Source organism: Rhamphochromis sp. 'chilingali' (genome assembly GCF_963969265.1).
Source record: "Rhamphochromis sp. 'chilingali' genome assembly, chromosome: 11".
NCBI lineage: Eukaryota > Metazoa > Chordata > Actinopteri > Cichliformes > Cichlidae > Rhamphochromis > Rhamphochromis sp. 'chilingali'.
In genome coordinates, this window is record NC_137938.1 from 28084013 (window position 1) to 28156101 (window position 72089).

Sequence of the window (72089 nt, forward strand, 5' to 3'; positions counted from 1 at the left end):
GATTACTTCCCCCAAAAAGTAATCCAGTTACTTTACTGATTACTTATTTTCAAAAGTAATTAATTACTTAGTTACTTAGTTACTTTTTAAAACGATTTACAACCTGAATAGGTGATAAAGCGATAGATCTTTCAGCCCAATTCTACTTTTTCTGCATAATCCATCATACAAAATGTAATCAAATGGAAAAGTCTCTTTGTAAAACTTGTTTTATTAGTTTTAATCTTTTAACTTTATGCATCAAGCAAAAATTTTATTATATGCAACATTCTCTGACTGGAAGAAATTAGTTTAACATTTAAACTTATTTTCTGCACATTCCAGCACATAAAATAAATTTTTTTGTGTGTGTTTACACTCACTCTTTCAAATAGATGCAAGTAAAACACAGCAGAAAATAAATAAAGTCAAAGACTAGCGGTCCTTTTGCTCTATTTTCACCTGTAAAGCAGGAGTGGCGTAGGCGGAGGTTTACCCTGGTGCAGGTGTGCCGCAGCGGTCAGTGGAAGAATCCGCGAGTTTCTCTGTGAATTTCCCATTACGTCATAGCGCACTCGGTGCTTGCTTGGAAATTTAGGGGGTTTTTTGCTGTAAAAAGAAGTTTTCTTCCCACGGACAACGGACGCTAATGTTTTTGTCACTTTTTATGGAATCAAACTCAAAGTAAGGTCAGTACTTCCACGCTTTAAACGCTGCACGCTCATACTCTCTCCCGCACTCGATATATTATCCATTGTTGATCTGCACACAGCTGTTGCCACTTGCTTATGTCACTGTCATGAGACATTCTCGCAAAAAATCACGGTTTTAGTAACGCAGCGTTCCTACGGGAAAGTAAGGGTAATCTAATTACCGTTTTTGCAATAGTAATCCCTTACTTTACTCGAAAAAAGTAATCTGATAACGCGTTACTGCCCATCTCTGGTCAAGACTTCTACTGCATCCATTCATCCATTCTCCAAGTTATCTAGTTGAAAGGAGGCCTGGAGTCTATCCCTGCAGCCCTGGTAGGTCACCAATGTGATGCAGGGCTAACACAGAGAGACAGTCAACACTTTGCATTCATATTCACACCTATGAGTAATTTAGATTCACAAGTTAACCTAACCCCTCTAACTGCATGTTTTTGGGCTGTGGGAGGAAGGTGGAGTACCCAGAGAACAGCAAACTCCACATATAAAGATACCAGCCAGATGGTCGATGCCAAATTCAAGATGTTTCTTCGGCTAACTACCACGCCAACCTGCTGCCCTATTCTATATCATATTGCAATTTAAGACCTTTTGGTTCAAGATTGCAATAACTGAATTGGACACAAGAGGGAGGTATGAACACATACAAAATAGGCAATAACAAACAAAACAAACAGAAAGAGATTTTTACAATGGTTTTCATCATAAACAAAGTATTCACTGTGACATTCCAAATAAGCAAGAAAAATGTCCGTTCTGAAATACATTTTGTTAGATTTCAGAAAGTTAGTGAGTCAGAAAAATGGAAAAAAAAGAGTAAAAAGAAAAGATCTTTGCTGTTACAGGTCAAATGGAAAGATGTACCATATCTAGAAGAATAACTTAAATCATGCGACCCCTACATCATGTTCTGCTTTATTTTATTTTGATGGAAATCTAATTTCTAATTCAATTTTCAAGTAGCTCCAGAAAAATGTGCTTTTCTGGTGACCTTGCTTTTATCACAGTTATGTGACTTTAATTTCATGTCCTCAAATTTTCATAGCACTTTCCTGTAGAACTTTTTTTTTTCTCATTTAATTTTATTTACATTTTGTGGGGGCATTGCCAAGCATTTACAGGTTATAAAGATGAATTCAGAATGTGTTTAAAACCTATTCAGTTAGCACTATTTTCCCACATTACAATACTAAAAGAAAACTGACCTCTTGAAATCTTACTCAACACTTAAAGTAGGTTTGAATAAATCCTCTTAAATCACATGAACTTTACAAGATTACCCTCGTCCATGGCTTTGTTGGTCTCTTTTATTCCATCAATTTACTTTATTATTAACTATTTTAACCTGAACAAAAGACATGAATTAGAGGACTGATAAAAAAAAAAGAATTGGAGAGGTTTCCTGGTTTTGTCCATTGCTAAATCTTTCTGACATTTTAAATTACAGTCAATCACGGTCAATCCACTCCTCAAACCTTTTGCATTCCAAAAATCTAATCCCAAACAACTGTTCCATCTGAGCTGCCCAGCTGGCAGCACTAAATGACTGGAGTTATGCTGCACTGCTCCAAAATGGAAAGCAGCGCAACTGTGTGACCACTGATCTGACACTGGGTAAAGAAAAGCATGCGTGATCAGCAACTTTCCACCTTACCCTTTGCACTTACTTTTCTCATGTCTCAATAAGCCACGAAGTTCAAACACATCCTCCTGTAGAAATGTTTTTGTAGACACTGTTCAATCCCACTGAAGCAGAAAAGTAATCAAGAGGTTCCTCTTTTCCTCTCAGCACATTTGGGTGATTTGAGCCATCTTTCATTGTCTTCCCCAGTGATCTGACCTGCTTTCAACTGCTGTTGTATTTCCAAACAATTGCTGGAGAATCACTGAACCGTGACCTTCTCTCCATTGCTGTCTTGATTCCTGTTACCTCTTGAGTTTTGTTTTGTACTCCAATCTTTCACACTGAAAGTCAAGTGAAGAGTAAAAATAAAGCCCAAAAAGGTATTAAAACTGTATTTATTAACAGCCCATTTCTTTGTTTTCTTAATTTCCACTTTAGCTGCTTTAAAAGGTCAAGCTTTGAGATTCCAAGCTTTCATCGGTACCACTGGTTTCACCTCAGAATTTGTGAGCATTATAAGTGAAAAGATATACTTTTTCTCTCAGTCTAAGTCAAGAACAAAGAAAGAGATGTAAGCAAAGCTAATAATCTGTTGACACAAATCTTTCCTCTCTGCAGGAAAAAAGAAGATACTTTTACTACATACAGAACATTTTATGCATTGTATTGTTTGTGGTTTCACCAGACCAAATACAAAAGAGGACAAAGTTCAAAACCACATTCAGACAATAGATCTTAGTGTCCTTAATGTCCTTCTGTCCCAGGGATGTTCAAGTCTGAACGGCTTTGTAGGAATTTATCACATTCCTGCTTTCCCACATTAATACACTGTTTTAGGTCTGAAACCACATTAAACCCTTAAAAGTGTAAAATGTATGAGGGGGGAGTAAATGGCAGCAGAACAAACAACTTGCACTAACACATTTTGAGGCAAATGTGTGAAATACAGTGTGGGTGTGAAATGCAACAGTGACTGCACAACATTTCTGTAATGCATCCATTACTGGAGCTGTGTTTAGTCATTCTCAGGACATTAAGATTGTCAACGGAGGACAAATCAGAGAGGTGGACACATCCAACTCTGAAGTCTGGAAAAACTTTTTTTGCTTAGAGCATTCATTACGAGACAGTATAAGGAGCTTCCCACAAACAAGCACAACTCCTTGACCTCAGATGGGAGTGAATGGAGAGGACGAAAGTCGAGCCAAACCGCAGAGGCAGACTCCAAACCTCACCAACAAGCACCAGCCCCAGGAGTGTCAGTTTGGGACACAGATGTATATCGTTTTTTTTCCCTCCATGCACAGCAAACAGACCTTCACAACACTTTGAGTAACTACAGCTGTGTGGAGCCTCACAATCTCCTGTGATACTTTGGCTAAAGAGAGTAGGTTTCAGAAGAAGTTTGAGGATGAGAAAGCATCTCTTTTATTCATATCAGTTGTGGGAGATCTCCGATGAGAAATGTCATGGTTACTTGTTCTTTGTTAACACACTCACTATTAAAATATCAATACATTTCGCTCATACGTTTCTTTGTTTATCATTTAACACACGAACATGTTAGAATTTGGTTATTCGTCAGACAATCTGTATAATATTTGCAAGAAGTCCTCATAGTGGAAACATTCTTATTGTCAATAAAAGGACAGGGAGCTATTCACAGAGTCCACAGGATAAACACGGCTCTAATGACTCTAATGGACTCTTGCATAGTAGGAATGTATTTTTCTAGTTATTTTATCTTTGTCACATCACTCATCATCACATCACTTTATATAAGCAATATATTTGATCAGTTCACCATCGACAAGAAAAGAAAAGAAAGAAAAGATTTGCTGAAAAAAATTATGACAACCATGAAAATACTGAAAATATGAGGTCAGCATTGTGTTTAAAAAAACCATTTTCAATTAAAACTACAAATTCCACACTCATTCCATTACTACAAAACCTTGTACACAGATACAAAAATACAGATGCAAAATACTGATACAAGCAATGTATAAATGTGCTAACTTCCTAAGAATAAGTCTTAAGTCTCTCTTTTTATTAAATTTTAACCTTTGTATTTGAACAATCCTGGCCGGAAGGGTTACCAAGGTCATCATTTAATAGCTAACTCACAGATCGGACAGCAGAATGTGCTTTTGTCCCCAGATCCCCAGAAGCATTTCATTACACATCTCAGAAATTTACATTTTTGCTGCTATAACTTTAAATTTCTGGACCTGATTTTCTCAAATGGATTAAATGCAAACCTGCAGACATTGGATTTAATGGGTATGTATTGGAGGCCTTCATTCTGTTATGGGTCTGTAGCCACAGGTGCTCACAGTCACCTATTGTTTTAACTTGCATTAAACATTTAGGTCAGCTAAGCATAAACCACTACTAAAAAGGCCTTGCTTATACAGAGAAAACAGCAAGGATTATCATTCTAGTTAGAGAATGTGCTGTTTGTCTTATCTCATTACAAAATTGCAATATCTAACTCAGTTTGCGTTTTACTGGGAAAAGTAATAAAATAAAATAAAATTATAATTAATAAATTACAAAAACCAAGACACATAGTGAGTGTCCCACACTCTATTTGTAAAATCAATTATCTAGAATTCTCTTTTTGTTCAAAATGTTCCCTGTTAAGATCATAAGACCTACATTTAACCTTGTGGTCTTTATAAAAGAGACCACGTTTACTCACTCTGCAACTCAGTTAACCTCTCAATTACATCAATGCTTTAATGCTATTAGCTCGTTAGGCACTGTTGTTTGCTAAGATGTCTAAGACACAGACATGCACATACACACAATTAGAACTCATTAACGATTAGTCAGCTGAAAAGGAAAAAGTCCACGTTTCAGCGACGGAATGAAAATAAATAAATAAAAGTTATTGTGATCCCAGTTGCTGCCAGAAATTTTCAGTTTGAAAGTGGCTATCTGGAGTGCAGGGTCGGGGCATGTACGCAGTAATTCAGTTAAATTAATCCAATCACACAATTAAGAAAATTAGATGGGTTCATAAAACCTTTTTCTGCTATCACATATGGTATCAGCTTAATTACCCTCCCAGAGGTAGTTTCCCAAGGAGTCGCATGGGAAACTAAGATTGTTGTGGAAGGCTGCACCAATGAGCCGAACTCCCATCTGTTCGTTATTTATATTTTATCTCTTTATAAGATCATTGGTGTTCAACATAGTCTAAAGCACCTGATCAAAAAGAGTTAACCTAATTTGTACAGATAACTATTTCCTTCTATAAATTGACGGTAATATAAAAACGCAACAAATATTAGCCTGTAATGGAAATTTCTGAGTCAAAATTGAAGTTGGTCTGATAGCGGCCAAACTTGGTATGGTGGTGTCTCCTGGTACCTACACCTGCGCTCACAAAATTATTTGAAATCAGCCTTACTTTGAATGCTGTGCTGCTAGAGTAGTTGTCTCATGCGTGATTCCCAATATCATGACCTGGGATCAATTCCCAGACAGCTCACTATGGAGGGAGAAGTTCTCCTCTGTTCCTTATGAGTGTTTTTGAAGTGGCTGTGGCTTGGGAGGTAGAGCAGGTCATTTACTAATCAGAAGCTTAATGATTCAGTCCCAATCAGGCTCCTCAAATTTGCAAGCCAAAGTATCCTTGGGCAAGATACTGAACCCTGAAATTGCCTGAGTAGTTCATGAGAGTGCGAATGTTAAGAAAGTACTTATATACAAGTGAAGCAAGTGTTTGTGTGAATGAAGCTTGTAGTATAAAGTGCTTTGAGTTTTAAAGCAAAGCAGAAAGGAGCTCTGTAAGAGGCAGTCCATTTACCATTTTAGCTACTGGATTGGGAATATTTCAGTATACAAGTTAAACTGTAAACTGTCATGATTTGTAACTCCATTTCATCCTGACAGTGCATCATCAAAGCAGCAAACATGCAGTTAAGTAGTCACTGAGGTATCCTTTATTACCAATGACAGAATAATTTCTCAGACATTTGGGGTTAACCCACGTCTGCTGAGGTTACATACTGAAGGCGTGGCTGCGGTGGACCAGTGCACTTCGTCAAGTGGACACCAAACACTGAACTGAAAAATCCTCAGGCCATTGGAGGCCAGGATGAAACCATAGAGATGTATGGCTCACGTTTTAAGTTCTGTTTTTGACAGCTGTGGCTGCTTCTGTGATCTACTGTGGAAAATATTCATAAAGTCTGTTTTCTGTCAAAACTCATTGCTCTTTCGGATTATATGCAGTAATCAAAAGACATATTGCATGTTATTGATTTGTTTAACGTACACTGATGTCTTTAGTCTGCAATTCCTAGAGATTCAACAAGGTAATAGAAAGATTCCTCAGAGATTTTGGTCCATATTGACATGATAGCATCACACAGTTGCTGCAGATTTTCTGGCTGCACATCCATGATGTTAATTTTCCATTTTATCACATTCTGAAGGTGCTCTGATGGATTTAGATTTGGTAAATGTGGAGGCCATTTGAATACAGTGAAGTCATTGTCATGTTCAAGAAACCAATTTGAGATGATTTGAGCTTTTGGGCAAGGCACCGTATACAGCCATCAAAAGATGGGTACACTGTGGTCATACAACAATGGACATGCTCAGCAACAATACTTGGGCAGACTGTGGTGTTTAAACAATGCTCACTTTGTACCAAAGGGGCTCAAAGTGTGCCAAGAAACCAATATACCACCAGCACCCTGAACCATTGATACAAGGAAGGATGGATCCATGCTTTCATGCTGTTTATGCTACAGTCTGTCTCTATTGTCTGAATGTTTCAGAAATCGAGACCAGGTAATGTTTTTCCATGTGAACAGTTTGCTGTTTTTGCTGACGCGAGCATGTGATCGGCTAATTAGATATTCGCGTTAACGAGCAGTTGAACAAGTGTACATAATAAAGTGTGAGTGAGTGTGCATTACATATGTTGTGCACGTAGTGATCCTCACTCACATACACAAACGTCAGAAGCCCACTGTTGACTGTGGTGTGAAAGAAGAGACCTTTCCTCCCCCAAAGGCTCTTTTTCAGCTTTTGTTGTGTCACAGCTGAAAAGTGGGCTTTAGACTCACACACTTCCTCTCACACTGTGTGGGAGCATGATAAAAGGGTTACATGAAACTCTGGCAGATGGGTTTACAGAATAACCTAATTTAAAGCAGTTAAAAGGTCATGCAAGTTTCTTCTTGGAGTCATCTTTAGTTGCAGACTTGCCCTTACACATGTTTTTGCGGGAATATTTTACTCAATATTAGCTTTACTTAAGGTTTGAATTCTAATAGGACCCACTGTGGTGTAACCACCTGATATTAGTAGCCATGTTATTTAAACGTTTTTAAATTTAAGCTGTATAAAGTATGTATTGGTAACATTTTTTACATTCAACATTATCACAGCAGGTTTTGAAGGAGTTCAATGAGTCCAATGAAGGAAATTTTGAAAACTGCTCAAACTTCATAGTCAGTCTGTTTCAATGCCACCAAACCTCTACAAGCGAAACCAAATCACACATTTTAGCAAACGAAAGACCTTTATTACTCACCACAGGTGGGCCTCCCAATATGTCATTAACAGGCGAGACAACCTTCATATAGTAATTGTTTCTCATAGATGTGTCATTTGTGGCTACACCTAAAATCGATACTGTGAATGAATTACTTGAAAATTAACAAAGATTTAAAGTTTCATTATGTAAGAACTGCAAGGCTTATCATTTTTTTGTCTATGCCCATTTCTAAAAAATAGAACAGCTCTGTGTTTTCTTTTTTGCATACTTCTGCGGTGTGAAAAATAGTACTGTACAACTGACTCATGGTGCGGATGTCTAGACACTAAAAAAAAACATGACCTGAAGTTGCTGCAACATCCGGCTTGTTAAAGTTTGCTCAAGTTTTTTTCTTTTCTTTTTTTGTCATTGTGACTGTCTTGATCTTATGGCAAATGAAAAGCGGGAGGATCCAACTGAAAATCAGTGGAAAGAACTGAAGCTCGAAGTTCATTGAAGGGTCCCACAGAAACTTCGGGTTTTGAAGACTGTTTGTGTGGAAGAATGGGCCAAAATCACAACTGAGTAACCCTTGTGACTAGTTTCTTCATAGAGGAAAATCTTGAAGCTGTCATCACAAACAAAGGCATTTTGTAAGATGTATTAAATACATTTCAGTAAGCTTTTTCAGTACTTTTCCCAGTGTTAATTTATGGACATCTATGGTTTGATTTCTTGTAACGTATGAATTGGATGGGTTGTCATCGACATCTGGTGAAAATTCCAGGTCAATAGCACCTTTAGAAATATATTTACTTAGAAAAACTGGTGACGTGTTCAATACTTATTTTACCAGTTGAGTGTCCCACTGGGAAGAGGCCCATAGGCAAACCCAGGAGAGAGATTATATCTCTCACTTGCGGTTTGTCCCATGGCTGGATGGATGATGCAACCAGGAGGCATTTAAGTCAGAAACAACCCGTAGTTATCCAGTCCAAACCACCTCAACTGGCCCCTTTCAATGTGGAATAGTAGTGGCTCTACTCTGAGATGCTGGTGAATGACTGAACTTCTCACCCTATCTGTAAGTGAGATCCCAGCCACCCTTTGGAAGAAATTTCTGCTGCTTGCATCTGCAGTGTGATTCTTTTGGTCACTGCCTAGAGCTGAAGACCAAAGTTGAGAGTGAGGACATAAATCGACCAGTAAATGGACAGCTTCGCTTTCATGCTTAGCTCGCTTTACCACAATGGACTGGTACATTACTGCAGAAGTAGCACCAATCTGTCTGTCAATCTCCCGCTCCCCTTTCCTCTCACTTGTGAACAATACATAGAGATATCTGAACTCCCCCACTTGGGGCAACAACCCATCCCTGAAACTGAGTAGGCACTACACCCTTTTACAGCTAATCTCATTTCCATTGCTTAACATGTGGCTGCAATCACACCCAGAGTGAGCTGGAGGTCTCCAACTGATAAAGCAAACAAAACCACATCATCTGCAAAAAGCAGAGAAGAAATCCTGCAGCCACCAAAGTTCTCATGATAAAAGTTATGAACAGAATCAGTGACAAAGGCAGGCTTGGTGTAGTCCTGGAATGGACCTGACCTGGCTCTGACTGCCAGCAATATGGACCAAGCTCTCACTGTAGCTGAACAGGGACTGACTGGCCAATAGCAACTGGTCAAGTACCCCATACACCAGTAGCACATGTAACAGAATTCCCCATGGGATGTGGTTGATTAACTTCCCCAATTTCACCAAACATGTGTTGAGTGGTTGGGCAAACTCCCATAAAATCTCAAATATCCTTGAGAGGTAAAAAAGCTGGTTTAGTGTTCCACGATGAAGACAAAAACAGTTTCTCCTCATGAATTGGAGATTCGACCAGTAGGTGGACTCTCTTCTCCAGTATGCTGGCACAGACCTTAGGAGTCCCAAAAGCTAACCAAACCTGGTAGTACTCTTCCAACTTGGTGACTCTCCTCAGCTCCAGTGTCCACCATTTTCATTCATTCATTTCATTCATTCATTTGATTTGAGAATTACTGCCATGACAAGCACCAATTACCTTGCAATGACAGATCTGTACAGCTACTCTGGCAATGGAGGTATGGGATATGGGCCATTCAGACTCAGTGTCCCCAGCATCCCTCAGGATATGTATTGAAGTTCCTACAAAGGTGGGAATTTGAGATCTTGCAGAACAGGGCCTCTGCTAGATATTCAAAGTGAACCCTCCCTATACATTTGGATACTCCAGCCCTGTCTAACATCCATCCTCATCACCTGATCCAACTCACCACCAGTGTTGGTCAAGTTACTTGAAAAAAGTAATCAGTAACTAATTACTTCCCCTCAAAAGTAATCCCGTTACTTTACTGATTACTTATTTACAAAATTAATTACTTAGTTACTTAGTTACTTTTTAAAAACACGATTTACAACCTGAATAGGTGATAAAGCGATAGATCTTTCAGCCCAATTCTACTTTTTCTGCATAATCCATCATACAAAATGTAATCAAATGGAAAAGTCCTTTTTTAAAACTTGTTTTATTAGTTTTAATCTTTTAACTTTATGCATCAAGCAAAAATTTTATTATATGCAACATTCTCTGACTGGAAGAAATTTGTTTTAAACCTATTTAAACCTATTTTCTGCACATTCCAGCACATAAAATATATATTTTTTTGTGTTTACACTCAGTCTTTCAAATAGATGCAAGTAAAACACAGCAGAAAATAAATAAAGTCAAAGACAAGCGGTCCTGTTGCTCTATTTTCACCTGTAAAGCAGGAGTGGCGTAGGTGGAGGTTTACCCTGGTGCAGGTGTGCCGCAGCGGTCAGTAAAAGAATCCGCGAGTTTCTCTGTGAATTTCCCATTACGGCGCACTCGGTGCTTGCTTGGAAGTTTAGGGGTTTTTTTTGCTGTAAAAAGAAGTTTTCTTCCCACGCACAATGCTAATGGATGCTAATGTTTTTGTCACTTTTTATGGAATCAAACTTAAAGTAAGGTCAGTACTTCCACGCTTTAAATGCTGCATGCTCATACTCTCTCCCGCAGGCGATCCATTGTTGATCTGCACACAGCTATTGTCACGAACGTTGCACTTGCTTACGTCACTGTCATGAGACATTCTCGCAAAAAAATCACGGTTTTAGTAACGCAGTAACGCAGCATTCCTACGGGAAAGTAACGGTAATCTAATTACCGTTTTTGCAATAGTAATCCCTTACTTTACTCGTTACTTGAAAAAAGTAATCGGATTACAGTAACGCGTTACCGCCCATCTCTGCTCACCACCATCGCCCCTTTTTATATTCATGTGTCCAAGACCTACAGCTGTTGGTCTTGGGGTATGAATTACTCTTTGTCTGGTCCCCTCTTTGAATTGCTATCTTATCATGATGTACAAGTTTGTGTGGCCCAGTGATCCCAGGAGCTAAGTTGTTGGGGGCATTTGCTTCTCGTAGGGTCATCCAAGGCAAACTGGTCTTGGGTGAGGGACCAGGGTCCACAGGTTTAGAACTGCTCAGATTTAATATGGTTGTAAAGCTGTATAGATGGTGTGCAGGAAGCTGCAAATTCTAATCAGAAGAAATAAAACTTTCAGGCAAGTGAAGAAAAAAGAAAACAACTTTCAAACACAGGAAAGCAAACCATAACATCTTAATACTTTTTACTATTACTCAGTTAACCCTATCAATTTTTTTGCTGCTTAAAGTGTCATTTTCTATTTTCTATACCTATACAAATTTACCAGACTAAGAAAGGCTGTTCATGGTAACCACAGCTTTGAAAATGCTCTGTAGGAAGAGACCACATACACACTGACTCAGTCAAATGAATTAAATCATGTAATCAGGAAAATGTGACATGAATTCATTAAACTATTTTTCACAGAAAAGTTTCACAGAAAACTTTGTGTCATTATAAACTGATCATAATGTAATACTCTAAACTCAGTTTAATTTAATCCAAACATTTAAACATTAAAGCCTTTGAGAGTTGCACAAATCGTATTTGGTTTTTAAGGCAGGATGTCCGTGTATCCTCAGGAGACCATGAGTCCTCATATGGGGACATTACATTTGGGCTTTTCTGCTTTGTTCTGCTCATTAAAGTTTTTTAAACTTTGGTTAAATTAAAGGGACTTTATTGTGCTGTAAAATAAACTCACTGTTCCCATGAAGACATGCTTTCTGTTCAGAGATGATGTTCAGTTTTTTCTGTTTTCTGTTTTGTATCAGGCTCAGCCAACACCAAATAGCTAAGAGAATTTAAGAAAATGCATCTTAAACAAGTGCCTTGGCCTTAAAAGAGGTTAAAAACAGTAATTTAAAAATGTTGATAGTCCTATTTGACTTTTTCATTCACTTTCTGTAAACCTTTGGGTTCTTAGCCCATATGATTCTACCAGTCTCACTCCTTTTACTGGTGTTTTATAGGCCATACAAGCAGCCTTTACATGCAACCTTCAGCAGAACTTGTGAATGCTATGCTGGACTTTTTAAACACTGTCTGTTTGAATGTCTTGATAATGGATAAAGAGTATAGCATTAAGCATTTATAGTCATGTTTTCTAATTCCTACTGTAAAAAATTACGTTTCTGCACTGGGAACTTGAATGTTATTTTTGTCTTTAAGCATGAAGCGCTAAAATAGATAACTGTTTATATTACATATGACCTTAAATCCACAAATCCTGTAACATGGCATCTCTCTGTAATCACTGTTGCCTGTTTCTGCATTCTGGTCCTACAAGTCAAACTGTTTATTTAAGGGTTGATGTTTTACTGAAACACGTTTAACAGCAAAATGGTGATTATAATCATTTTTATGTGACTGATCACGTAGGAACCCAAATAATGCTGCTGTCTACACACTTCAAGGCAAACAAGGACATGCCTTCTTTGAGCTGTCCTGATTTTGAGGAACTTGTTTGTGAGGTAAACTTCATTTTGAATGACAGTGGCCACAAACACGTCTGGCAGAGTCAAAGGAAAGGAAAAAACATTCTGTTGTTGAAAACCACAAAGAGAATGACCCCCAGTAAAGGGCAGTTATAGTCAGGTTTTCATATGAATAAGCACATTTTTCTTCTGTTGCAAGCAATAACTGTGAATGATTAAACTGCTTGTTGGGATCGTGTGCCATATGATACAGTTAACTGTCTGCCTCTGACCCTTCCTGTTAGCCATCACCTCCCCGCCTGCCTCCTTCTTCTAATAAATTCAAAGGGGGCTTTGAGCGGAGCTGACCCCCCTAGTGAAAGTGCCATAGAGCAACTCCAGATGTGAACATCTTCCCTCTCTTTCTCTCCTCCTCTCTGTCTCCCACACTCTCCCACTTCCACCACCAGTGCACCCGCCCTCCCCCAGGCAGCTACGAGTTTTCCATTTCCTTTTTTGGTGAAAAAATCTGGAACAGAGGCAGGGAGGAGGACATTTCGCCAACGCCGATAGGAGAGTGTATCTGGAGGTCTGTGTATTTGTGCTTCATCAAGGCAATGAAACAGTCGACTCAGCATAAACACGGGTGCATGTATATCCATTCAGGGACATACACACAAATTTGCACCCGTGCTCCATTTTTCACACGCACATGCGAGCACACACACATTCACACACCTACACACACACACATACACACAAATATTTTGAAAATATCAGAAAATTAAAGGCATACACTTTTCACTCTTTTATTACCTACGTCTGGTTTGTCTCTACCATTTTCTCGCACTCACACTTTCATGCTCGACTACTCATTCCCCTGACTTTACACACACACATACACAGAGATATTTTCTTCCTAGAAAGACATTTGCCAAAGTGGGGAGGTTTCTGGTTTACAGAGTAAACACAAGTTCACAGAAATCTTCATACATAATGACCACAATGATGCACAGAATATAAACATAGAAAATATAAAAACTGCTAAGAAACATCAAAATCTGTGTGAATTTATTTAACAAGTCTTCAAAATAAAACTAAGCATTCAGCCATATCAATTTTCATCTGAGTTACAGGTATGTTCATAGTTTTAATCCTGATGGCCTATTCTCCATCTTAAAATGTATATTTGCCAACTCTGACTCACCAGCATCAAAGCTGAAATAATGAAATTATTAAGGTATTTTTTAATAGAATTTTCACAAGTGTATCAAACAAACTTACAATGAAAAAAACAAACAATAACAGCTTCAACAGAAACAAAATAATTAGTGTGGCCAATCACGGCAGGCTGCCACAGCCTGCCACACACAACAGTAATGTTGATGTTTCAGCTTCTTTTAGGTTATTAATGCTGGCTCTTTGTAGAATGATTATATATCTATATATAGATATATATATATATGTATAAAGAATTATTAAAACAACTAAAAAAGGAAATAAGATAAAATGTTATGTAAAAAGTGTCATTGCAAAGCTCAATATAAGCAGATACAAGACAAAAAATGCTCTGTATTTCTTGTGCCTTGTCCTCATAACAGCAAGTAACAGCTACAGGGAGGCAAAGTGAATGTTTTTATGTGCACGTACATATCTTACCCAAAGTGCAAATAATTTGGAGTGAATAATAAGAACCGACTACAATAATAAACATATGCTCAGCTTTTCATGTTCTCTCATTCGTATTTTACCATTTACAAAAAAATGTCTAATTCTTTAAAATGTCCCACCTCTTTCTGGATCATTATATACAGTAAATTGTTAAGTTGAACAAAGAAAGACATACAATAGAGAAAGGCAACTGACACGTGAGGAAAGGAAACATTCAAAATGCATAAAACTGCAGTTATAAGAGCATTAAAACAGTAACTCCATTACACTTTTAAAATATTGACTGCAAGTTTCATCTACTATACTGTATCAGTGTTTGGTGTCTTTTCTTCAGAGTATGATTTCTACCTGAAGTTACATTATTGATGGAAAAAAATGTTTTACACAGTTACAAGCAATTCGCACTTATAATAATAAGGCACTCCATGAACAAAATCTATTTAAAAATTTTTTTTTAACTTTGTGAGGGTTCATGCAAACAATGCAGCATCAAAACAGGATTTTGGACACCAGCTTTTAGATTAGAATCTGACATAGACGGGACATTGAGTAACTGATGTCTTATATAAAGAAATTGACCTGAGGCAGTATGTGTTAGCCTGTGTTTCCTGTCTTGGTAATTACTCAGGGTTCTTGCCATAATAAAGAGTAAGTTGAGGGAAAGGTGGGATTTTAGGAAATGAATGCTCTATAGGCTGGTGTGGCAGTCACGGCATAAGATTCTGTCGCCATCAGGGAAAAACCCAGCACCAACAAGCGAAACAGAGCACTGCGAGCAGGTGAAACACGGCTGATGCCACTGACGATCTTCAAATGAGATGTACTTTCCTCCTCCAAAGCCTGAAGAGCAAGGAAAAACAAATTGACTGCTGAAAGTTGATACTTGAAAATAAAATATCAGTTTTTTGACACTAAATTATCCTGACATTTTTTTTGTCTATAACAGGGGTGTCAAACATAAGGCCCGGTGGACAGCATCGGCCAGGCAAAGACTCCAATATGGCCCAGGGTTAGGAAGGCTTTCAGAAATGTTAACGACGAGTGGATACATTTTGAATTTTTTACTGTTTTCAAAAGTTTCATCACCAGACCAATGGTCATTTATACTACAGCAGGGTAGTTAGGTAATAGATAAAAAAATTACATGATAGAAAAGTTCATGTTTTTCGCTATTATTTACTATATAAATTTATATAAATATATATTTTTTAATATTTGAAATTGTATTTTTTTGTATATCTGAGGGAATAAATGTTAAACGTCTTCATAAGTTAGTGATTAGTTTCAGGTCTTCAATGCATTCAACACTATTTTTTGCCATAAATTCTCTGTATCTACCCTCTGTGGTCCAAGCAGTCTTCCATACCATACTGAAATTCAATGTATGTAGTGTATAAAGGTAGCACTACAAGTATATTCACAAATCAAGATAGTGATGTATACACCGTGATGCATTCTTGCCTGTGATGGGTTTGCTGCAGGCCTCACACTTCTTGGCGTACAGGTTTCCAAAGCACTTGAGGCAGTAAGGGCTGTCATCCCGGGAGGTGAAGTGCTGACCTGCCAGCTGGGTCTTACAGCTGGTGCACACAAAACACTCCTTATGCCACGGCTCATCACGATAGGTCACTCCACCTTTGGTCAGAGTCTTAAAAAAAGATCAAGGGTCATGTGGAAATCTGTCACACTACTGCAGAGATTTAATACAACTAATTTTTAACTCATTTTTTGAAGTGTGGCAGTTTACCAGTTTCTCAAACTGTAATAAGTCTTTATAACAATGTGGCAGCTTTGCTGACCTTTTTACAGCGTGTGCAACGTGGAGCAAACTTGTCCTCGTAGCAGGCCACACAGTAGTGCTCATCCTTGTCAGGAATGAAGGACTTTGAGCCAATCGGCTGTGAACAGCTGTGACAGATGAAACAGCCCTCATGCCAAGTCGAACCTGCATACTCGAGTTTTCTTGTGCCTACAGTAACAGAAGAATGGAAACAAGAGACAGAAAATGAATGATGGAAAGAATGAATATAAAAGTGCTAAGCTTGCATCATCTACACGTCTTTATAGGATAGTTACGATCATTTTGGTATTTTTTGTGGTTTTATTAAAATAGGAAATAAAACAGTTGAATTGCATGAAGACATATAAATCCATTTTGTTTCACTAAGATTTATTTTTCATCATAATACCACAGCCCCCATACTTCTCTCCTACAACTGGAAACTGGTGGCAGGCCTTAAAAGAAAAGGGATAATGCCATTTCCCCCTCTGTGTCCTCAACCAATCCATCTTGTATTCCACAGCTGTTGAGATTTTTATTATACTGGTTGGTTTATTCTACAGTGACGCAGTGGTTTGTGTTGGGCTGACATCTTGCATTACTGCTAACGTTTCCTCGCCTTAGGGTATATGTGCTGTTGTGATCTCTAATCAAAAACACTGAAATCCCCAGCAAAATCTTTCCAGATTAGAAACTGACATTAATAACTGTGGCTCAAGAAGCATAATATTAACTGATAGACATTTGACAAAAACAATAAAAGTGAACATGCTAAAATAGAATTCTGTTTTTCTTTCTTTTTTTTTTTAGAAGAGAAAGCATTTCAAAAGAATAGCAATAAGCTTTAAAAACGTTATAAACAGGCAGTAAGTTTATAACAAAGCACGAAATCTCTGCACAGAAAGCCGAATTTCTAAAGAATGCTTTCTGCATGTAGTCTAAAGTCAGTATTCTTTAAATAGTCTCTTGACTCTACAGGCCCTCTTGATCTTACACCACAAAACTACTGTGTACTCTGCTTATTACAGTACACGTTTACAGTACACTTCCATAAATGGATTTCCCATATATGTGAGATGCAATCAAAAACTTTCACTTACAGCACAGGGATAAAAGGATTTCAATTTGGTTAACGTTTCATTCAAGGTCGTGTCCTTGAGCCATACACTGCTACGTTTTGATCACTCGCTTGAAGCTCTGTTTTGTCTAGTCGCAGGCGTAGATTTGTGATACACACTGGATTTCCTCCAGCCTGTCAAAACAGCGACCCTTCAAGTTGCAAGTAACTAAAAGTGGTGAGTAGGGTGAGAGGTGAGTGAAGATTGTGCCCTTGTAGGACAGTTGTGTGTGCTGTAGTTCATTTGCACATAACGTCCTTGCTCAGACGTCTCAAAGGACTGGCATGGCTGTGCAGAGCCTTTGCACAATTTTGCAGACTGTCATCTATATGCTGTAACTGATTACTGTCACCAGGTGGCAGAGTCAAAAATGTGTGGAAGAACCAGTCTGTGGGCTGTTCTTGTGATGCTGTTGATCCTTCAGCCAGCCATGGAGAAGATTGATGTTATAACATGCAAAGAGTTAAAGTGAAACCAAGCATTCAAAACAAAACAACTGCAGCCAGTGTCTGGGCTTTTTCACGCTACTGTTTTGATCTTTGGTATTATTTTGTTCTTTTTTCATGCTTCTGTCTCCCCTTTGCAGTGAATGCTCCCTTTCCTGCCCAGCTCCACTTTTCAACCAATCAGCATTCGATCTACACACAGCATCATCTTTGCTGAGCCATGCACTGTTGTCGTTTTGAGGACTGCACATCAGCGCATCTCTGTAGAGATAAACGAATACTCACGCAAATGAGCACAAATACAGTACCATGAATCCCATTTTAAGACAGTAGAACTGGGCACTCTCAGTCTGATCTTATGGGAAAATTTCCCAGTGTGCCTGACCTGATGCACTGCTCTTCAGGCTTGAAAACTCCAAGCTCGTCTACTGGAAATACTATTTGGTGTCTGAGTTTATAGCCAGAGACCAAAAACTCAAAATGATATCAGTTAGCTTAGGTAAAAGTTAAATCACTTAAACTTTTTGGTGTTTTTTTAGGTGAAGCAGAACATATCTTGTATGTTTTGTCTGTCTGAAAAATAGAAAAGAACTTATGCAAGACTTCAGTCGCCACAACAACAGAAACGCTAAATGATTTTCAGAAGTGAAGAAGAGGACCATTGTCTGCGACTGCACAACAACATCTGGTTGATGATCTTTGGCAATGGAATAATTTCAGTACTTTTATCAGAACAATCTTGATAACCAAAACAGTTTCTGTGGAATCTTTATACTGATTCAGTGTAAACTGTGCTTTTCTCCTCAAGTCGCTAGCACTAAGGCTATCATTCAGCTATTACACAATGATAAGTATGCTTCTGTTTTTTACAGGTGTTTATGTTATTTGATGACAAATGATGGCAACTGGACGCACAAAAATGAAACAGGATGAAGTAAGTGTCCCTGTAAATTTGTCTTACATAATACTGAATAAAAAAGAGGAGTAATTGGGGGAAGCCAAAGTCTTCCTTGAATTATTTGTAGATTATGAGGGCTGATAAAGATAGTACCGGGGACTGGAATTTGCAGCTTTCTCTACTGATATGATCAGTTTACTTCCAGTCTGTCAGCCATTGGGATCTAGTTTAAACATGTCAATACAAGCAGACTATTCAAGCCTCGTCTTTGCCTCTTTATCATTGGTCATCCTTTTTTCTAAATCCATCCTGTTTCGCCTTTTTCTATAATTTTGACTTTACACTTTTCATTTGACCCTGCTTTCTGGAGTTTACCATCTTACAGTTCTTTTAAAATGATGTGCCTATATTTTAACTTTTCAATTTGAAACAAGTGGAATACATAAAAATAAAAGGAGGGACAAGGAGGAGGGGGTTAGTAAGGTATCATATTTTATGACAATGTTTTTCTATTTTATTGAATTTCATCTTATGGCTCGGCTCATGTTTCAAAATGCCCCACAACTTTACTTTTCTAAATGCCACTGGAAGCATACTTCATACAGACACAAAAAATAAAAACTGTAAACTGTTACAAACAAAATTTAGAAAAAAGACTATAATGCACATTTCATCTTCAAAGTCCCTTTGCACAGAAACATTGCAGCATCCACACATACCTGGCATGACAATCTTGTCACAGGCTACACACTTGGAGGAGAATTCATTACAGTAGCAGTCATTGCAGAGCAGTGCATCATCCTGGCTAGTGAAGGGTTCATCTGCCAGAGAGCGATCGCAGCGGAAGCAACGGAAGCAGTGCTCATGGTAATGCCGGTCTTCATAAAAGAGTTCCTGGCAGCAGAGCAAAGAAAAGGCAAGGACACTGAAAGTCATTTCATACACTTACAAATGTGTCCAAGAAATGAAGTGACATTTCCAGGCATATAAACTAAGGGGATAACAAAAATACTAAAAAATAATTTGTGTTTATAGCATGAGCATTGAGGAGTTTAGTCCTGGGCTAGGTCAAATGTCTGTATATGCAGTGACAAGTAGGTTGCACATGTGCATGACTGTGATTTTATTGGTCAGGCATGTGGAGTGAATTCATTGTATACAGGGCTTTAAGCCAGGAAAATGCTGGCTTTATTTTTCATTTACCCCTCTTAAGGGTGTTGATAACTGAATGGAATGTTTTAGCTAAGTAAACTATCAAGCACTGTGTCATAACTCCACTTATTTGACTCCATTATGGACCATATTGGCTTTAGCTGATCCACTTCATATTAGTGTTTTCCACTGAGGGAGGATTACATTTTAACTTGATTGTGGGGAAGAAATAGACATTGCCTAATGCTGCATTTTTACTATCTCAAAATTAGTTAGTTGGCATTTATGGACTTCTGTGGAAATTACCTGCATAATTGCTTGTTAAATTAGCCTCTACAATGTCTTGCTACGCAAAATATATAGATCACGCCTCATTTACTATGAATTATGCATCATTAACATGACATAACTTCTGTTTTAGCCATTCAAAGCCATGTCCAAACACTGTAAAAATGGCATAAAGCTCATTGGAGTAGTTCTTTTGTGTGATTTATCTTTGTTTAAACAGTTAATACAAAGTCCACACTGTGGAAAGAGGTAGATCATTATTAGTAGTTTATTACATAAGGAAATCCTATATATACAATCATGTTTTTATCTTTTTATAACAACTATCGAATGCTTTTCAACTGCAAATCTAAAAAAATATTTCACTTGTTACTCTTGTTGTCGAGCACATAGCTGATTGCATGTTGGGTCACGTTGAAATGGATGCCTTACCCTTGCGTCATGGCCAATCAGTTCTTTGCACTCGTCACATGTGTTCGAGAACAAGGTGTCATAGCAGGGGATGCAGTAGGGGCTGTCATTAGACTGGATGTACTTGCGGCCATACAGCGATTCTTTGCAATTGTCACAGTCAAATCGGTCAGTCATCGTAATTTCCTAAAATAGAGAAAAGATGCATTCAGGTCATCAATGATTCTAAAGTAAAATGCTAAAAAGCAAAAGTGAAAACAAACAATAAAATCACAAGAGAAGGGAACAAGGAGGGAGCGTGCTCAAGAATGATTCAATCACCTTTTCCATCACAGCAGCCGAACATCAGTGTAGACTTTCACTGCCAATATTTATGCTGTAAATACTTCAGCTTGTACCAGCAATGGAGCTGAGCTCAAACAAAATACACAGCGCAAGTGGGAGCAAGTGGAAAGAGACGCAGGGAAAGGAGTGAGGGAGGGAGTTAGAGCAGTTCAAAATGCCTTTTAACGTTTTATTACTGTGTGATGAAAGTGTGTGGTAGGTGCAGAGGGAAGGGGGCAAAAGAGGGAGCTGTCACTTGCTGTCTTTGAGTAAAACACCTTCCTGTTTCTATGAAGCGCAAGCTAACGAGTAAAACGCCAAACTGAACAACCTCTGCTGCGATTATGACAGAAAGACGTAGTATATCTGCGCACATCACATGAAATCCACGTGCGTGTAAATATTTATGATGCAAGGTTTTTTTTTTTGTATATAGCATGGACCACCAACAGATACAGAAATCTGGTGAAGCGTTTGAAAGTGTGTTTGTGTGTGTATGTCTGAACACAACTGCTCAGCAAGTGGCTTCCTTGCAGGACAAGATGCAGCTACAGTGTGTGCCTTATAGATAATAGGCAGTAACTGTCTATGAATATGGTTTCCGTTGTACGAAAGCACCCTTGATCATGACTGAGTGAACAACAAAGTGACAGAACAACATTGTGTGAGCATTATGGTAACAGTATCAGGTTGCCAAAACATTACAACATGGCTGGAGAAAAGCCCAGTGATAAGCTATACCGCCCTCTGGCAGGCTCTAGTGCTGGCTATTCATTCCCACCACCCAGTAACAACAATCATCGTTGATAAGACAATCAATCAAACTTTAAACTGCTCCATTGCTGCCTGTCTTACACCCACACCCTTAGAAAAACACCCACGGCTGCATGCACACAAGCATATTACACACAAATCCCAAAGGAGGCGTGTAAGTACACATACTGACATTTTTTGTACCAAAGGGGGAAAAAAAGAACAAAGCCAAGTCACACAGGATCCACCATCAAAGAAAAAAATAGTCTCAGCCTCTCAAGTTTCAACCGTCTCTGCCGCTTTGGACATGTGTATGAACGGGCGCACATCACTACACTGCCATGTCACTCTAATTTAATGACTGAATGTCTTAAATTCTGGGGCTTATGCGAAAAGATCAGAATAAGCAGCTGTGGTTCTGTTGTGTTTTAACACTATATTTATGTACATTTGATACACCATCCATCTAAGAAACGGCTGCCATTGGCCCACATAACTACAACGTCAGGATTAGATCAGCAAAGTATAAAGCTCAAAAGCAGCACTGCGACCTTAATATTATCTGCACGTCACGTTAACATACCTGGCACTGCTTTCCAGGCAAAGGTACGGGATGAGGCATGACTCACAAAGCCAGAGAGTCAGTGCTATGACGTCTGATATCAGATTAAATTTCCACAGCAAATCACACACGTATTTATTGCCTGTTTCATATTCATACATGATCTGTCCATTATGATAATAAAGTATATAGAAGTTGTTAAAGTAGAGAAGTGAGATGTTTACACTTCGATTCCTTAAAGAGTACTAAACAGTCTGCCTTTTTTTTTTTTTAGGTTTGTCTAGTTTCCCTGTCTAAAAACTAGTTTAGGGTTAAGTATCCAAAGAACTCAGTGGAGCACAGATGAACATTAGAAGTAATTGCAAAATTTTCCAGAACCAAGTACAAATATATTGCATGTAATACTTCAAGAATCAGAACAAAGGCTGTTTTTTTTTACTCCCAGGACTTGTAGTGTTACAGTGAAGTGATTTACTTCAAATACCAATCCAAAGCCTAAAATGAAGTTCTAACAGCACAGACTCTCACAGAGAGGGGCATGACGTCAGTGCACTGACCCTGCAGTGATGGCTTAAGACGTGACTGCATGCAGAAATTGTTGGCCACTAATCAAAAGAGAAGAGAAGAGAAGAGAAGAGAAGAGAAGAGAAGAGAAGAGAAGAGAAGAGAAGAGAAGAGAAGAGAAGAGAAGAGAAGAGAAGAGAAGATGGTGAGACAGCCGCAGTGAACTCTACTCTGAAAGTCAGTTCTCACAGGGAGAGGGCTGTGTATCTACTACTGTATATACTAGCTTTCTGGCAGAGTTCCATTGCCTTTGTGTACAGTACCAAGTGACTAAAAGCCCCACTCTGGGTTAATAATGTTCAAAAATACCAGAAGTGTGACTGAACTCATTCCCCTGGGAAAAGTGTGGGCTTTTCAGGAAAATCGCCACTGAATCGACATAGGCCCAAAATTATTGCCGAAAGTTCAAATATAGTGCTTCTTCAGAAAGAGACTTTAGGCAGACAACGATGCATACCATTCTCTAGATTTTCAAAGCAACATTCGTTTCAGCAGCGGGGTCGGTGAAGTTGATTCTGCAGGAATGTCACAGTCATATTTAGAATAAACTTGTACGAGTTAAGTTTAAAAATGGTATTGTTTGAGAGCTGACAGTCAACTGTCATCTTAAAACTCTCTCAAAAACATTTGAGACACAGGGGTCTCTAATGTTTTGCCCTTAGTTTCTAGTACCATTATCAACCAAACTCTCAGTCACCCCAAAAGATAAAATCTAATAAATTTCTGTAAAATGAATTGCAAATTCATACTATGCCAAGGATGAACTTGCAATAATTGCTCTTGCTCCAACCACATATCAAAACGCAACTATAGAATTATAGTTGGGTTTAAACTTGCTACAAACAGACCTTCAGACTTGTTTTCGTATATCAGGCTATAAGATAGCAGAAGAATGCCAAGGCCACATTCTAATAGTCATTACAGCCATCCATGATTGGCATCAGGAGGTCAAGTTCAGGGTCAGTTGTGAGACACCACAAAGCAACAGACCAACCAGAGCATGCAGACTGTATCCTGTTGCTGAGCAACATAGTCATGGTTGGTCACTGACGAGCTAGCAAACACCCTGTCCAGTCCCACAGGCAGGCCTGTTAATCCCCAGCCCAAACTTTGCATATGCTCTGGTTAATTCCAAATGAACAGTCACACAGCCTGCTGGGAACAAATGTGCGAAATCTGTCCCTTGTCCTCTGCAGCTTATCTGGAGAACATGTTTGTAAAATATCTCCTGACATCATGCTACACCAACTGGGGACAGAGATCATCTTGACCACAGAAAGCAGATGGCTGTGTATGATCTGTAATAAACACTCCTATAGTTATTTATATATGTAAAGATATATACATATACTCCACATTAACAGAGAAACTACTGAATCAATTTTCAGCAACAAGAATGAGAAAAACACATTTTATGACTATTTTATTAAACAGTTAATGGGGAAATGTCACATATCAAAGATTAATAATAGTGCCAGTGCAGAAGCAGTGTGACTGGTTGGACCAAGATAAGCCAGCATGACAACTGGAGGAAATAGCATCACGGCCGTGGCACAGCAGTGACACTTTAGGAGCATATTTTAAAATTGTTCTGTTTAATTTTAAGGTGGAAATTACAGAAAAGTTGTGGTTACATTGTAATATGAGGCATGCATGCAATAAAGTAGTTAAGAAGAAGCCATTTAAGCATAAGTTTGTTATTGTAGGTCTGTGTTTATACGTCCTTTGTGACATGTGTGCTTTTAAATCCAAGTGGATACTTGTAATGTGTGGATTTTACTGTGGAGAGTAAAGCCTGATTTACTTTGAAAAAGTAGTAGCAACAAAAGCCACTCAATCACTTTAACTGACTGAATCTTTCGGCAGTAAAAAGACTCACAAACTAGTTGGAGTGTGTTTTGTGCGGGTCACCTTCAAGTAGTATACCATCTATAAAGGTTCCAGAGACAGTGATGAAGTAGAAATGAAGCCCAAAAACAGATAATGAGCAAAGAGTGTGAGATAAAAAGCAAAATGCATGTTGTCTTACAAAAGTCTTACAATAAATTAGAGAAAAAGTGAAACAGCTGCATTTGGATAAACACATATGATCACATTGTGTCCTGTCTGCTGCCTGGACATCTTCCAAACACAGTAAGCCTTTTCTGGCTTTGAGATAGGAGAAATTTCAGTATATCGTTTTAGAGCCTACTTGAGCATATGAAAAATAAAGCACATTAGCAAGAAAAACACTTGTGAAAACAATTGTGTCTCCATCCAGTGGCTATATGAAAAGAGCCTGATGGAGATGAGTTCATTCATTCCAGTTCCTCAAAACCAAGGAAGAATTTCATTATGGTGTCAAAGTATGAATTGCACAATGAAGATTTCTTTTAATGGTTCAGAGCTTAGGTTTATGACACAATGTCACAAGAACTGCATTCTGTTTTCTTTTCAAGTGACTCGCAACTAGACCTTCTGGGAAAATGTTCCAAATCCACAAGTCACTCAACAAACGAAATCCCATCAGTATGGCTGTTTTTGTGAGGATCATTGAAAGTGGTCAGAAATATTTAGGTTGTAATAAAACAAAAACAGGGTTGGACTTTGCTATGTATTTGCTAAATTAGTCAGTTGTTTGGTGCGCTGTTCCTGTTGGCTTTCACTAGATCAGATAAATAAAGTCCAGCAATCAAAAGGACACACTGAGTCTTATCACAGGAAGAGAAGGAAATTGCTCATGAATGAGAGATAATGCTGCAGCTCTATTCAAAGACAGATGTGCTTATTTAAACAAGCATATAAGTGCTGGTTTTGGAAATACAAAAAAACACTTTAATTCTAGTGTTAAGCAACAACTTTGCTTACTTAAAAGTAGCAAAAAAATCCACCACAATGAACTGACAGTTTAGTCAAATATGCCGCTGTTTAGTGTAGCTGTTATGCAGACTCTTAGCAAGAAATCCAAACTGCAATCTCTGCAATAAACTCTGCAGTCATCAGAGTTTATTTGATGGGGTCGGCACCAAGCCACTGTTAAGATGCTATTGGTAGATAACCAGTGGCTCCACTAGATCTGTTGTCATTTTTGCACTCTCCGTCTTTCATTAGAGGAAATCTTGGGCCACCCACATTCTCAGTACATTAGAGGAGCATCTGAATATAAAGGTACACAGAGACACTTTCTTCTGCTGAGTTTCTTTCAACAACATGGTTGAGAAAGATGTGGCAGGGCAGAGAGACGTAGATATGGTCTGGTGCGAGGTCACCTGAGACTGCTCTTCTGTGGAAGCATGGGTCAGACTTGACAACAGAGTACAGGGTGCAGGACCAGACACTGGAAGGCTAACCTGTTATTGCCTCTGAGCATTTAAACACCGCCTGGTGTGGAGTGGGAGGCGACAGAAGGCTCAAGTTAAAGCCAACATCATAAACATAAAGGAAGAAAATGAGTACCTGCAACAGCAAATGTCACCATGGCCTTTGTAATTTGTCCATTCTTGGCAGCTTTTAATGACCAGTGTGGGAAATGACTTAATGTCTTTTAATATTAGCCTTCAGTCTGTTGTGTTGTGCACACAGCAGTATTAGGGAAAAGCTACAAGTGAATATCAGCTGGCTTGAAAGAACTGTATCTCAAACCTTCTGGAGTCCTTCATTAAAAGGATCTGACACAATGATTTATGTGTGTACAAAAGATAAACAAAAGCCCAGCACATACTGCACTTAATTTAGCTATACTTAAAACATAAATTTTTCACAGTCTGACAGTCACTTGGCCCAACTGAGAGTTGAGGACGTGTTAGCTAGAGGGCCTCCATGTGTGCATGGATCACAAAACTCCGTGAAGAAGAACCCAGCTGAAAATGCAATTGTCACACGTCACCGCTCCGTTTCCAGAAGCCAATCTCAATCCGAGTGTTCCACAATACTCCACCAACACCAAACAATAACATTACAATTACTTTAAATCATACAGTGCTGTCCCAACCACCATGAGGGAAAGCTTGGAAGTGAACTGAATCTGAATGTATTTTTGTACCACTGTGTGCAGATGGTCAAAAGGCTACATTTTTGGCCTACATTTGTCTTCCTTTGAAGAAAAAAAAAATGCTGCCATACATTAGTGCCTCACATCTGGTTTGCATTGGAGGAACTATGCAGTTAACTCCTGTGTGCCAGTGGAGGTTTTGGAGAATCAATGCCTTGAGAATGCAGGAAAAGCGGCGTTTTTACTTTTTTTTATTTCTCTGTGCTGGTATTTAGATGGCATGGGGAAAACTAGAATGGGAGCGAGGACAAAGACAAAAAAAATGTAAAAGCTGGCAAGAAAGGTAAAAAAAAACTAAAACTTGACAGTCTGCTCTGTAGTTAATCTTTGAATATATTTAAAGGTGGAAAACAGTGTGGAGTGAGGAGAGGAAAGTAAGGAATTCAGAAACAATGGCGCTGAAAAGAATGTGTGATAAACAGCCAATTCACAACAAACGATTCAAAAAGTTGATTCCTGCAGAAAACAAAGGCAAACAACAAAGGGAAGCCAATAAAGGTGCTGAAAGATCTCAAGACAAAAATTCAGTTTTCTCAAAGTCTTACTCCTGCTTTGAATAGTTAAAATGAACAGAGTTGTTCTAAGCCTTCTATATAGCTTTCAGAGAGGATTTACCACGACCGTGTCTCTCTTTAAAGAAACACAGAGTTTAAAACCAAGAACCTGTTTCTCCAAAGTTTCCCATGGCAGATTTGTGCACAAGCATGGAAAGTCACTGTACTGCTATCTTCACATCCTCCCCGTCATCCCCAACCCTATGATCCACAGGATAGGGAATCCCTTTGAAATCTGAATCCTTCACAGTTTAGTGGAGAACCTTTTCAGTCACCTGCTTTGTAATGCTGTGCATAACATTTGAATAAATGTATTCCCATTTTTAACAGCCCTTCTTTACTCATGTATTCAGTGTGGCCACCCTAGTCTCCATTCAGATCTAAGGACAGAAGTATGCTTAGTGAGGTCAGGGTACTTCCACTTCCAAGCTGGGTGATTCATTTACTGGTTTGCAAGCCCCAGGAGAGGATGTTTTCACGAGACCATGCTCCAGAGGGGGAGGGGGGAGCCCTTTTGATACAATATCTTCAATGGCAAAACAAACGATATATATTTTTGTCTGTCTCTTTGTGCCTTTGTTTCATGAACAGTCAGATTCAGTAATGACCTGCTAACTAAACCAATTGCACAACATTTCTGAACTTTTCCCCATTAATCCCTTCATAAAGTTAAGAGTATCATACTCCATGCATGGGTTTTTGTGAGTTTTAACCTTAATAAATTGCACAAAGTCCTTTCCCCCCCTTGTTTTACACAGGTCCTACTTTGTATTTGAGGCAGGCACTTTTGACCTGTGTGCTGGTGTAGTTCTTCTTCCCACCAGCAAGAGTCGCTACAGTTCTTTCATGCCAAGATTTGTTTGTTATTAGCTGTAGAGTTAGTAATGCAGCACACTTTGAGAAAAGACTGACTCAGCATGTTGTTCAGATAAACATCTGCATCCATCCTCTTCGTTGTTTTACAGAAAGCATCGCTTGTGAGTATTTAAGTTGAACAAGAGTTAATGCAACTATATTGGCTATTATTTATGCACTTTTATGGTTAAAGGTGTACTGTATTCAGATTTACTTTCTTTCCAATGTTAGCTAGTTTAGCCAACTGATTTGCATTATTGTGTGAATATATAGGCTGAATATTGCTTATTTCTTCTGTTTGTAGTTTCACTCCGTTGATAATTGAAGGCAGCGTCAATAAAAGGGACGATACACCTTTCAGTTGTCGAGGAGTTTATCTATCTGTATAACTGTATCCAGTGTATCAGTGAGGGCAGAATAGTGAAAAAGCGTCCTTCTACAAGACAACCTTTGGATGTTACGTCAACTCAGCTACATCAACCATGTCTGAAGCAAGACAAGATAAAGCATCATCTGTCCGTTCAGAGAAATCATATGGGTCAAAAGGTACAAGTAGGTCATCTGCCAGTATGGCCGCCCTAAACGCTCGAGCCAAAGCTGAAGCAGCACGCAAAAGAGCTGAATACGCTAAAAAGGAAATCGAAATGCAAGTTAAGAAAGCAGAGCTTAAAGTAGAGGAAACACGTCTAGAGGCCACATTACAAGCCCTCCAACAAGAACGTGACGCGGAAGTGGCACACGCCGAAGCAATAGTTTTTGAAACAGCAGTCAATGATCTTGAAGAAGAACACGTGAGTGTACCTCAAAGGGTTGACACTTTGGAACGCACCTTTAACTATGTGAAAGACCAGCTCATCATCAAAGACAGCACAAGCCCAATTGGCCATACCGAGTATAATTCAATGCCTGCACCAAATGTCACATTCCTCACGCCAAAACAAGAGCCAACCAGGTCGGACACCTTAAAGGAATATGTCCTTCAACCTCTGAGTACTGACAAAGGAGAAAACGTTTCCCAGTCTCCGAAATTAATGCAGAAAATGTCACCAGGTACTTCACCGAGATTTGAACATAAGGTGAGCATGCAACAAGGAAACATTTCTGACATAGCCAGGTTTCTTGCAAGACGCGACTTACTCACCGGTGGCCTCCGAAGGTTCAGTGACAAGGCAGGAGATTACTGGGGATGGAAATCTTCGTTTGAGAATGCAATTTGTGACTTAAACCTAACGGCCAGTGAGGAACTGGATTTGCTGATTAAATGGCTTGGCACAGAATCAGTGCAATATGCATATCGTTTAAGAGCTGTGCATATTAACAATCCCTCTGAAGGACTTGCTAAGGTGTGGGAAAGATTAAATGAGTGCTACGGCTCCCCCGAAGCTATAGAGAACGCACTGCTCGACAGATTGGACCGTTTCCCAAAAATCTCATACAAAGATCCACAACTGTTGAGAGAACTACAGGACCTGCTCCTAGAAATAGATGCCGCAAAGAGTGAAGGTTACATTCCAGGTCTACTCTACCTCGATACAGCGAGAGGCATTAATCCAGTGGTGGAAAAACTCCCCTATGCTATGCAAGAAAAATGGATGAACTATGGTTCTAAATACAAAGAGGACCATTGCGTGTCATTTCCACCATTCTCTGCATTTGTGGCCTTCATCAGTAGAGAAGCAAAAATGCGCAACGACCCCAGCTTTAGGCAGTCTGTGCCGCCTCCTCCTGCCCTTTCAAAGACGAATAAACTTTACGAAAAACACGCTAAAAGAGAACCTATCTCAGTTATCAGAACCGAAGTTGTCAGTACGGAGCCGAAATCAACTCCTACAAACATTGAGGACCCAAATAAGGAATGTCCTATCCACAAAAGACCTCATGCTCTCAAAAAATGCAGAGCATTCAGGGAAATGCCACTGGAGGAGCGAAAGGCCTATCTCAAGAAAAACATGATATGCTTCAGATGCTGTGCTTCTACAAACCACCAGGCAAAGACATGTAAGTCAGAAATACATTGTACAGAATGTGATTCAAAATTACACATTACAGCTCTTCATCCGGGACTGGCATCAACGACTACTGCGACAGCTACTATTGCAGAGCCGGTAACAGTTGACGGCGGGGAGCGCAATGCAGCACGGCCCACAGCTATCTCGACATGCACACAAGTATGTGGAAGTGAATTTGAAAGTCACTCATGTGCCAAGATCTGCCTTGTGTTCATTTACCCAAAGAACTCACCTGAAAAGAAACTTAAGGCCTATGCCATCCTAGACGACCAAAGCAACAGGTCACTCGCAAAATCATCGGTTTTTGACACATTTGGCATCACAAGAAACTCATTTCCATATAAATTGAGAACCTGTGCTGGATTGGAGGAAGTGACAGGGAGGAGAGCTTTTAACTTCATTGTGGAATCGGCAGATTGCACGTCACGTCTTGAGCTCCAGACACTTATCGAGTGTGATATGCTACCCGACAATCGCAGTGAGATTCCCACAGCTGAAGCTGCTCGAAACCACACCCACCTTCAGGAAATCGCAACCGAAATCCCGGCTCTCGACCAGAGTGCTCAGATCCTGCTGCTCATTGGAAGGGACGTTATTCAAGCACACAAAGTTCTCGACCAGCGCAATGGACCTCCAAATGCGCCATTTGCACAGAAGCTAGCTCTTGGATGGGTGATCATTGGCAACGTTTGCCTGGGTGGAGCTCACAAACCCGTGCGTGCTAACATTTTCAAAACGAACATCTTAGACAATGGTCGTCCAAGTCACTTCCTTCCATGCAAAAATGCCATTCAGGTAAAGGAAAGTTTCAACTCGCAAGGCTACAACAAGGTCAACACCCCAATGCGAAGAAAGCACTCTTCGATTGGAGAAACAGTTTTCAAACAAACAAGTTTGGACGAGAGCCTCGGCTACTCACAGGAGGAAAGGGCCTTTTTACAGATAATGGATAAGGAAGTCTACCAGGACAGTGCTAACAGTTGGGTCGCGCCACTACCTTTTCGTTCACCCAGGCCACGGCTGCCGAACAATAAGCGGCAGGCTATGCAACGCCTTACATCAGTACGCCACATGCTGAACAAACGCCCTCAGGTAAAAGGTCAGTTTACAGACTTTATGCAAACTTTGTTTGACAATGGCCACGCTGAGATAGCGCCACCACTCACTAAAGAAGAAGAGTGCTGGTACCTCCCCTTCGGCGTGTACCACCCGCGCAAACCGGAACAAATACGCATTGTCTTCGACTCAAGCGCACAACACAATGGAGTATCCCTCAACGATGTTCTTCTTACTGGGCCCAACCTCAACAATAGCTTGTTGGGTGTGTTGATGCGACTCCGTGAAGAAAAGGTGGCAGTCACAGCCGATATCAAACAAATGTTCCATTGCTTCGTGGTCAGGGAGGACCACCGGAACTTTTTGAGATTCCTCTGGCACCAAAACAATGACATGGATCAACCGATCGTGGAATACAGAATGACTGTACATGTCTTTGGCAACAGCCCGTCGCCCGCGGTTGCAACTTACGGACTCAGAAGGGCATCAGAGGACCGAGACAAGCAAGACATCACTACACAACATCTGGTGGAACGACATTTTTACGTAGATGATTGTCTTGCCTCCTTCCAATCAAGTACTGATGCCATTGTTGTTATGCAAAACGCTCAAGACACTATGGCTTCATCTAATCTGAGGCTACACAAGATTGCATCCAATGACGTGGACGTAATGAAGGCATTCCACAAAAACGATCTAGCCAAAGGTCTAAAAGACCTCGACTTAGGAGCTGACATTCCACCTATGCAAAGAAGCCTTGGAATAAGCTGGGACATTGCAACAGACAAATTCACGTTTCAAGCGTCCACTGCTGAGAAGCCCTATACCCGCAGAGGGGTACTTTCAGTTGTCAACAGTCTGTTTGACCCTCTCGGGTTTGCAGCTCCGGTCAGCATCAAAGGCAGAGCTCTCCTTAGAGAACTTTCCACAGACATATGTCAATGGGATGATCCACTCCCAGAAAAGTTGCTCCAAGAGTGGAGTGCATGGAAAGAGTCCCTGAAACTTCTCGAAGAAGTCAGAATACCGAGAATGTACACCTCTATATCCTTCAATGGTGCAGAAAAAAGGGAGCTCTGTATATTCTGTGACGCGTCTACAAAAGCTATCGCTGCAGTAGCCTATGTCAAGCTAACAGACTCAGAAGGCAACAATGAACTGGGATTCATGTTTGGCAAAGCAAAACTCGCACCGCAGCAAGAAATAACAATCCCCAGGCTCGAGCTATGTGCAGCTGTTCTTGCTGTCGAGATTGCTGACATTATCACAGAGGAAATTGATGTTCCCTTCCATTCTACAAGATTTTTCACAGACAGCAGAGTGGTACTTGGATACATACAGAATGAATCCAGACGATTCTACGTCTATGTATGCAATCGCGTACAGAGGATTCGAAAATCGTCCAACCCAGAGCAGTGGAACTACGTTCCAACAGAGCTTAACCCAGCCGACATAGCTTCAAGATCAATCCCAGCTAGTGCACTCTCATCAAGCACATGGCTCAAAGGACCAGATTACCTACTGAGAGCAACTCCTGAAGTGACTAAACATACCTTTGAACTAGTCAATCCTGAATCAGATCCTGAGATCCGTCCAACAGTGACATCACTTTCAACCAATGTCGTGGCTTCTTTCCTCGAAACGAGACGATTTGCGTCTTTCTCTACTTGGGGGTCACTGTTGAGAGCAATAGCAAGGCTCATTCATATTGCAAGGTGTTACAGGAATAGCACTCCCCCAAAAGGGTGTCATGGCTGGCATATCTGCAAAAGTCTTAGTCCAGAAGATTACAGTAAGGCAAAGAGCGTTGTTCTGAGTGGTCTTCAACACGAGGTTTACCCTGACATCTTCACATGTCTTCAAGCCCAAAAAGACATTCCAAAACAGAGCCTTCTCAGAAAACTCTCTCCTTTCAAAGACAATGCAGACTGTCTCAGGGTTGGTGGTCGCCTTTCACAAGCCAGCATGGAAAGCGACGAAGCACACCCCATTATCATCCCAGGCAACCACCATTTAACTACTTTACTAATCCGACACTACCACCAACAGGTGCAGCACCAGGGGCGCCATTTCACAGAGGGAGCCATGAGATCCGCTGGCTTCTGGATTGTTGGTGGGAAACGGAGCATCAGTTCAGTCATCCACCACTGTGTAATTTGCCGCAAGCTCAGGTGGAACACAGAAACGCAAAAAATGTCAGACTTACCCATCGATCGTGTGACAGTCTGCCCCCCGTTCACTTACGTCGGAGTTGACGTCTTTGGACCGTGGACAATAAGCTCTCGGAGAACAAGAGGAGGCCTTGCTAGCAGCAAACGCTGGGCCGTCATCTTCACCTGCTTGGGCATCAGGGCCATTCATGTTGAGGTCATCGAGACGATGGAGTCGTCTAGTTTTATCAATGCTCTGAGACGATTCATCTCTATCCGAGGACCAGTAAAGCAGCTGAGGTCCGACTGTGGGACCAACTTTCTGGGAGCGTGCAAGGAGCTCGGAATAACTTCAAAACACTGCGGCAACCAGGAAATTCAAGACTTTTTATCCAAGAATGAATGCACATGGATCTTCAACCCTCCTCATAGTTCTCATATGGGAGGAAGTTGGGAGCGCATGATCGGCATCGTGAAGCGCATACTGGACTCTATGCTAACTGTCAACTCAGTTCGCCTGTTGACCCATGAGGTTCTCGTTACCCTTCTAGCAGAGGTAACCGCTATTGTAAACTCTCGACCGCTACTACCAGTCTCATCAGATCCAGATTGCCCCCTTCTTCTTACGCCTGCTACCCTCCTTACGCAGAAAACTGGATTACCACCTACACCACCCGGACACTTTGACAATAAAGATATGTTCGGACGCCAATGGAGACAAGTGCAACATCTTTCAAATGTCTTCTGGCACCGTTGGAAAACACAGTACCTGCCGACACTCCAAGAGCGAAGAAAATGGCAATCTGTGAGTCAAAACCTTCAAAAGGGAGATCTAGTTCTTCTAAAGGACAGTCGAGCTAAAAGAAACCACTGGCCCATGGGGGTGGTTGTTGAGACCTTTCCTAGCCAAGACGGACATGTCAGAAAGATTGAGGTAAAGGTCACTTCTGGATGAATATCTAAAACCTTCTTAAGACCAGTGACAGAGACTGTACTCCTGCTGCGAAATACTAATAGAGACATTGATCCTTAAAGATGGTGATGACATCCAATAGATGTCAGACGGGGAGTGTGCTGGTGTAGTTCTTCCCACCAGCAAGAGTCGCTACAGTTCTTTCATGCCAAGATTTGTTTGTTATTAGCTGTAGAGTTAGTAATGCAGCACACTTTGAGAAAAGACTGACTCAGCATGTTGTTCAGATAAACATCTGCATCCATCCTCTTCGTTGTTTTACAGAAAGCATCGCTTGTGAGTATTTAAGTTGAACAAGAGTTAATGCAACTATATTGGCTATTATTTATGCACTTTTATGGTTAAAGGTGTACTGTATTCAGATTTACTTTCTTTCCAATGTTAGCTAGTTTAGCCAACTGATTTGCATTATCGTGTGAATATATAGGCTGAATATTGCTTATTTCTTCTGTTTGTAGTTTCACTCCGTTGATAATTGAAGGCAGCGTCAATAAAAGGGACGATACACCTGTCAGTTGTCGAGGAGTTTATCTATTTGCATAACTGTATCCAGTGTATCAGTGAGGGCAGAATAACCTGTTTAAGGCATTTTGGGAAATTAAATCTAATTACACAGTGGTTTGGAAATGCTTTGACTTTGTTTTCCATGCTTTGTGATATAATAAAAATAACTTGTGATGGAGTCATGGACATTTCTCCTTTTCTTTTCTATTTGCTATGGCTATGTCTTTATTGTTGTACTTAAATCTGTGTTATACAACTTTTGACCTTGTTAGGAATGGCTGTTTTCACTCTGAGTGAAAACAAGAGGAGCAGTCATTTTTAAAGTTCCTTTAGAGACCTGTCTGAAAGGGCCACAGATTGATGCATTGTAATGTAGCACAGTGACTGAATCTGTCATTAGTTAACATACAAACACACATGCATTTGTACTTGCGTCTCTGAGAGGACACTGCCCAGTCAAACTGTTATGTCATTCTAACATCAAACCTAAAATCAAGTCTTACAGTTTTTCTCGATTGTTAAGACTCATTCCTGGGAAGCTACTCTCCTTTTCCCCAAACTGTGAACACAAAACCCAATTTTCAAGCTACATTCACAAAACCTCTGACTCTTCTTCAAAACCAAACTTTCACCCCAAAACAGTTCAATCTGTGCTCAAAACTGAACTATGCCATCAAATCATGCCTCAAGTCAATCTAAATTAAATACTCTACTGAGTAGTCACTAAACACTACATAGAAAAAAGGAAAACACAATGCTCAGGACATGAAGTGGTAGAAATAAATGTTTATTTAGGCTAAATGCATGTTGCAAACCAAAATACCTGGGCATTTCTAGAAATCCTGTGCATTTACATGTAGCACTTGTACGTAGAAATAAAGCACACAAATATTAAAAATGAAGTACAAAGAAAAGAAGTGCATTACTCCGCCACAGCATCATTTCTCCGTACTGGGTCAGGCCACAGGACTTCATCTACATCACAGGCCACATTTACTCTGGCCAGGCAATGGGGGGGAAAACCCCTGGCATGCCGTATCCAGGCTTGACATGCCTCCACACCCATGTCACCACAGGCCAGTTCCATGGCTTGCAGGAGATTTATCCTGGTGTAAGGTTGGCGTTCATATACCCTCCACCGCCATGAGGAGAAGAATTCTTCAATGGGGTTCAGGAAAGGGGAGTATGGTGGAATCTACTGATTTTTGGTTGTACCCTTAGTCCGACCTCCTTCATTGTCATACCATGGACAAGGACATGATCAATCACAGTAGCTCTGATTTCATCTGAAATTACCGTACTGTTCTTTGTCCTCGCTGACCACCTCGACCACCTTGACCTGCTCAACCTCCTCTCACACAAACTCCTTTTTTTGGATGTCTATCCATTGTAGTGCCTCACAAACCAGTGCTCTGGCTTATATGTACCCTCACATCATTAGCCACAAGTGTGATAAATTTTGAATTGTTGTGTTCAACCAGTGACACTTGAGCTTTACTTGTGTTTGACTTTTGTCACCTGTGCTCACCATTATGCAACACAGGTGCATCACAATGACAATGTGTTGACAAGATGTGTCTAAACAGGTAAAAAATGCTTATGGTTTTGCCAAAAGAGTGATTGATTCAATAAGTGGGTTCAGGCAACTGACACTTTGTAGTAACAAAGTTTGTAAAAACAACTGTAATGTTTGGGGGTAACTCACACACATGCACAAATCCACTTAATCCTGCCTATAATGTGAGTCACCAATGTTTCACATACCTGCTAACACAATTAATTAACTATGCACTTGTATTTTATGTCTAAACTTAAAGTATACTGGATAAGCATGGCCACAGAGGTGGGAAACTTAAACATGTTCAGACCTCTGCTCCTTAGACACTGATTTTGTGGCTATTAGTCACAGGGGGGCACTGAAATTTATAGGCAGTTTCCCAGACGAGGATTAAGCCTAGTCCCAGACTAAAAAAAACAACGCAAAACAGAGCAAAAAGCAAATAAATCCATGAACATCTCCATTGATAAAAGTTTGTAGTCTAGGACTATACTTACTTCATGGCTGGGAAACCAGCCCTGAGGCTAACTAAAGAACCAAAAGACACAAAATGGCTCCTTCAGACTCTTGGTCATTCCCAGGTGGTCTCCTAATGTTGCTTAGTCAGCATAACTAGCCAGGACATCAAGGAACCAGGCTAGAGTTTCACAGCCCGCACACTCAGCAATCTGAGCATGCCACACACAACTGTTGAGTATACACTCACAAGTGCAAGCAATTATTTTTAACTCATTTAGACTTGCGGCTCGTGGCTGCAGTGATGGCACCTGACCCTGAGGTTAATATCAAGGCAAGGGAGCTTTTTATTATTTCTCTGTTTAGACATTCATCCAAATATCCCCAGACATGAATATTCAGCATTTTGTAATAAGCAGGTGGATGTTTTCATTCACTGAGCGCCAGGGATTTTATGAGTTTTATGCATTATAAGGGGTGAGAGAAATCTACGTTCCTGACAACAGCTGCACAAACTGTCCTTCATAACCGCAGCAGACCAGAACACTCACCTCTCTCCCCCTTTGACACTGTTACCCTGAAAAGACAGGTTTATTTAAACAACAACAACAACAACAACAACAACAACAACAAAAAAGCAATTCACTGGATAAGAAAATAAGGGTAACATGCCAATTGTGAACTGGCTGGGATGATTAGCTTAGAAGTCATTTCCAGTACATGTTGCCATTCTTTCCCTTCTCAGACACATTTCCATGGCAACAAGTAAACAGTGCCCTCATTCCCTAGCACCATAAACCTCTTGGCAGTGACGTTTAGCTCTCATTTCATCCTGCTCACTTCTGCCTGAGGGCACTACCCAACGTTTTATTAGGAATGCTGGTGCAATGTGAAAACTGATGTGTTATGCCATCCTGAAAAGGCGACTCTGGACTTCCTCACTATTTCAAGAGCGAAGCCTGTAACGCAAGCGTCATGTTCCCCGGTCATAAAAAAAGAAAAAAAAAAGATGTGATGTCCACTTCCTTTACTCTGCTAATCAGTCTGAGAAACATACCCAGGTTCATTTCCTACTGGCCGATGACCGCTTTCACCCGTATGCGGTGGATAACAATGAGAAGTCCAAGACAGTATGCACACACACACTGCTTCTTCCTGTTACCCCAAACACAGACATCTCTGGGACTTCTCAGAGAGATGTTCACATACATTTTGCAAACACACAGTCACAATGAAAAACAGATGTATTATGTCTAAACACAGTGAAACAGTCCCGCGGAAGGGCAAAGTCACAGATACACCTGCAGCAAATTGTGGACGTTTTTACACACACCTAATGCAAGTGCACACAAAGCTGAGGGTAGAGTGTAGAGAGATCAAACAAAAAATAAACACTGCAACCAAAACAGGGGGCAATAAGTGGCACGAAGAGTGCAATGAGCAGCTGCATACACACACACACCGTTTGTTTAACTTTCTTTGTGGGGACTTCCTGTTGGGTGTAATTATCTCTCATATTTATGATCTCCAGCTTTTCTGCTCACATAAATGAAGCTGATAGGGTCAAGCAGTCTGATGCATTAAGGAAATGAGTTTCAAACACAGTGGGAAGATCTTGGTAACAACAATCTAAACATGATGAGTAGTTGATGAATTCACACCAGGCTGATGATCAGGCGCCCCCTTACACTCGAACCCTCACCAGCAGTTCGGAAGATGGAAGCCTTACTTAGTCAAACAATGATGTCATTGTTGGTGAGACTACCGTAGAGTGAGATTTAAAGTGCAAGGGACGATAAAAATCAGTTTCCATTCAGACTCAACTTGAGATTGTATAAATTTCCATTTATATTTCTGCATACTGATGCAAAAAAAAGAAGAAAGGACTGTGTAGGAACATATCTCCTGTGACCCACTTTTTAGGATCCGGAGATCAGCCGCCTCTTTTTCCTCTTTGTCAGTCTCCCTGTTTGCTTTAACCTTTAAATAGGTTACTCTGGGCCAAGTCATGTGACTACCTGATGTCTTGGCAGTGCATGTATGCTTTCTGGAAAAAAAACCCCAACAAAACACATGATGATTGGCTACAAAACCAGGATGTGTATATGTGAGCGGTGCACTAGTGGAGGTTAGTGACCTAGAGGTCAGACATCCCCCTCGCCTGACTGCTAGGAGAATGTCTCGGTTCTGAAATGCAGCAGGTAGGCTCTGTGGCTGCAATGAGCTCACTTCAAAAGGTGTCCATAAATCACACTGACATGCATCCACCCTTACCTCCCCACGTCCCTCAGTTGCTCTTACACCTACCGATTTCCCCTTTTCTCTGCCGCCATCGAACAAAGCTTCAGACTATATGTCTTTTGTCCCTTACTAGTTCTGATCATTTATGTTTTGAGCTCTTGCATCCACTCACAAGGCCACAATCGCACAAGTGCATTCATTTATTTGTGTAGTGACCTAGGCAAAGCCGTAGGAGTAAAAAAAAAAACATTGCAGAAAAACCAGGGAGAGGTGGAGTGATAGTAGTAGATGTAAGCGTATAGTCACCTAAAAGTGATTAGCACTAGTATCAAAAAACAGCAGTCCCTGTGATACACAATACATCCCAGTAGATTTATCTGAGATTGTTTTAAGTCCCCGAGATGAGCCGCAAGTGCAGAAATCCAAGCTTGTTTCTTGACTTTGCCGAAAGAGAGCTGCAATCCGTCAGGTCCTTATCTTAGAGTGTCACACACTGGGATCTCTTTATCATGCAGCCATGCAAAACACCATTCATCTTCCCCACCTAATTCATTATCGGTGATAAAATGCAAAGACCCAGCTGCAGTTGTTAAATGGAGAGGCGAGATGTGAAAACAGGTGCTTTGGTAAACACTGATAGCATTGCTGAATTATGTTGCTTCCAAAGAAGACCTGTCTATCTCTTTCAATCTATTAACCAGAGCTCCTACCCGACTCTTGTCTGACCTTATTCAGCTTTTGTCCTGCTTCTCTTTCCTATATAGAAGAATGATTTGGGAACTGTGCTGAACACAAAACAGACACAAGTTGAGGACTTAGCTAAAGCCACAAGGATAGCATCCTGGTTTCACAGCCTCTTCATCGATCAAGTAAAGTGTAAATGTAAGTCATGCTAAGTGTAAATTATCAGGATACATGGATCCACCTTCACTATTAGACTAGCAGTAGATAAAGGTTAAAAGCTACATGGCACAAAGTGCTGTGCAGAGACACTGAGATAATCCAATGCCTGACCTTCTCAAGAAACACGCAGTGTCTCAAATGAGCTTGATCATGCAAGTCTTCTCATACTATAGGACACTTTTTCCTTCTTTTTTCTTCAGCAATCATTAAACCTTAAACAGTTTCCACTCACCAGTGTTGAGAAAGTGTGCGATGCGATGAGGGATGGGGTTTTTTAAGGGGGGTTGAATACTTCCACAGTGAAGTCATGGCGCTTGTGTCATTGGCCCTCTGCTTTGCTTTGCTCACCGTCTGGCCTGCATTTTACCCATTGATCTAATTTCCATTGCCAACACTGGATGTGGTTCTGTTTGAAGCTGAATGTTTAGGTCCATTAAAGTACTGACAGAATTGCAAACGTATGGTGGACCTTAGGACAAGTAGGAAAACAACTTAGTGTTTTTTGCCAGGCTTCTGAAAAGACTGGAGAATATAGTATGAATATGGAAGACTGTCTCGTTCTGAGGGGCGTTTAGCAGGATGGAAGAAGGCGAGACCTTAACGTTACCTTCTAGCATCTTTACTTTACTATATAAAGATGCCTTGAGACAATTGTTGTGGTGTAATGGCTTTATATAAATAAAACCAAATTATTTCTTGTGCATCATATGTGAGCAAAGCGTCAGAAAAGCTTATATCCATTTATGTAGAATCTTTATGTTCAAATGTGTTGCTGGTAGTTATTATCAAATATAATTTTAAACACACAGTAGAATATCTCACCTTCAAAATCTGACTTGCCTATATTCTATTTTCAGTTAAATATGGGGTTTAAATGATTTGCAAATTATTGCACATCAGCATCCTAACTTTTAAAAAACTTTTTTTAAAACCCGGATGTTGCATTGTGTTGGAGAAATGTCATATTTGTACTGTGCTGCCACTAATGCGGTCAAAAACCATCTCTGTAGGTGGTTTGACTCGCTGCCCAGGCCATACACAATACATCAAGCTGCTAGTTGTAATGGGGGGTCTGTATCTGTCACATAATTTCTACAACATCACAAAGACAGCTTTATTTCTACGCATAAGGGCAGAAAACTACACAGTGACTCTTATAATGCTCGGATAAGACAACATAGACACTATACGGTTAGCTGCAAGAAGGGAACAAAAAGAAGACATTTCCAAAGACACAAAAATACACTTCATTGAGGCTGCAACAATGAGGTCCAGACATTTATAATTTTTCCCCATCAAATGAAACTGAATTGCTGCAAAAGCACTCCAAGGTACTATTTTTCAAATTCATTTAGCCATATGTGTATTGATGTACCACATGTTCTGCAAAAAGGCCTATTTTGTGTGCCCTTTTATGTTTTTCCAGCTGTGGCAGAGACATAGTCATCATATGACGACATCTTGGCTTTAGATTTTTTTTTAATATAATTTTTTGAACTGTGCAGACAACTATATCCAAGAATAATTGCATCACAGCCCAACATATATCCGATAAGTAATAATAAACAAATAATCAAAAATTATATATGAAATGCATGTAAACTTACGCAATATTTAAGTTTAAGTGTCTGAAATTGTCTGTAAATTTTCAGCAAATATATAGTTACCCTTCATATTCAAAAACAGTGAAAGGCTCCATGCTCAGTGTTGCATGCGTGGACTTTCTGTCCTTGGTAAAAAGGTTTGGAATTGCTACAGAGCCAATGATGGTTTTCAATGCCAGGTGATTACGCTAAAACAAAAGTAAAACAACGCCTACATAATTCTGGGGTGCTGGAAAAGTTTGAATCATTAGGAGCTGTGCTGAAAGTACTAAAAACATCCTGAGCTGAATGTGATTGGCTGGTTGTGAACACACTTTCAAACACGGCAGTATTTCATTGTTAAGATTACACTGCATCACTTTTAAGGAGTTTCATAGTGGAGAGATGATGCCAGACGCATCGCTGGATGCACAATGTGTTCTTTTGCTTGTTTGCATTTTTGAAATAAAAGTAAATAGTTGTTGAAATTATTGCAAATTAATAGAAATTTCTCTAAGACAGAGAGGTGGTGCACAGAGTGTACTATAAACAGTAGGGATGTACATTTGCCTTTGATTACACCTTTCTGTAACAGTCCTTTGATAAATGCGTGCGCTCACCTCTCCTAGCCATCTCACCCTTTCATTCTCGCTTTTCACTTCAACCAAAGAAGCCACAAAATCCCTTCCCAGTTCTCTGTTAGTCGTTTTAGTCGTACATCACCGTCGTCTTCTCACAGAGAAGCTAACGTCCTTTTATAGCCAGACAACGGCCACTTTCTGCCATTTATGGCTCCTCCAAGGCACTGAATGAGGGCCAGTCAGTATCCAGTAAAGGTGAGAGAAGACAGGGAAGCAAGGGAGGCCAAAAAATATCCTGCCCTCTTCGAACACCTATTCTATGTAACTTTGACAGGTTTACAATTAGTGCCAAATGCTACCCAAGCAGTAATGAACGCGTTCTCCTCTGTGTATTTTGAAAAGGGCACAACTGTCATATACAGCACAATTTATTGACTGACATAAATCCACACCTCTGTGTATGCAGCGAGTCTGGCTTGTCTCAGCTTGTTTTCTCTGTAGAGACTATTGTCTCTGCCACAGACCCGTAAAGATTATAGTGAGATGGTAGAAAAGTATGCATGTGTGCCTGCGATACGTGCGCGCAAAAGGCAAAAAAGAACTACGAAGATGGAGCAAGATATTCTGGCTAAAGAATCACATTCTTCATCATTTGCTAGTTTCATCATGCAGAGCAGGCATTTTTACAGTGTTTATGTTAAGCAAGGGGGAACGTGCTCTCTTACAGCTTCACTCCAAATAAACAGAGTTGTATTTATCAGAGACAAGATAATTCACTTCTGAACATGTACCAGCTTTTCACACAGGACATCGTGTAAACTCCCTGGGGTTCATTCCTTGGAGACAGTTGTGCAACACAGCAAACATTTGTGAGCAGTCAAATAAAAATGTGCACATGCTAAACAGCTTGCTTCACACCCAAACTCGATTGACGGCACTTCCTCTGTTGTGATGTCACAGTCTGGGCTCATTCTGTGCAGATGTGAGAGCCGACCCTATAAAGTATTTGGGAAGCAATCAACACCAGCGCAGTTGGCATTGCGGCAAACTGAAGTTACAGCCAAATAAAGACACAACTACTGCAGCATGGGGTAAAGGTGAGATACAGTAGTGCTGTGGTGGAACAAACAGTGCAGGTATACAGAGCCAAGCTTTAATTACCTTTCCAAGACATCTGTTATGAGAACAGAGGTCTGCTAGTATGTTGTTTAGAAGAAATTCTTTGCTAACAGCCCATTCTTTCTGGGGGTTGCAGTGTTTTGAAAGGTGGCATTTTAAGCTGCAGGCACTGTTGCTGTGTTTGTTGCCTGCTGTGCATCACTGCGTGGTTAAGGACTGTTTGCCACATGCTCTCAAATTATTACCTAATTAAGCCAATGTACAAGACCATCCAATGGAAAGGATGATACAGTTGATGATTGCTGTTAGATTAATGTACATGTAGTAACCTACAAAGCATTTTAGCAGGTAGGATCAGGATCAGGGATCTATAAGTAACAGACACACCAACTTGAGAGTCATCTACTTGTGACAGAAGTCATGATCATTTCAACTCAGTGAGTCCCTCATTATATTATCCAGAAGAATCTCTCTCTGTTATTCCACATGCAAAAAGTGTGGTGTTACAATCTGAAGTGTAAGCACTGGTTCTTTATTTTTTCATCTTCCCTAGCAGACATATGAGGATGGAATAACATCTTATTACCTTGGATCTTCAAGAAATTCTCCTCACTCAACATTCCTCTCCTCAAGTACTTCCATTAACCATAGGTTATCCTATGATTTAGCCACAGCCCAACATAACCATTAGTTATATGAATTTATAACACACATCTTATTACCAGTTATATAAAAGCCCTGCAATTTGTCCACAGACTTTGAATTTGAGCTTTCTTCTGAGTCCTCCCTTCTGCCTTTTCTTGATGGGACTTGCAACTATTCTTCCTCTTTGTCAAAATCTACTACTTTCCCAGGACAGCATCATTTATGGGTGCCAACTTTTTAAGCAACCAATTACATTATGCAATTCAAAGATCTTCACACCTTTTGGCAAAGTTTCAGTCAACACATAGCGGACTTGAATGAGTTCCAAGAAACTAACGAAAGTTTTTTTCTGGGATCCTGCTCTCAGGAACAAGTCAGGTTACACAGATGATGGAAGGCTTTGTAACGGCCGTAGGTTTTACATGACATTCCTTTTATCAGGTCCCGTACATCTGTTGGCACATGACCCTACTCTCTTCCCTTTAGGTGAGGGCGCAGAGAAAGAGTCATGAGTGACTAACACATTTCTTCAGCGCACAACTGAATGTGATGACGAAGCATTGAATCGACAGGATTTCTGCACCCAAACAACATCTGTTTCATGTGAGAGGCTGCAAAGGAAACACTGATAAGCTATGAATGATTTCCATAAATTCAATGTGTAATAAATTTATAGGACACGTGTGGAAAACTTGAATGGATAAGGTGAAAGGCGGAGTGATGTACTCTTTCATGCCATATAATTAGCTTGTATTAAACTCGCAGGTGTGTAGTTATAAGTTACCTATTATTCCATCCTCACAATTTGGTATTTCTTCTGAAAACAGTATTTCCTTTAAGGATAGCAGGTACTGTATTGTAAGTGCTAGGTACAGACCCGTAATTACACTCCTAAAGGAGCATAATTACCCCATTAGCGCAGAGTCAGTTACCTTTAACACGCCTTTGCAGTCTATATGAAGTTTGAGTTCTCCTTACATAAAATCTCATATGGACTGAACACTGTGGCAGTGAGAAATAAGAGCAGTTACACGTGTTAGGCAAAATGAATGAATTGTGAGGTGGTGGTGGGGCGAGGGGGGCACTACCTCCCACAGGGGCCCTGGCTCAAGGGATCATGTTTCAGACGTTTACCAACAAAGCGTCCATGGAGGAAGTCTTGCGACCCTCACAATAACAGCACAGCACCTGGGCCTTCCCCACACAGGAAACCTGAGGTCATTTCCCCCCTTTCACGGAATGCAGACACACTCATGCTGCCAGCCACGCGCCCCCATATCCTAATGAAGAGGGAAGTGAGTAATGGTGGAGGAGACACATTCAAGAAAAAAAAGAAAAAAATATATATATATATGTATGTATATGAAGCAGAAAGGACTACATTTTGCCTTATATGGTCTCACATGTAACACAGACATTACAATTCTGGAAACAAGTTATGCAGTCTCATATCTGTACTAGGATAATCAAATTTTCAGATTTTTAACTGAAAAGAAAAACAAGACACAACAAGGACCAAAGCGTGGGGGCATGCAAGTGAGGGTTAGGAAGACACCGCTATCTTTTTAAAAGACACACACGCCTTAACTTTGAAAGAAGCTGAAGCAGTAATCAAAATAAAACTCTGACACATACCACCGAGGGACAGGAAAAATACAATGCGAAATGTCAGGGGAGAACCACTTCTTTACAAATCTATATTCTGCTCTCAAACCACCTGCAAGCACTTGACCACCAGTTCCTCCATCATTATCCTTGGCCTTATTTCAAATGGTGCCAACACATAAAACTAGCTACAGCCAATTCAAGTCATTTAGCTGCAGTCCCACTACAGTTTAGAGCTGGCCATGGTCCAACCACCATGCAGGGAGAAACCTTTAGAAAACACTGAGACCTCTGAAGAATGTGACCATGGTCAATGAAACAGAGAGGGAGAGAGGAAGAGGGAAAAAAGCAAACAAATACATTATACAGCCCGTGGGCTCTGTCAAGGCAAGCTCCCCAGATGCTAAATGGGACAGAATGACTGTCTTTTGGTTGCTAGGGTATTACTTCTGCTTGTCACTGTGGCAAAGCATTTGTGTAAAAATAATAAACATAACCTGTCAATGGTGAAAGCACAACGAGAGTTCAAAAAGAGCACATCCCTTCAATTCTGTAGTGACACAAAGAAAACAAGGGTGCTGGATCTAATGTTGATTTAAACAGTTGTTGTCTTTGCATTAAAACACACCTTATTTAATAATTCATTTAGCATTTTTCTGCATTAAATGGGGACTCAAAGCACTTTCTACTACAAGCCTTCATCACGTTACTTTATGTATAAGCACCTTGCCTAACCATCATGAGCAACACTCACACACCAATGAATGCACTGAGGTAAACTCAGGGCTCAAAAACTTGCCCAAGGATACTTCAGCATACAGATTACAGTAGTCAGGGATTGAACCAGTGACCTTCTAATTAGTAGAGGACTGCCTCTGGCTCCTAGGCCTCAGCTGCTCCACAAAGACATATGTTTTTAAGGAACCACTGGGTTTCAGGAGTCAAGCCCTTACTTTAAATCTAATAATAATTTAATTTTAACAATGGATCAAGAGACTATGCATAAGCATTCGCTCATCACAAAGACATCACCCAGATCCACAGGTTCCTTCATTTGCAAAGAGTATCAGCATTTTTGCCTCATTATTTTCTCATTTCTCGTGTCCTCATCCTAACTTTATTGTGCTCACTGCGTATCTCTGCTCTCATTAAACCCTATTCCCAGCTAAAGCTGGAAAGTGTGACTGTAAACTACATGCTGAGTTCCAGACAGACAAAGCTAACAAACAGGAACTAGTTGAGAGAACAAAACTAAGAAAGGAAAGTCAATATCACAGCTATGCTCACTGTTTGGCCAGCTTCAGAGCTCTAAACAAAAGCCTGTGTTGTTCCTTATCTGCTGGATATGCAAATATGCAACTGTAAGTGCCATATCAACTTTATATGGTGACAATATCGTATGTCAGTGCTGCATAACAGTTTCTGTGTTTCTGAGATCCCTAGTGATTCAAAGCATGGTTAGAATTTAACTTGACCAAATCTTTGTATGTTAATGATCTGTTACAGGCACTGCAATGTAATAAAAACCCTCCTAACACAATGGAAAAACTGAATTTGCATCTTCAGTCTGTAACTTGGCATCACATGTAGTGTCAGCACAACAGCAGTCGTTATGTCCCTGAAAGCCCTTCCAACTATACCCGAGAAAAAACACAATACTTTGTGTCTGTAATCTGCTTACGCTGTAGAAATAAAAATAAACACCATTTCCATCTTCAATCCTTGGATTAAACTTTATCCCATTGTGAACACGTTACTCTCACCGCATGCCCACTGCACCCGCATGACACAACAGATGAAACACCAAACAATCACCACAAGGATGACACTGCTACTATGCATTATGATGTCACGATACACGCCCAACACAAACCTCAAAGCTGCAGTACAGACACACCCATCCCAGACGCACACTGCCATACCCCACTTTGTTCTGCTGGAGAAATGACAAGTTAAGCCCGAGGGACTTTGCTCCGTGAGGCCTTCACACGTTGCTCAGCCAGGAGCTTCAGTGGCACAAAAGTTCCTCCTTAATCCTTCCTCGACACAGTTCAGTGGGTCACACAAACTAACACACTCTGTTTCTCCATTGTTTGTTTTATGCCTCATTTGCATGTTTGCATATACTGTTTTACAATAATAAGGAAAAGCAAAGGAGAAAAGAAAGGAGAAAAACACATAGACAGACAGAAAAGATCCAGACCCCCTGAAATGTCTCTGGGTTTTACTTTGCAGGCTTATCCACGGGCCCTGTGTTTGACTAAGGTGTGAAGGATTAATACTTGTCATAATGTCAAGCCCAAGCCTGCTCTTTTCTTGCAATTCCCAACATGAATAGTACAGAGTAAATGTGATCTTAAGATGTTAAATTATACATGAAGCTCATACTGTGCAGCTAAGTGCAGTGCTACCAGTACAACCACATGAAAGACAACTAATAATAATCAGTATTTCAGTAAGCTGATCACTATTCAGCTGAAAATACATTTCACAAAGAGTAAACTTTTGCCACGAGACACAATCATAGGCTGTTATTTATTATCCATTTACTGAATATAAAATAGTAATGACACAACTAGTAATTACAACACTTTAAGTTCTTTAAACTCGAGATTCTTTGTGAAATGTATTTTCAGCTGAATACCTCACCAAGAATCAGTATGTATAAGTTACTTTATTTTGCCATGATCCATCTTTTGCGAAGTAATTTCCTGCTTGAAAGGTAAATTCATTGTTTAGTAAAAAGGAATACCGTGATAATAAGGAGAGGAAAAGTCTCTATCTCTCTCTATATTTTTTTTTAAAAGAAAGTTGAATCCTACCAGGGGTCTCTGAAGTCTGGAGGCACCTTTGGAACTTCAAAGTGGTAACCCGCCTCCTCCTCTGCAGGCACTCGCTCAGATCAGGACTGGGATCAGTTCGCAGATCGCTCCTCCGACGTGTCGCCCGCAACTGTGCAACTTTTTGTGTTTCCTCTGACTGTTGATAAACCTCTGCGGCAGAGAGGGATGCAGCTTGCCGGCTACTTTTGTCCTACTACTGAGGAAGTTGCTGGTGAGTCACAAGATCCCGCCCCCCCAAAAGACATTCCTCCCTTCCTCCCTCCCTGCAGCGACTTCAAACGAGACCTGAGAGTAGTCTAGGCAGTGGAGGGTACATCCCAACCGGGCCTTATTTTTTCCGTGCTGCTGTCAGTTTTAGTAGAATTACATATTATAGCCGAGTTAATATCCTTAACAGGAAACACCGACTTACAATAAGTATGGTGGAGAAGGCGATACTGCTCACGAGCTTCCTTAATTAATTCTGACAAGCAATCAGCCGGTTAGTAAATAAATCAAGCAGAAGTAAAAAGTCTGACAGATGAATGTGAAATTATCTGTGAACCTCCCATGCAATGTTTAGAGTTAATACACATGAGACGTGACCACTCTATGAGAGCTGGAATAGACTCCAGCCAGGCCAGCACCCTCAACTGGAGAAGCGGGTAAAAAAAATAAAATACATTTCGATAAAATAAATAAATAAATAAAGCATGAATGGATGCATATAATAGTGTTCAAATGCTCTGACATTTTGGTCTCAGATCAATTCCAGATATTAATGACTTGGCTTCAAATAGAGACTTTATATTTCCTACAGTCTAAATAATGTGTAAGTATAAATATTAACTGGTGAAAGTGAACAGCAGCAAGCAGCCTAGATATGTATTAAGACATTCTTGCTTTTCTAAAACACACAAATCTCTTGCTTTTTAAGTGACATTTGTTGACCTTTTCATGCAGTTACATTACCAAAAAGGGTAAAGAGCAAACCCAGTTGCTAAATTACACTTCCCTATTTTAAAGTGTGGGTCATTTCTCCACACCCCATGTTTCATTTTTTGTCATGACTCAACAAGTGGGAGTGACATTTTCCCCTGGATGCAGCTGGCTGCTGTTTTGTCATACAGTGAATGATCCTGATATCTCCATTTGAGTCATTACAGTGAATCAGTATGTTCCCAACCCATTAAACACAGTATCGTTGGCAGAATTGCCTCCATGCATGATAAACAGTACGGCACGTTCAGGTCGGCAGTCACCATACACTTTCTGTGGTTAGGGATTGAACCATATACACAGCAGCAGCTCAAACATAGCAAAGACCACAAAGACCACACTCTCTGTAGGAAAAGTTTTCAAAGAATAACTGTTTGTGAATTGGTGAAAAAAAACCTCAACATTTAACAGTTCAATATGTGTAATTAAACAACTGTGGTGCTAATTTTCAACTCCATATTTTTAGTCTGCTAGTATAGCTTTGTATTGCAGTTCACAGTTTAAAGCAATCCTTGGCGACCTCATACTGACCTATGCTGCTTTGATGCGGCCCCTAAGATCATCCTGTGGCCAAAAAAAGCTGTTTTTAACCACTGTTTAAGCTCATTGCAGGACTTCATTTCAAGGATGTCAGTATTGTTATTATTACATGCTGCTGTTTGCAGCTATACTGAAGACCCTCTCATAGATTTTCCTTTTAAGGGTGCTCTGCAAGTTTTCAGTAAGGCGGAGATAAGACCATAATACCCACCGCACCATCTGACCATATCTGTGATTTGAACCAGTAATTAATCTTCTCACAGTTTGATGATCTCAATTTTCAAACCTTCTCTGTGGTTTATATGCTTCTTGCAAGGCAAGCTATTTGATACTCTTATTTTAGGCTGGCCTCAATCAAAGGCCACATAAAGGTCAAGTAAAAAACGTCACGACGCCACGCAGATGTGAACCGTGGTGCGCGCTTTCTCCTGGAAGACATTATTCACGTTACACTGCATTTCAATCAAAAGTGTCACAAACAGCTTTGCAAACAACAAAAACAGACCATGCAAGAGAATTTCAAACCTTTCTCACTTCCACCTAACAAAACAGGATTAGTCTCTGGGTGATGTGTGCCGAGTGACAGTTTCAGAAATGTGCCAGTGTAAAGGGCTAAAAGGTTTCAAACACTGTTTCAGCCATCTGAAAAGCCCTCTGGCTGTAAGGCACTAACATACTAACTTAAAACTCTCTGTGTCCATCCTCAGCTATCTGTTAGCTATTTGTTATCACTGGGATTCAACTCACTATTTAAAGCAAGTTTCATGTAAATTTATTGCAGAGAGATGAAAAGATCTCTTCACTCTATGAGAAATAACTGACTAGATGTTTGTATTACATTGTGGACATACTTTGTGTAACAGCTGCACCACCATCAGTAAATAAGAACAGCGATCAGTCAATACACTTCTCATTCAAATAAGACTTTCACAAGAAATGCCAGTGCTCAGAAGTACTAAACACTACAATATAAATTGCTGCTAATTTCATTCACTTAATATGGCATCGTTGTTTCTTGATTGTTTATGGACGAGCAACAGAGGATATCCCATATTAAGTTAAAGTTCAAATCAAAACCCTCCGACCATGTGGCATGTTGTTTTTCATGGTTCTTTGAAAACTGAAAGAGTGTGATCCCCACTCGTTTGACCCCTCACTTCCACGCAACCCCCTAATTATGAATTCTAATTTTACACTCTGAGGCGTGGTCCCATCAGGCTGTGTGAAACATTACAGGATTACAGGCCTGTCAATTCATCGTGGTCGAGATAGTCCGATGAGTTTCTTACTTTGTAACCAAGTTAACTGTGACCTTTACCTTAAACATTTATATTTTAGTTTTGCAAAACAAGTTAAAGGTTTAATATGAGTCAACTGAATGTGACTTGATCATGAACAGAAATGGATCATAATGTCTAAAGTGAATGCTATGCAATGAATGTTTTTGATTATTATGTGCTAAACTACACACAACACGCTCTTTTCTTGGACGTGTGGCTTTGAAACATCTGAGGCAAATTAGCTCAAATGAACAACATAACCCTGAGCACAAGACCAATGGTGTTATTAAATTGCTAAATGCCCCACTTGAGTGATATCTAAATGTGTCCTGTACAATTTGTGTGTGTTTTCACACGATACATAATGGCAAGTGGACATCGTGACGTCCCGCTATAATGTAATAAAAATATCGACATATTTAGTGGTGAGAGGCACGAAATAGCATGAACTCAAATGGTGTTTGGATACTTAAATTGAATTTACAATGTCTTTGTAGCTTTAGATAGAGAAGCACGTGGAGCACACTGTCTATCAATTATCAAAGATAAACTCAAAATAACCTATCACAAGACTATCAATTTAAGAATAAAGGCTTTTGCTGATATCAGCAATTAGAGCTTATTTACAGAGCACATCAGGTCTGATCTAAAAACAATGACCCTTTTTTCTACACTTTGCAGCCATGATTGCTTGGAGTATAAAACCAGTTATGGCACAATATACACTCTCAAAACTCAAGCAGAGAAAATAAGCACCATATCAACACTTAATAGTAGACAATTTTGTTTTACAAGAGTTTGTGGTTAACTTTCTATTGTGAGAATCCCACCCAGTAGTGCCCCTATGTTGTAATTTACTGGGAACTGGGCATAAAGAAGCAGAATGTAACACTGTTCTATTACAAGGGAAACGCTATGCATCACATTACTATATGTTACACCATTAGACTGAATCAATATAAATACTTTTAAACTATCTAGTATATCAGTCACAAGATAAATCTGGGGTGCTCAATGGATCCTTCTGGGGTATATAATATAATACTGAGTGTTTCTTCTTGTTTTGTTTATTAATGCTCTTTTCTTAATGTTGGGTCATTTTACCTTCTTAGTTATCTAAACTAAACCATATGAGGAATTCATAAGAGGAAAGATGCTTGACAGAATTGCTAACTACATGAAAACATCTTCATCTTCTGTTTGCAATAGGCAGCCAATCAGGAGAAAGTTGGCCTAAAGGTTTCCTTAAAGGGGGAAGAGCTACAGCATCTTGAAAGTAGATGACTGAGCAACTGCATGAAGTCCTGGTATGAAGTAAATAGGGATTATATTAAATTGTGTGCCAAGAAAAAGGCATTGTGGATATAGAAGTAGGCATAATGGGTTCACTCCAATGAATTCTTAAGTCAGTTTGAAGTGTAGCTGCCAGATGTTGTAAAAAGTTTGATATTTCCATCTAAGAATAAAGGTTATATATACAATGTACTAGAAAATAGAAATGATGTAAATAGAATTTCCCGAACACTACTTTCCACCGCTGACAGCAACTTATTCAATCTCTTAGGAGATACAACTAAATAATCACACAGGAGAAATTTGTAGCCCGTCCATTTTTCGACTGGGTTGGTCAAATGGCCCGTTGCAGATGAAGACCAACCACGGCCAGGGGAGACATACCAAAGTCCTGAGCTCACCCCGAGTGCAGCAGCCTCACAATATGTCAGCAGTGTTATTTTTACGAGGTCATATTTGAAAACCCAATGGCTCTGCATCTGCCCTGCAAGGGCATTCCTCCATTGCTGACCATGAACAAACCCACAAGCTGTTGTGCTCCTGTTCTTGTGTCAGCTCGTTACAAGTCCCCGATTTCCAAAGTAGCATTTACCCCTGCCGTGGCTCACCAGGCATTTTACTTGTAATGATAAATACTCACATGAATTAAACAGCACGGAGCCCAGTAAGTCAGAAGGCAGACATTAACCCGTAAATCCTGGCTGTCTGTGTTTGCCTAGTTAAATACATGTTAGTGGGTGAGTGGATCAGTGGGGCCTTGGGCTGAAACCTTCACAGGAATTGGGGTGATTAGCCATCACACTGATAAACAAGCCCGTGACATAATGTGGAAAAACTGATCCTATTCAGAGGTCTCATCACCCGCAAGACATTCTGCATGCCAGGCAAATCTCGCACATATAAAACAAATTCCTTGCGGTTGGTGAGGAGATAGTGGGCTTCCATCGGAGAAAATGGCCGTTAAGAGGAATATCACTCTCTGTCTCGCTGGCTTTGTCCCACAGAGAGTTGAGAACCTGGGTGAGATTAGGGACTGGTGCCGTTGCGGCTTTGTCTTTGTCTCCCCGAAATGTCAGGAAGTGGAGAATCTTTTCTCACAGAGAGAAAGGTTGACCCTCATCTTCAGAGTGGAAAGAAAGAAAAACACAGAAATTCCTCATGTATATATTTCATTTCAAGCATGTGAGCTAAAGTCACAGTGTCTTAGTTCTATAGCCATAAGAAAAGCACATATAAATGTTTTAAGTGTAATTGAGTTTGTTTTCTGTTTGAGAGCATGTGATTGTTTTAAGGCATATTACAGGATTTCTGTGTAATCCTTTTTAGGCCTGTTGGACTGGGTATTAATCAAAATAGGGGTCTGGAATCCCAACAGAAACACGCAGTGAATGCTCATGTTGGAAAAACATAAACGTATTACCAATTAGTGTTAACTGTGCTCTCTGGCAAATGCTGGCTGTTATTATAATAACCAAAGCAATTTGGTGTATGAGTACCCTCACTTGTTTTGGGGTTTTTTTTTTTTTCCTGTGCCAAGTCTGGCTTGTATATAGCCTGAGAGTACTTGTTAGATAAATAAGATTGATTCAGCTTGTCTTTGCCAGTAAGCCTTACAGCACGACAACTGTAGTATTATAGACCCAACATTTAAAACCAAAAGACAACCAAATTACAGGGCTTCGGATTTCAATGATATTACATTAGTTGATTTTTTTAAACATAACATTTATTAGAAAATGTATTAAATAACTGGTTAATATGTCACTGTTTTTCCCCATCTATGTAGACTAATAATATCAAAATAACTTCATAATTTAATATTACTGATTTAAAAAATATTAAAATTATCAATAAAAAAAGTTTAATAATCAAAATACTTAATTACCTTTCAATCGTCTATAGTCAGAATCAGAAAAATGCTGGGTTTTAATAAAACAGATTTTCAGTAGTATTTTCACCAGAAAGCCCATGTAAGTATTAAAAAAATAGCCTATATATTTAATGTATGTTTTTGGATAAAGATTACAAATGCACAGAAAACTATAATAATGAATTTTTAGCTGGGTTTACTATTTAAATATATCTAAAAATGCTTTGCTTAATATTTTCTTCTCTCCTCTGTATAATACACTGAAGCGCACGTACAGGTTATCTTATCAACATTTCATATGCAACAGTGCCCCCTAGTGTTACTACCCGAATGTACAATAAGCAACACCAAAATACCGACTATTCTAATTTGTCTAAAACATGTTTAATTTTATTTAAAATGTAAATTAAAAATAATATATAATTTTAAATAGTTATACAACTTGTTGCTGAGCTCCAGATTTTAAAAATATGACGACATTTTCAGCGGAATTTGAGTTGCGAATCTGCGACAGCGAAATGAAAAACGGCTCGCTCTGAATCAGGCAGGAACCCACGTGTCCCTCTCACAGGGAAGCACTAGAAACCAGAGGCAGCAAGGAGGCTTTAGATATCTGTGTGTGTGTGCTTAATAAGTCTTATATTAATCTGTTTTAACTTATTTTTGCGTGTATACGGTCGGGGTCATTTCACAAATATGTCCTCGTTCCGAAAGGCACTGAAATCTCGACAGAGAAACCACCATGAAAGATCTCAGGTGAGCGTTGCAATGTTGTTGGCTAGCTCGTTAGCCTATTAGCCAAGGCAAAACAACATACTTCTCGTGTGTTCGGTTGTTTTTCTGACACACACACACTTACAGTAATAGATACTAATGTTGGATCTGTCCTGTCTGTTTGTGTGTGCGTGTGTAGCCCGGCTTCAGGAAACAACTGGGATTGCTGGAGAAGAAGAAGGACTACAAACTCCGTGCAGAGTAAGGAAAAGTGCAAGTTTTTTGCCACACTTTATAGTTGTGTTTACCTTTTGAAGATAGGATGTTTAAGTTTGCCTTGTCTGCTGGTATAGTGACTATCATAAGAAACAGAACACACTCGCTGCTCTGCGAAAGAAAGCTCTGGAGAAGAACCCGGATGAATTTTACTTCAAGATGATCAGCTCTGCACTGCAGGTATTAAAGCAACAAGAAGCACCTCCTTGCTTCATAGATTTGGTCATATATGAGTTTTGCCTCAGCGTTTTTTAAAAAAATTTTTTATCTTGTGGTGTGTTGACAGGATGGAGTTCACGTAATTAAAAAACCAAAAGAGCAGGAGGAGGTGACCGAGGAACAGAAGAAAATGATGAGGACGCAGGATATCAACTACGTGGAGATGAAAAGGGTTGCAGAAGTTAAGGTAACCTTTAATTTCCATGTAATAAGTCATGCAGAAGAAACAAAATACCACCACTGTGGCAAAACTGACTTGTTAATAGGCTCACTTTTCACTTAAAGTAGGCTCAGTGGCCACAGCTTATCTCATTGCCTTATAACCAAATTTGCATTTTTCTGTTCTGTTCAATTAGTGTGATGTTGTTGGGTTTTGTTTTTGTTGTTGTTGTTTTGGGTTTTTTGGAAATGCTTGTTGACCAGTTATGAGATTCATTACTACAAATCATCTTACTGGATTACACCAGGCATCTGACTGATAGATAATTAGTTGGTTGGTGACATCATAACATCTTTGAACCAGTAACTACTGTGGTAAAGTAATGTGCAAAAGTCTTGACTCACCCTTCATTTCTTTATATACTGCTTCAAACGAGCCAGTCTTTCTTGTAATTATTTAAAATAGTATTTAATACTGATCTGCGAATCATCCAAGCATTAAAAATGCTCCTCAACAATTAACTACTTGTCTGTCTACATATAGAAGACAATTTGGCAAAGTGCTATTAGCTGAAAACCAAAGGGAGGACAACAGAAGTGGCGGGGCTTAAAAAGTATCTGCAGCAGATGAACAATAACTAAAAAAAGTCATGTGCTTAAAAAAATAGGAATAAATATGGCCTGACACAAGCCATTCTTAAGCAACGGGAACAGGCTGAGGTATCCCAAATTAAATAACAACTCAGCTGACAATCAGTGGCAAACACGTCTTATGGAGTGGTGAATCCAAATTGAAATTTTTGCTTCAAATTGTCATAAATATGTACGGCGCAGGTCAAGAGAGAAGTACGACAGTGAGTGTCTACGGCCATCTGGAGAACACTGAGCCTCTGTCATGGTGTGAGGCAGCATTTCAGCCAGTCGTGTTGAAGATCTTGTTAAAACTGATAAAATTACGAACCCAAAAAGTACAGCGAGATTTTGAGTCTCCACGTAACACCTTCTGGAAAGCTTCTGATTGGCAGCGGCTTCATTCTTTGGCATGATCATGACCCCAAACACACTGCTGATGCAGGACCAGTAACAAGTGAATTTGGCATGTATGAAGCTTTCTTAATGAGAGATGTTAAGAGTTTGTTTTAGACATCAGAAATGCACCTGTGAAGATCTGAAAATTAAGTCAATACACACGAATAGCAAAGGTGAAGAATGGTATGGATATACATTATACCCCTTAAATGTTAAAAGCAATGCTACTGCAGTGTAATTTTTAAATACTCACGATACCATTTTGGAAGTGGTTACTTTGCAGGGCAGTGTACCCAGGCTATATATTATCCTTGCACTAATATTTTTAAAATGCATATTGTGCATGACTCTTTCCAACAGCATGAGTTCGCAATTTGGAAACATAAAGAAAACCTAAAACAACAAAGAAATAACTTCTCAACATACAAATCATTGCATCACATCACAATTAAACGTTAAACCAAATGGTAAAAGTTGTTCCCCTCTGAAAACTGTTCAGTTTCCAAAGGCTCCACAGAGTAGGCCTAGTACTGGAATATAAAGGGGGATGAAGGGTTTCTGTTCCTGAAAAGGCAAATTTCCAGTAGCCATCTGCAGTAACGAATGAGAGGGCTCTGTGGTGGTACATGTGCCTAGTAGTTTAAGGGCAGTGGCAGCAGCATGAGCATAGATATTATCACCATCATTTATATCTGTGGTGGTGCCTCGGTCAATCTTTCTGGGTATATGATGTACTTCCAGAAAATTGAGAGGCTGAAAGGAGAGCTCCATCTTCTGGATGCAGAGAGCAAACCAAAAAACAAGCACACATTTTTTGTGGACTCCAAAAAAGAAGGTAAATATAAGCGTTTGGTAGATTTAATAAATTTAGTGAGTGCTTGGAAATGTGTAAGTGCTGTGCACACAAACTATCCTTTTCCTCTTGTGCTTTCAGTCTTGAGATTGCCTGAGAAGTTGTTTTTATTCTCCCTCAGTGCAGTCATTTAACCTGGCGGACCACCTCAACACAGCTCCAGAGCTGGTGGACAGAGTGTACAACAGACCAAGTCTGGGAACACTGGAAACCAAGAGAATACAGGGAGCTGTAGACCCGCGTGCTCTGGGGGTTTGTGGAGATGATATTTATTCATTTTTTGAATATTTCTTTAAAATTTAGCTCCTCGGAATTGTTCATTGGTAATAAAGTTTAAGATTCGGCATTTCATTCCACTGATGGGTCTATGTGATTTGTACCTGTAGAAACTGGCAAAGCAAAGGAAACATCAATACAAGATACTTTCCCAGCGAATTGACAGAGAAAAGAAAATGTTTGTCATCAGCCAGAAAATTCAGACCCGTAAGGACCTGCAGGTGAGGAGGACATGGTTCTTGAAAGTTTTGGTGCTGGTGTGCTATGACTGTCTTCATTTCAGTTTTTTTTTTTTTTTATGTTTTGCCTTTGTACAGGATAAGTTCAAGAAAGTGAAGGTAAAGAAGGAGACCACCAGTTCTGCAGCAATTTACAAGTTTGAAGCTAAGAGGAAACGTTGACAAGAGGAGGGAAAGAAAATCACTGTCGGGAGGTGATACTTGAAAATAATGAACTTCTCGAATCCTATGGGTCTGCACAGCAGAGGCAAAGGATAAAAATTCAGTTTTGTATATATTTATCAACTATGCTTAATTTGTTTCAAATAAATATCAAAAGAACTTGTAATTGGATTTAATTTCTTGATTTGGAGACAACTTATATTTTAAGGATTTCTTTGCTTGTGAAGAAGTGGAGAGCTCTCAGGCTCTATGACTCGAGGGGGTGCTGTATGATCTGGTTAGCTAAGAAATATAATTTATTTTTTTTTACCACTAGGGGGCATTAGTGTTCTTCATGAGTGTTCCAATCTAAGGCAACTAGAAGAGAGCCATAAGTGCATTTGTTCCCAGAAGTTATTATAGTGGTTCTTAAACTTGTTTTTAGCATACTCTTTTTAAGAGGATGAAGAAGACTTGCATCCCACACCTCACTCTTTTCTAGGTAGTAGTAAAAGTAGTGTTATTAGTAGTAATAATATTAAGATCCAAGCTGAACTGTAGTTAAATAAATGCCATATTTTGTAAAAGTTGGCTCTGCACTGTATTCCAGGCCATCCTTGCCCCACAGTTTGAGTTACAAGTACGACCTACAATTTCCTTTTTGTGTCAGATTGAGGTTATAACATTTCTCACTCATGTGTTGTTGCTCTCTAATTCAGTAACTGTCCCATTTACACAACAACATCAAGAAATACATTCTCTTTATCCAGGTTTGAGGACAACTTTGGAAGTTCTCCATATTACACACGTAATGCTTTGTTGAACGTTGAGATACCCACGATGTGTTAATGTGTTATTTAGTCCTGAATAACACTTGTATACCGAGGTTAAATATTTTCGAAGCTCTGATACATTATCTAAAAAAAATGAAGTCACATTTATATGTTTTTAACATCAACTGAGGACATTGTTTGCGTGCTGAAGCGCTGGAGTGCTTTCTGTGGTGGAGACACAGGCTTGGCTTAGCCTTCAGAGCCTCTGAAGGACACGTCTTTGTTTGCAGCCCTCGACTTGGGATGCAGCACACCTCTAACAGGCCCTTTTCACATGTCGCAGCAGGGTAGACACAGCTGCAGCTAATACAATTAAAAATGATTTAGGTGTCAGTTAGCAAGCATCGATAACAATAACACTATTGCCAATGCTTGCTCATTAGCTCACTTTAATCAAAATTACCCATTATTAATTTTATTAGCTGCAGCTGTGCTTATGCAATAACATCTCTGTTAAAAGGCCCCCTTGAGAGATAAATTGTTGCAGCTAGCTCATTTTCAGCAGGTAGTTCTCTTTCAGCGAACTGATTTGAGGCTTCCTAAGAATCTTACTGGACATCAAGGTGCTAAAAATGAAATTTTAATTAACCAAATGAGTACTCGCATTCAATTGTACAATATACTGATGATGAAACTTGTCCGTCAAATCCTTTCCAGTTAGCCGTTGATATCCCATTCCTGGGTGGGCAACAGAGGTTGCTCTACTCCCTGAAATGTAGGAAAGCATCATGATTTAGGGTAAAGCAAGCACACTTTCAAAAAAATAAAATAAAGGTTGGACTTTCTTGCTCCTTGTCTCACGATCTCCACTAATCTTTTATGTTGTCTTGTCTGCACATAAAGCAGGTAAAAATATATTTGCTTACTTCCAGTAGTTTGAAACAAATTGAGTACCTGATGCCCAGCAACAGTTCAGTGACCCGGTCTTGATTGATCCTTGTTGGTTGCAGCAGCTTCATAAATGGGGCCCATCCATCAGTTTCTCCTGGGAGCCACTGGGGGGGTAAGAGGGCAGGCAGGGAACCTAGTGAATGTGTCATCAGGAAAAGTGAGAGGCATAGAGGCTGCAGGATGGGGACCACAGGTCTTGGCCCAAACTCTGCTGACCAGAGGAAAGGTGCGCCAATAGCTCAGAATGGGCCAAAAGAGGCAGAGTGATAGCAGGACTCCTGCTTGCTTCAGTTGCACTCGTCTAGAAGAACAGCTTGACAAATCTAGCACTACAAAATGTTCTGTTAATGTAAGTTCAAATACCTCTACACGTACACCTATATAATAAACATCTCAAGTATATAGTGCACAGATTGATGTATTTCACTTTAATCAAAGCATAAACAAGGCTCTTGTATGTTTGACAATTTATGTCAGAATTCTGTTGTACCCAGTACGAGTGATTTGCATCCTCAGCCAGCTCTCCCTCCTCCTTCCTTACGCCTTTCTCTCACCCTCTCTGCCCTCTGTTACTGCGTCACACTCCTATGAGGGCGTGTGTGTACCGGGACCCTGAGGCTCACTGTCCATAAGCGGAGGGGGTGGAGGTCATTGAGGAAAGCCCAGGGGTCAAAACACTGTGTGCGCAGTTCCGGGACCCCAATCCGACTATGCGACCCAAGCACAGACCAGCCTCTGTTCCTCCTCAAGCTCTCCTTTCATTCTCCCCAGTAACGGGACTCTTATGCAGGGGTGCAGAGGCAGGGCTCAGGGGTGGGCAGTGGGTGACCTTCTGATTTTAAAGATATAGACAGGCATTCCTCTTTTGTCAAAAGGCTCATAATTCATTTGACTACTCTCACAGGCCATCCTGTCCCCCATAAGCCATCTCTAAAGTTAATGACCCTTGAGGTTTGTTAACGGATAGTCACTTTTGGAATTGGGGGGGTGGAAGTGGAGTACTGTGGGGTAGTCACACAGCTGCAGGGTATGACATTGACCCTGATATATAGTAACTTCACTGAGAGTGAAAGTGTAGCCTGGTTAAAATGGAATACAACAGAGCTTTGTTCTTTAACTTTAGTTATTAAACATATGAAAGAGCAAAACTAAAAAATGACACACTTTGGGTTTTTTTTGTACATTTCCACTGAATACTGCACATTTTAAATAAACTTGAATTGTTCAAGGGTTCATTTGTTAACAACACTTAATCTGGGTTAGAGTGATCTGAATTAGGAGTCCCAGTGTGTGCTATCTGGAATCAGGTAATCCATCTTATTTTGTTAATTACTGTATACAAACTACAGGATTAACAAATCAGACTGGACTACCAGTGATTTATGCCTCATATTAGTAATTGCTAAATGGGTGAAGAACAACTAGTAGAACGGGCAGCGTGGAATCAATTAAAAAAAAAAATTCAAGAGATAAAAAACAGCAGAATAAAATCATACCAACATCTATTTTTTTGTTAAAATCTTTTGAACAGTCATACCCCTCGTGTGATTATTAGTGGCCTAATATATTCAAGATTTAACCTAAACTGATGTCTGATATCTGGTCAGTTTTCTTCAGATTGTTGCATTCTTCTGGGAAATTCTGTCAAAGTGGTCACACAACGAGTTCAACTAGTACAGGCAGAGTGAACAAAACCTCATTTTTACTGCTTGCAGTATTGATATTTGTCATTCAAAACGATACACAACTCCTCTTGAGAGAGATCTAAAGACCACACTGTGAGCAGTTTTCATTTAAACATTACAAATCTTCAGTGGCATTGATGTGATGGCTTATTATTCTGGAAAGTGGTGAAATTTTATTCTTATTTATACAGGGTTCTAATTAGACACGTGCTGCTGTCACCTCCCTTAAACAGGTGCTTGATCCTTACAACCTGCTGCACTTCACCCACTTCATTTACCAGTACCACTTTTCCTCTGCAAAGCCAGCGTTCAGTGCCACAGTAAAGCGTGATTTGGGGACAGTACTTATTGATCCCCCAATTACTGAGAGGTGGAGAGTGAGAGGTGGTGAGAAGACTGAAGTAGCCTGAGGTTTGAGTTTTTGGGAGGGCATCTCCAAATGCGAGGGGTGGGGGTGAGAGCTAGTCTTTATCTATGGATACCCTCAATCCTTTAACTTGAAGCTGGGTGTCAGGGACCTTTTGAAGTTGTCGAAAGAGAGGAGAGACCAAAAAGGGGGAGCATGGGGGATGTTCAGGCAGGGTCTCTCTCCATGCCAGGGGGAAGGTATCTGAAGGAAAATCTTTACAACCATGACAGTCCCCCTGATGTGCATTCATTTTTGTGTATTTGTGTGTGAGTATTTGGATATCTGTGTGTATTCTAGCATGATTGTGTGTATATACTATGAACGTGTGCCTGAGCCAAATGTCTGGCTCATGCAATGAGGTGGGATCACAGAGCCTCCTTTTTAAATTGCCGCTAATGAGCCCTGGCTGGCGAGAGGTACTCGAATTGATTAAATTTGCATGGGAGCCTAAATCATGACAGAGGCCTCATACTTGCGCACCCCACCTCTAGTTGCGCACACACATACACAGCACCCCTGCTATTCCCCCACCTCCATATCAGACCTACAGGGGGTATCTCTCTTCAGGAAAGAAGGCCAGAATAGACCAGGGGGAGGGTGTGGGTGTGTGTATATGTGTGTATCTGTGGTGTTGAACGGGGCGTGGAGCGCACCCATCTGCCCCGGCATTACTGTCAGTCCATCATTCAGGGGAATGCCAGCCGCGTGCCTTGGGGACGTGTTCATTACGCTTTAACTACCGGATCTGTCCTTGTCTCGCAGTCTCCCTGTGTCATTGTCGACTTGAGATTGTGTGTATGTATATTTATGCAAGTGTCTGCTTGCATCACAATTGAATGCACCCAATTCAAGTGTACTGGGGGGGTTACTTGGTTACTTAAAATTAAGAACTATTCTAGAGACCCACGTTTGAGTTTGATATCGTGTTTGTGAGTTTTTAAAAGCCATTCATTATATTTATACACCTACAAGCATGCTCATTATGACTTAATTATAATCTCAATATCTTAATCTACCTCCATCTTCCACACAATCACGCTCTCCTCCGTGCACTTTTTTTTTTGCCTCTCAAAATTTGTTAGTGTTTTGCTTCTCTAATGCTTTCCTTTAATGGTAACTATGTGACAATGCCTGATCAGAGCTACTTTGTGTGCACACGTTTGCCTTCTATCTACTACTACTAACGGTGAGGTGTGAGAATCAGTATGTGTGAGCGTGTGTGCGCCGGTGGGGGACAGTGCTTGTGCGTGGTTATCTCGGGTGATTGCAGTAATCAGATGGGGGTGTTAATCAGAGTTTGTTCGTCAGTGGCCTGATGAGGGGCGATGAGGGCCGCTGATTGTAATGTGATGCTTCGATCGGTCTACAGAGACAAACCGCCAAGAGAATCATTATCATAGCGTACAGTTTTTCCCCCCTCCGCTCTTGGAACGCTGCAGCAAACAAAGTGTAAACAAACAAGCAAAACAGCACACTTCAATATGTGGGGAAGTGTGTCATTGTAAAGATGCAGACTCTGTTGTTATTATTATTATTATTATTATTATTACACGAGATGTTTGCATTCTAGTAAACACAATGATGCACTGTGACACGACAGGTTATATATCACTATTTTGGTGTCAGCGTCACACCTATTGAATAAAAAGAGCAGGGGGAAGGGATGTGTTGGAGTTGGAGGGGAGAAGAGAAAAGATGCAGCTGAAAGAAAGGTTTGGGGGTGGGGATGTAAATGTGACCCCATGGTTTATAGTACTGTCTTACCACAGACAGGCTTGCATCAGATCTTTTTCTTCCTTTTTTTTTTTTTTAAAGGAGGGGGTGATGACGCTATTATGGCAGCTTCATCAGCCAAGTCCCTACAAGGGCTGATACAAATTAATTAACCTAATTAGGGGCTGTGATTGCGGGTGTGATTATAGGGGCCAGGAGGGGAGGGGGAAAGGGATGGAGGGATGAGGCAGAGAGGGATGGTTCATGGAAGTGGGGGTGCGCTGGCAGCCACGGCTCAGGCGATGATGAGCCGGGAGGTGTGGGAGAGCAGCCAAGATGCTCTGCATGGCTAATGAGGAAAGCTAGCAAGCTTTAAACATCCCACCCTTTTCTGTTTTCATGTCTCCACCTTCTGTTTACTTACATTTTTTTGTCGTTGTTGTTTTTGCTGTTTTCAGTCATTATATTTCACCTCTCTTATCTGCAAGTGCAATTCTTTCCCTTTTTATCAGCTCCTGAGTTGTTTTTTTACGAGTCACGCATGACCTTAGGGGCCAAAAACTCACAATATTTTTGACCATTTATTTGACCGAGCAGGATTCCAGATTCACGTACAAAGCCGAAGCCTTCTTTTTGTTGATCATCTGTAGTATCGTGCAGCGTAGGGTGCAGTGCAGCACTGCCTATTGTTCACTTCAACTGTACTCCCCACAAGGAACAGAAATACCCTGTGGGAACACACATACAGTCACACGCACACATACAAGCTCACATAATAGCTCATCCTTTGGTATACACAACCAATAGCGGCTCAACTTCAGATGCACAGACTCTCTGCCTCACTCTCACAGAGCCACCCAGGCACACTCCAGAGGAGCAATATTTAAATCTCCTTCTATTTGTATTGGAAGCAGAACAAAGATATTCTTCAGACTGAAGCAAAATGTGTTTTCTTGCCGGCATCAGCAATTCTAATGTTTCTAATGAGTTGGCAGAGAAGTGGAGCGAGTGGAAGTGGTTTAGGTATCGGTAAATTAAAAAAAAATAAAATAAAATCACAAGTAAAGAAGAGAAACACTGTAAGAGTTCCTCATAAGTGCAGTTTGTGGCTTCCACCTTCCTAACAGTCCAGTAAACATGTTACAGTATTCACCATCGATTGCAATGTCACCTCTGAATGCTGCTGCTGCTGTATATGTGCTGTGCTAAGCTCACGGTGGATTGTGGTGTTTGATTTTCAAGACTGTGTCTTCAACTGCCCCACTCTCTATGCTCCTCATCCTATCGCTCTTCTTCTTGCTCACTCTTACTCTCACATTCAGTGTTTCGGCCTCAGTATCAGTTGCAGAGATGTGATTAGGAAGCCACTAGCAGAGAGTGATAGGAAGGTGCTCTTATCACCAGTCTAATCTAGAGCACTAGGGAAAAAATTCCTCCCCCCAAAATTCTGCAATGTAAATCTCTGTAAGGTACCTGCTCATATTTGAAAACAGCACTTAGAAGGAGAATTCATGAACAATGAAAGTTCAAAAATATTAAAGACAGGGAAAAGAAAATGTTACATTGAAAGACACACTTTGATATCTTGGTAAAATGCATTATTTTGCATAGAATCAGATCAGTGTGACAATATCACATTCATGTATGAATTTGAAAAAGAAAAAGCAGCTTAAATTTAACACTAGAAACAAGTAGAAACAGCTAGTAAAAGGTCTGTACAACAGAACATGTGCTTTGTTTATTTAAGCCATGTAAAAACTAAATGTTAAAGTAATATCTAAGCGTTTCTAGTCTAGCTCAAAGCTTTTTTTTTTATTACAAACAACATTCACTCAGCACTTTATTCAACAAAGTGCTTTTTAACAATCTCACACACAGTCAGATGAATGTATCAAAGGAAATATGACGTTCAGTATGTTGCCCAAGGACACTTCAGCACAAAGACTGGGACAGATAAGGGTCAAACCACTAACCTTCAGATTGGTAGACAACCCACTCTACTGCCTCAGCCACAGCAATGAAGTATTTGCTTACTACTGCATCACTGGCTTCAGGAAGTCACTGATGCTGGTCGAATCCAACCCCCCACAAAGTCACGCTAGTCATTCTTCATTCTTATGCAATATTTCTCTTGTCTCTCGCTTCATATCTACCAAACAGAAAAGCAGAGAGGAGAGTGTCAGCCCTATTAACTAACTCTCTGTAAGAAATACAAACAAATCCAAATATCAAACATTAATAGAAATTCATTAGATGTACAGTGAACATGACATATTGTATGAATGAAAAAAAAATCACTGCCTATAAAAACAATAATCATACCTGATATCAGTTTTTCCACACTCTCTTTTAGCTCCCCTTTGGCTGCACTGCTTCCATCTTGAGTGCTTTTTTAAATTTTTTTTATTTTAAACCCTTTTTAGCGTTGTATTGTAACATCAAAGGGGTGCATCTTTTTCTTTTTTTAAATGTCAGACTGTGTATCGTGTTATTGCTTGCATTTGGATGGCAAATATTTTTGTACATTAGGGTTATATCATCACCTGTTGCATGGTCTTAATGCCACTTTCATTTTGGAGACTGCATTGATAGCCTGAGCCTGGGACGCAAATTTACAATGTACAAACCAGTGAATGTGGAAAAAAAGGGGCCCACAAGCACGCAAGAAGGTGACCTTGAAATGGAAATTTGCTAAAAACTTTGCGAATGCACCTCGTACATCATCTTTAATGAAAATATGTTAGATAATTAGAGACACACACTTGAACTAAGTTTTTTTTAGTCGTAAAATCAAAACACAAGAGCTGGAAAAATGAGCTGAATCTCAGGAAAGAGTTGAGGTTACTTTTTATTTATTTGGATTTTATCCTCCAGTCGTCCCTCAGAGCCTGTTATCCAAACGCATTCATAGTGAGGAGCAGTTTGGGAAAGACTGTACAACGTTTTCATTGTTTTGTTTTATTTTCTGTTTCTTTGTTTTTTATTCTTTTTGTCATTTCATGTAGCACATTATAATAGTGATAATATGAAAGTTGAGCTTTTCTAAAATATGTAGAAGTCATCTACATCTTTCCAGAGTAAATTTCAATTGTTAGGCTAAACAGCAAGTGAAATGTTTCAACAACAGAAAAAAAATATCCTGTTTGTTTGAGATTAAAAGAATAATTACCATGAATCACTGCAACCATATAACTGAGCATAAGATTTTCCCCTTTCACGAGTGAAAGTGTGAGGCATTTGTATTCCATTTGCATCAAACAGGGAGAGATGTGCTACAAGGTAGGTATGCTTAGATTGAAAAAGTGTATGCATGGGTTTATTTGTTGGGAGGGAGAGGGACCCTAGCGATTACTCAGACCTTTGAGAAGTCCCTGTCTTGTGGCTCCAGTACTTCAGCCTTACTGATAAGCATGAGCCCTGTCAGAGGGAAGGTAAATACAGCACTTAAGGATTCCTCTCTTATTCTATAGTCACACTTAACTTTAATTAAAACCAGGAGAGAGCGAAAAAGAGAGAGCGATAGCCCTGCAATGAGGCGATGGTATCAGGGGGCCCGGCAGGTAGAAGCTGAGATCTCGTCTCCAATCGGTGGACACATATGTTTGAAAGAGAGAACAATACAGCAATACAATGCATGTTTAAGCACCTATGTGCCAAATATGATTGGACCATTAGGTAAAAGTGCTTTTTATTTAAATACACACACACATACCGGCATATATTTATATATATACAATGCAACACAGTTTATGTTGCTTTCCCAGCTAAACAGCTGTAGCAAGGTGGCTATCAGATATTTATAAGCAGCTCATGAATATGGATGAGCAGTGAGATGGGACTGATATTTGTCCTCTAAGAGAGGATGAAAGGAGAATCTACTCCTTTCCCTGAGAGACCCAGTCAGGGCCGCTCACAGAGCAGGGGATGCCAGCTCTGGATTGGGAATAAGACAAGGATTGGGGTGGGTGCCGGTGGTTTAGGACAGATGGTAAAATTTAATGAAATGTGATTTGGATACTCAAGGCAAAGCATTTCCCTTATGGCTTTCTAAATTAAAAACTTGTAGTGAAGCATTAACGCTGCTGTCAAAAGCTGTTTTTTCTTCCTTCCCACATTCTCAATTCAAGTCTTTGACTGCTTTTTGACTTGTGAGATTGTCCAATAAAAAGGGAATTAAGAAAACCTGAATGTTTTTGGTCTGTGCAATATACTTAACAATGGCAGAGGTAAGATATTTGTCTTTTAAGAATTGTTGGCATAAAAAAAATCATGTGCATTAGGTCCAGACTGTTACGTTTCTGTATTTACATGTGGATTTTAGGCAAATTAAAGTAAGGTAGATAAAATAACAATGAGGGTGCCTTCCAACCTTTCTCATCTTCTCAACCAAATGGAAATTAAGTAATTATATATTTTTTTAAAAAAGGTCTTTGTGATTGTCACAGTAAGTAACTCATCCATAGCAGACATTCTGCTTCCCAGCATGAAACATTTGGTCAGGGGCATGTGTATCTGTCCACAGTAGAGGTCACCACACTGAGAGACAGGATCAGAGGACGCCAAGCACTGGGGCAAAAAGCAGTCTTGTAATACAATGTAGCTTTCAATGCTAATCACTGAGTCATCTATCAGAGCTAATACATGGGCGCTAAGCAACCTGTACATGCATTAGACCTCGCCAATTACCATAATGGGTTGGTTTTTAATATGGCTAATAGACTGGCACGACCTTGCCTATTCACTCAGCAGGTACATGCACTGAGCCGTTATGAAGTGGACATATTTAGAGACTGAATGACCATTAGGGACTTTTAGCTGTTATGGGTCCATAGTTATGCATCTGAAAACGGAAGGCAAGATGGGCGCATAGATTGATAGATGACAAACAGGAACAATTTCAGGGCAGGAGTCAATTAAATGAGAGGGGGGAAGTAGAAATGGTGATGTATGCAGAGGAGAATGGACATTATTGTTGGCTTTCTTCTTTTGTAGTACAACACACAAAATGGCTATTTTATGGGGCAGCATTTTGACCATGCAGCTTGCATTATATCTGAATGTGCTGGTGTAGGAGTACCCCGTGGGCACTGCTGGGAAGTGCGTCAATGTGGGTGCAATGTGGTACCAGGAAGGCGGATGGGTAGAGAGGAGAAGGGGCAGAATCTGAAAAATGTGTCTCCGCAAAACCCTGGGGGTGGTTAACATTTTGGTTTTCTCTGAGCCTTTGTGGTAGTGGACAAATGATCCCAGGAACTGGACAATAATGTTTTTATGGGACTCTAAATGTTGAGCTCAACAAGGTCATTGTGGGAGTGTAATGGCCAACACGTGGCCAGACTTGAACTCCAGCAGCCTTGCAGTTGGTCCGTGGGCCAGGGAGGAGGAGAGGAGGGGAAGCAGGGAGGAGAGGAGGTGGGAGGAAAGCAGGGACTCACCCCTCTGGGTTTCAACAACAAGCCCTAACTTTGTTCATATAGGGGACAAGAGCCTCTTAGAACATAAAGTACCTAGATAGCCAAACTATGCCAGTCCTGGCCTCATTGGGTTTTGTAAACTGGCCCGGAGAGATAATGTTTCTCTGTAGCTAATCTCTGCCGTGATGCCCACGCCCAGCCATCTAGTGAACAATAACCCCTTCCTGCTTCAAACAAGAATCCTTTTCTTAGTCAGTCTTGTTAGACTTTTACAGTCTATCTCTCCACTGTGTGAGGTGGGTGGGTAAGGGATTTATCTGTTGTAAGTCAGGATAAAAGATTTTACTGTAGTCTGACTGTCAATTAAAAAAAATAAAATAAAACACATAAGGGAGAAGTTGATGGGGAAAACAAGGGCAAGACAGGACTGAAAATGTTCAAGTTCTAGTCTCCTGTAAATGTTGGCAAAGGCAGGTGATTTGCATGTTTTAAGTATTATCTAGCGTTTTATTTTTTTCCCTCATGCATGTGCTGTTTCTCTAATGTGGTTCGCATTTTTAGACATAAACACGAGGTTTCCACTACTATGCATGTATGCCTTTACACATACATTGTAGATAACTCATCTAAATTTCAGGAACAGTCATGTTTAAATGCCTTATTTCCCTACGTGCCTCTTTCTTGTGTTTTCTGTACCCCAGCCTCCCAGTTTGTCACCTTCTCTCATTAGTACCAGGGCGTCTGTCCGGCTAAGGTGCCACTGCTGTTTCTCAGTGAAGCTGTGCCTAAACTGCAGTCTTAGGCCTAGATAGCTCACCATCCATCTATCAGTAAATGTTATCTAATCATATTTGAGGGTGTGTTTCTTGCTGGCTGTGGCTAGTTGTTTATGAGGATGGTTTTTTTGTCTGCAGTCAGTGTGAGGTGAGGTAATACATACCAATCTCATTTATAATAACAGTAAATGAGCGCCATCGGCATCTTTGTGCAGTAAACAGATACCGCAGGAGACTTTTCTGAAACACGTGTTTTCAGCACACGCGTAGTTGTGCACACCTTTTGTGTTGTGTCAAATCCTCATCAGCTGCAAGCATTGCCTTATTAGATCATGAATTTCTTTTGTCTTGTAGTCTTGATAAAAACATGGTAAAAAAAGAAGAAGAAGAAGAAAAAAAAACATAACCCATGGCATATATTTGTTCATGTGAGGCCAGGGTTTATGGTCCCCTGAGTAAAGACCAGACAGCTACTCAATAGATCAATCACAACATTTCCACTTCAAATCAATTATGCTGACTTCCTATTCATCTTTGTTCCTTTGTTTCAATTGATTTTTTCCCGAAGAATTACTAGTTATGTTTAAAGTATTATTAGGAATGCATCGGTTATATTATCTATCAGTATATATTTTATATGTGCCACTGACAGTACTGGCACAATGAAACTTGCAGCTACATAAAAGGAATGATTAAAAATTGAGTGACAGTAACAGAGAGACATAGAAAAAAAAGTAATAAAGAGGGCACATTGTTTCCAGTCCGCACGCATGAGCTTGTCTTTCGACCATGTTGAATTCCGGCCATTCAGATGACTGGAGTGCGTAGGCCAGGCCTCCAACGCGTTTCCCCGTCACCATCACAACAGTTGCCATTCATGAGGCTCCGCTAGCTGTGCAGACATCTGCACCACAACTCTTGTCACCTCAGTCCCTTTTCCCTGCTGCCCCACTGAAGCAAACACACACACATACGCACACACTGAACTTCACCAGCTAAATGCCAGCAGAGCGAATCAGAAGGGCATCAGAGATGGCTGTTGTCTGCAAACGCCCATGTGTGGTTGAGTGTGAATGGGACCCAAGGGTGGGGAGGTCTCTGATACAACAGGGTACCAGCAGGGGTGGCACATAGCTTGGCCTGATCGGGTGTGTTGTGATGCTTGAAGGGTTGGGTCGGGTGACAAACCCAAGGTTTTCGACCAGCACGATCCAGCATTCCCTGCAGGCTTGTTACACCACAGTGACGTGGGTGGGCTAGATGACCTTTGAGCCTATGGATCTCTCTCATGTGTCCATTTTGCCATAGTCTCTTTATCAATTTCTCAAATCTACGCAGTGTGGCTCTTACTAATTTCTTACACTAAGCACAGAACTCAGACTTAATCTAAATTTTGTATACAGCCAGCTGTTTGCTATTCTTTTTGTCTGTATCCTGTAATAGAGGAAACACCAGTATGACGATCATTCATCTGTCATTGTTCCTTGCTCACAAAGTTAAAATTGCTGAAATAGGTTCTGGAAAAAGAAAAAAGCCTATAAACTCCCCATTCATGATATTCCCAAACTGGCACTTGTGTTGGTATTTCACACTATTGCGTGCTGGGCGTCAACACAGAGGTTTGTTAGATAAACATCCAACGCTGAGTAGGAGCGCCAAGCATCACTGTTATTGTTGGTGCTTAATGCCATCCACCAGCATTGTTGTTTTGGAGCAATCAACACATACATATGTAATAAAGCTGAGAGGCAGTGGGACAATACAAGCTATTGTATTGTAATGCCTAGCTCCAACTCAGATCAGCACAAAGGCCTCCACCAGTCGAGGTCTAAGCTGACACCAACTTTGCAGAACGGTTCCAGCGCAGACAAATGTGGCCGGTCTCTTTTGGGAGTTACCTGTCGTTCGTCGTGATCTCATTGGGTTGGAGCCATCTGTTGAGCATGTTGGCATTTTTGTGAATGATGGGTGCTGATGAATGGTCATGAGAGTGCAATCGAGCGAAGGACAGGAGGTGACGGGACATTTTGGACTGAGTGCCAAGATGTTGTAGCTTGTCTATATGCGTGCTGCTTCAGTGTCTTTGTGTGTGTACACGTGTGCACTCTTAAGGACAGACATCGATGACAGTGTCAGGGGTGAGTGATAACCGTG

The 72089-nt window shown here is 40.2% G+C and overlaps 2 protein-coding genes across 2 annotated transcripts; one reads left to right on the top strand and one right to left on the bottom strand.

Moving 5' to 3' along the window:
• Positions 1–13505: 13505 nt before the first annotated feature.
• On the bottom strand, positions 13506–48550 carry fhl3a (four and a half LIM domains 3a). Its single transcript, XM_080897516.1, has 6 exons — positions 48327–48550; positions 20501–20665; positions 19348–19522; positions 16186–16355; positions 15848–16034; positions 13506–15226 (listed from the first exon to the last, which is right to left on the bottom strand). Exons 2-6 carry the CDS (start codon positions 20654–20656, stop codon positions 15075–15077), a joined length of 840 nt encoding a protein of 279 aa, XP_080753642.1. The 5' UTR covers positions 20657–20665; positions 48327–48550; the 3' UTR covers positions 13506–15074.
• A 6309-nt stretch (positions 48551–54859) lies between these two features.
• Positions 54860–58401, top strand: utp11 (UTP11 small subunit processome component). The gene is made up of 8 exons (XM_080896744.1): positions 54860–55064; positions 55222–55283; positions 55376–55478; positions 55585–55704; positions 57447–57540; positions 57680–57810; positions 57945–58055; positions 58152–58401. The coding sequence occupies exons 1-8, from the start codon at positions 55005–55007 to the stop codon at positions 58233–58235; spliced, it is 765 nt and encodes a 254-aa protein (XP_080752870.1). The 5' UTR covers positions 54860–55004; the 3' UTR covers positions 58236–58401.
• The last annotated feature ends 13688 nt before the right edge of the window (positions 58402–72089 follow it).

Coding starts and splice junctions, on each gene's coding strand:
- fhl3a (XM_080897516.1), bottom strand. CDS start 20,656: ATGACTGACCGATTTGACTGTGACAATTGCAAAGAATCGCTGTATGGC. Junction 19,523..20,500: donor TGATTGGCCATGACGCAAGG/GTAAGGCATCCA, acceptor CTCTGCTGCCAG/GAACTCTTTTATGAAGACCG. Junction 16,356..19,347: donor TGACAAGATTGTCATGCCAG/GTATGTGTGGAT, acceptor CTGTTACTGTAG/GCACAAGAAAACTCGAGTAT.
- utp11 (XM_080896744.1), top strand. CDS start 55,005: ATGTCCTCGTTCCGAAAGGCACTGAAATCTCGACAGAGAAACCACCAT. Junction 55,705..57,446: donor AAAGGGTTGCAGAAGTTAAG/GTAACCTTTAAT, acceptor ATGTACTTCCAG/AAAATTGAGAGGCTGAAAGG. Junction 57,541..57,679: donor TGTGGACTCCAAAAAAGAAG/GTAAATATAAGC, acceptor ATTCTCCCTCAG/TGCAGTCATTTAACCTGGCG.